General features: G+C 35.0%; 2 protein-coding genes across 2 annotated transcripts; both read left to right on the plus strand.

Moving 5' to 3' along the window:
* The first annotated feature begins 16,428 nt into the window (after positions 1 to 16,428).
* Positions 16,429 to 16,902, plus strand: LOC133330677 (heat shock protein 27-like). Its single transcript, XM_061539090.1, has one exon. It carries the CDS (start codon positions 16,432 to 16,434, stop codon positions 16,894 to 16,896), a length of 465 nt encoding a protein of 154 aa, XP_061395074.1. The 5' UTR covers positions 16,429 to 16,431; the 3' UTR covers positions 16,897 to 16,902.
* A 21,961-nt stretch (positions 16,903 to 38,863) lies between these two features.
* LOC133330601 (fibrillin-1-like) lies at positions 38,864 to 52,452 on the plus strand (the record flags this gene model as incomplete). Its single annotated transcript, XM_061539045.1, has 10 exons — positions 38,864 to 38,915; positions 42,807 to 43,331; positions 43,390 to 43,815; positions 44,490 to 44,615; positions 47,488 to 48,816; positions 49,558 to 50,604; positions 50,678 to 50,887; positions 50,963 to 51,444; positions 52,175 to 52,277; positions 52,349 to 52,452. Coding segments are annotated over exons 1-10 (4,398 nt in total), but the record flags the coding sequence as incomplete, so codon positions are not given.
* Positions 52,453 to 72,089: the final 19,637 nt, after the last annotated feature.

Genomic DNA, 72,089 nt, shown 5'->3' on the forward strand with positions numbered 1-72,089 from the left:
TCGAACAAATATTGGGAGTTTGGGGCATCATTTACATAAAATTGGACGAAACTATATATGGGAGCTATGTATATCTAAATCCTTGGGCCAAATAAGTGAGTTTTGCCAAGTTTCATCCAAATCGGATGAAAAATGCGACCTTTACTTTGTTAACAAAAATACATGGACGGGCGGACCGACGGACATGCGTAAATCGACTCAGAAAGTGATTCTATGCATATTCTCAAAAGGATTCCTTTTGCCTATTACAAACATATCCACAAAGACATAATACCCTGTACCACAGTGTGGTGAAGGGTATAATAAACCGAATAGAAAGATTTGTAGAAAAATATGAAAAATATGAAAAAAACAAATGTTTTATTTTTAATTAAAATTTCTTTAAAAGTTGTCATAAACTGTTGCATATTTTAAGGGTTCCGCAAAACGTATTGAAGAAACGCAAATATTAATAACTACACTATTCAACAAAATTTAGGTAACAGTTTGAAAATATCTTTTCTGCATGTTTTTTCATGTTGAGTACTAAAATTCAACCAAAATTACACAAGCGACTTGTTTATGAATGACATTTCTACAGTCAAAACGTATTAAGAATTTTCAAAACTCTATTATAAATGTTCGATTTTTATTGCAAACATTTTGAAGTATCGATTTTAAGTGTTCACAACTTACAATCTGCTGGCAAATGAACATACATTATGTTAAAGACTTGTAACATTGAATACATATTTTTGAAGATTTAAAGAAAAAATGTAATAAATTTACAAAATTTTGTTGTTGTTGTCTTGTTGTTGGTCATTAGCAAAATTAGAAAAAGCGGAACTTGAAAAACTATTGTTTGGAAAATCGGCTATTTTCGACAAAAAAAGTGATTTTCGAGTTAATGATGCACGATTGTTCGCTATAATCAGTGTTGCCAATTTAGCACTTTTAGTGCTAGATTTAGCACTTTTTAAACTCGTTTAGCACCAAAAAAATTGATCTAGCACCTAACACTTTTTTAGCATTTTTAATTTGATCCAGGATTTTTTCAAAATTTTTAGTATAACTTCAAAAAATTGTCGTTTTTCGATTGAAGTTTTCGTATGTTTCACATGGTGGATTTGATTTTCCAATTGTTTTCCAGTGAGCGGAGCCATATAGTCCATATGATACCCTACGTAACTACCGCAAGACCTAAATTATCTGTGAAACTAATTGCCGCGTCGGTGAAAATTTCTGTGGGATATCCATTTCCTGGTGTTATAATAATACTACAATATCAGAATATAACAAGTATTATAAAAACCGATAACCTCCACCATAAGGATGACAATCTAGGTTGTTGTACATACCGAAAAATACGTGAGACAAACATATTGAAATTCTCAAAACATCTATAATAAAACAGAGATCAATGTGGATATTTTTGGAAGTGAGATTTAAAAGCTAATGAGAATACAAAATACCGTTGTATGGGGGCTAGACCAATACTTGGACCGATATATGACATTTGCAATACCAAATATCCTAGGAATATTAGCAATATCTGTGCAAAATTTCGTAAATATTGCGATCTCTATCGTGATTTCAACAGACGGACATCCGTAAATCGACGTAGACTTTTATTCTGATGAAGAATATATAGACTCTGTGGTGTCTCCAGTGAATATTTCGAGGTGTTGCAAACGGAATGACAAATTGAATATAGACTCCACCTTATGGTCGTGTGGTAATGGTAATACTAAGTACTATTAGAATATGTACGCCCCTGTAAATATTTACGTATAGCTCCACACCCGGTCTCTGTCCTTCTAGAATAAATGTATACGGCATAGAATGCACATTTCGTATTTTTCATACAGAAGTCTTATTTATGCTACAATAAAATTTCTTTATATTCATTTTTAGCACTTTTTTCTGGAACTTTTCTAAAATTTTTAGCACTTTTTAGCATATTTTTCAACAAAATCTAGCATTTTTTCTGTATCAAGTTTTGGCAACACTGGCTACAATAGACCTCATGTTGTGTAAAAAATTCATATGAATATCTCTTACACACTCTAATTGGGAAGCTGTAGAAGTTCCTCTGTCCCATATAAAGTGTGAGTAAATGGAAAACTTAAAACGCATTTCCTGAGTTATGCCTGCCTTGCAGCAAATGGGCGATATGAAAGATTTTGAACGATTACATTTATCCATTTTCATACGATAGAACCAGAATAACGTGTTAAATTTGGGAACGTATTGAACTATTGAGCTATCGTGCCCGCCATCCGTATAAACACTATTTTTAGAAAAATGCGTTTAAAGTTTGACTCATTTATGCCGTCACTTGATGCTGACACAATAAATCTGCTATATTTTTAAGAGTAGTTGAGATTTTCACTTGAAATTTTAAGGAGACATTCTTGATAATAAAATAAAATAATCCAATAAAATTTAAATAATCCATTTTTTGAACCTTAAGTGAATACTTTGAAATTGTGCACATTCGTTGATAGTAGTCCTAGGATTGGTTCAAATTTTGCCATGTCTCCAACAGATTTACAATATTGCGTTGTACCCGCTATTAACGACTGTTGTAATTTTTCATATCGGAATATCAGAACAGAAACGTAAGGTATTACATTGTTCATATAAAAAAACTTATTTTTGCCATTAACAAATTATACAGTTTCCTGGTTCGTTAGATTCCACAGCTCTATGTTGGTTGGAAACCTGTCTGTCCGAATATGATCAGAGTTGCATACATTTTGGCTCAGCTAAAATCGAGTTATTAATTTTATCAATAAATTTCACGTCAAAATATCTAAAATTTCTGGGGAAAGTAGTCATCTAATCCAAACTTTTCTCTTATTTTTTGTTTTTGCGTACAATATTCAGGAAACGGTGTTTTTCCATGCTTTATTATTATCCCGCCAACGTTTTTAAATTTCGGACAATCTGCAATCAAGCGTAACATCAGCCAGCACAGCAGAGAAAATCCAAAAGAAAGAAGAAAAAAGCAATAAAAATAAAAGCAAAAAAATTATAATAAATTATTTACGATGAGACATTTTGACTTCTTGGCAAAGCGCCCATTAGTTTTCCCTCCCGAATAGTGTGATATGCTGTCGCACCATAGACACTAACGGCAAACTTACCCATGCGACGCATCACACGGAGAACAATTCCATTTATCGATGACATTTTGTGGTGGGGTGAGGTGTTCAAGTTTTTTTCTTCTTTCTGCTCTTTGCTATTTTTCTCCATTTTCTTTTGGAAATTATTTTTGTTGGCCACTGTCATGTAGTTTTATTGACATAATGAGTAATTTGTGGTGAGTTTTCCCCTCCGATAAACAAAATGTGTTATTAATATAATTTAAAAAAAAGTGCAACATATGTTTTTGTGTTTATTTATTTTTTGTGTTTCATGTTTCGAAATCGTTGCAGGTATACCGTCGATAGATAAACGCATATTTTTTAATGGTGGCGTCAAGATTTCACAATGATTTTTTTTTATATCCTCCTCCAATCAGGGTATCCTGACCTAATCGCGGAATTTATTATGTTCATATTCCTAAGGCTATGATGTTACAGCTAATATCAGTTTTACATATTTGTTATCTTCGAATAAAAAAATACCAATGAGCTTAGAAACGGTATTTTGAATAAAAAAAGTATTTAAAAATATTCCAAACGAATCGAGGGTTAATCAAAACACTTTTCTCTTCAAGTTCTAATTATGTGACCTGTACATTATATATATATAAAAAAATTCTTACTGGTTTTAAATTAAATTGAAAATTTGCAATTTTTATCTACAATAAAATTTACCATCAAATATTTTTGCCATTACCTCCACATATCTGGCATCGTCTGTGTGGAAATGCGGAAGAACTATTCTAAGTAAAGTAAACTGATGTTGTCAATCAATATTATCGCTCATTATCAGCCAAACCCACAGAAAAAGCACTGTTCTGAAACCCGTTCAAGACAATTGCCGATTAATGATTAACAGTCAAGCAGCAACAAAAACAACATTACTTGGATGTGCACCGACACAGAGCGTATGAGTGGGTGGGTGGTGTAGAACAGCGGCATTGTTTACAGCAACGAAAATAAATTTGTTACTTTCTTCGCCTAAACGAGATGTGTTTATTTGTAAAATAGTAATAGAAAATATATATGTACATATTACGAAATCTTGATATGAGATTTTTGTTTGCTATTTTGCTGTTTGTTATCTTGTAATTATTGTAATTCGCAATTAGAATATTTTCTCAACCCACAGTTAAGCAATTTATTTATTTCTGTTATCGAATTTCCATGACCAAGAAAAGCAACAATTTCCGTATTAGTATTTCCAATGTTTTTTGAATAATAAATGGAAAGATTGAACATTTTTTGTTTTAAATTGCCTCCTATGAATTGTTTATGTCAAAAATACTTTGTTGCTCAGCAAAAAATGGTCATTTAAATATTAAATGTCCTACATTGAAATACATTTCTAGTATCAATCATGTCATTTGAGATATAATATATGGAATATAATAATAATAATTACACACACATCGTTCTAGACTTTATTCAGCACGCTATGCGAAATTTCGTGCAAGTCGAAGGATACAAAGGGACTTTGGTGCACATTTTTCCGAAAATCGGACGAAAATATATACGGGAGCTATATCTAAATCTGAACCGATTTCCACGAAATTTAACACACATCGTTTTAGACTTAATTTAGTACGCTGTGCCAAATTTCGTGCAAATCGAAAGATATATAGGGACGTTGGTGCATCATTTACATAAAATCGGACGAAAATATATATGGGAGCTATATCCAAATCTGAACCGATTTTCACGAAACTTGACACACATCATTCTTGACCTAATTCATTACGATGTACCAAATTTCGTGCAAATCAAAAGATTTGCAGGGACTTTGGTACACCATTTACCTTAAATCGGACGAATATATATATATATATATATTCGCGTTCACAAATTCGGATGAGGGGTACACAAGTTATAGCGGTTTTAAATCTCGTATTTCAAATATAAAAAATATATGAAAACCAGTGAGCGGAGCAATATAGTCGGACGGGGCCGACCATATGATACCCTACACAACTACCACGGAAGTCTAACTATTGCGTATGTTTATTTCGAGCCTGATCAATATTTCGTGATATTTGCACCTTCTTGACCGATTAGAGATTAACAGAACCTCTTCCTTACAAATACTTATTTTCTGATTATCCCAATATTCTGTACAGCCCTTCTAATTACTTGTCCAGATTCACTTCACCGTGTGTTGTGTTGTGATGTTCGGTTTTGTAGCCTATAAATCGATTCGAAAAAATACAAAAAATTTAGTTTGGGTCCACTTCATCCCAAAATTTTAATCTGATCATCACAGAAAATTATAGACGTTGTGCTTGGCCATACCTGGATCCTCAAGGAAAATTTCAAAGCGATGAGCGCTATATTTCCCTCCTCTATTGTGGTAATATGTTACTAAATAATATATGAATACGTAAGCTTTTGAAAATATTTACGTGCAACTCCCACATCCGAGTACATCCTACATGCAAAATTTCGTGAAGATTGGTCCATAACTGTGGCCTGTATCGTGTTTACAAATTATAATGGACGGACGGTCGAGATAGTCGAGATATGACTTAAAGGTGGGTCTAGGACCAATATTTCGCGGTGTTACAAACTCTTGGGGCTGCACAAAGCTATAATACCCTGACAACATAGTTGTGTAGGGTATAACTATAATACCCTGACAACATAGTTTTGTAGGGTATAATGATCAACATTCAAAAGCATACAGTTCGCGTATTAGTTGAAATCAATTGATGCGCATGCGGTTTTCGTATAAACCGAATAAATCTCTTCCAATAATTATGAATTTTTCGAGGTTTCATAAAGGGGCCAAGGTGTGCCGCTCGATGCACTTTACTATGCAAAAACCCTAAAATTGACTAAAAATGGCGCAAAGTGTATACGATTTTTATGCGCATCCGATTTCAGTAATCTCCTATGAAAATAGACCAAAGAACACCTATTTTAAAAGGATAGGTTAAGAACCGTGGATGTGCCTCCCCAATCGATTTTGGATAAAATACGCATATTATTCGCGTATCGATATATTTTTGAACTATTTTCACACAGATTCACGAATATGATAACACAAGAATGAGTGTATGTGAAATCAATTCGAAGGAAAACGCGATTATATACACGAACAAGAATGAATGTATGTGAAATCAATTCGAAGAAAAGCTCGAATTTGTCAAAATAAGTTTTTGCAGCTTTTCCCACATTCAAGGTACCTATATCCGTTGTTTTATTGGGTGGAATTGAGCATGGCTGGGCTCATTACATCCGGCACGTAAAAAAACTAAACTCACGCGGGGTTCCACGGAATTTGAATGGACTCTCTTAATTTTAGACTCAAAAAATATGTTTTTTATAAAAATTTACGCACCAAATTTTCGTCTTTGGAACCCAATTGCAAAGAAGCTACGGTGAGCACATTCATGAGATATACACTAAACGAAGCAAAATCACGAGTTCTACAATCCTATAATTAGTGTACCCAAGGTGGATAGGTACACTAAAATAACGTACTGTACCGGTACACAAACACTAAAAATATTTTTAGCGTTACTGTTCCGGAGCACAACGAAAATCTTAGCGTACCTGCTGCGGTACACTAAAAAATCGTAGTGTACCGACAGCGGTACACTAAAAATCGTAGTGTACCGACTGCGGTACATTAAAAATCTTTGTGTTCCTCTGGACGGAACACTAAAAATGTTAGTGTTCCGCTTATCGGAACTCTAAAAATCTTAGTGTTCCACTTGCCGGAACACTAAAAATCGTAGTGTTCCGGCAGTGGTACACCAAAAATCGTAGTGTTCCACTGGTCGGAACAATACAAATCGTAGCGTTCCACGTTCCACGTCTGTTTTTTTTTTTTTTTTTTTGAGGTAAAATGAGATCAAATAATAAAAAAATAATACTGAATATAAGTTTACTTGCAATAAAAAAGTGAAAATGTCCACTTGAAATATGTATTTTGGCCAGTTTTTGTGACAAAATTATACAGCTTAGGATAAAATTTTCATTAATTTACACAACGAACATATTTTCCATAATATTGGGAGATCTCCTTGTAAAATGCTAGTACGAAATTTTTTTTCTTAAAACAATTATACCTGCATCCATCTATGATTCATACTTTTAGGAAATTTTAGCAAAAATATTCAAAATTTGGTGATTGTCACACAATCAACATAATTATTACCTGCTTATTCATTAAAAGAAGTGTACAAATTACGCGGGTATGAAAAAAATATTTTTATGATTTTGGGATAAATGTTACAAAACCACATATTCTTTATGATTTTTGCACAGGTAGTCTTATGCAATACATTTTTCCGATCAGCGCAATCGATTATCAGCGAAAATGTAATCCAATGGAATTTTCAGTTGCGAGTTGGCATCAGATTGAATTTTCACTCGACGACCTTTTTTAGTTATAAAATATTTATTATGTTAAACTGTAGATGCTAATAAAATATTACTAATTTTTAATAAAATATAAACAAATACAAATTTAACAAGTTTTCTATTTATTAAATCTATTGAAAAAAATATATAAATTTTATTCATACAAAAAATAAAATATAATTAATACATCTTTTTGTGTTCCGACAAATGGAACACTACGATTTTAAGTGTTCCGCCAAGTGGAACACTACGATTTTTAGTGTTCCGCCAAATGGAACACTACGATTTTTAGTGTTCCGGCCAGTGGAACACTACGATTTTTAGTGTTCCGGCAAGTGGAACACTACGATTTTTAGTGTTCCGACCGCGGTACGCTACGGTTTTTTAGTGTTCCGACAGCGGTACACTACGATTTTTAGTGCTCCGACCGCGGTACACTACGAATTTCGTTGTGCTCCGGAACAGTAACACTAAAATATTTTTTAATGTTTGTGTACCGGAACACTAACGCTAAAAATTTTTTAGTGTTTGTGTTCCTGGTACGGTACACTACGATAGTGTACCGTTTTTTTGATGTTTATGGATCCAATTTCATTTTACTGGTCCTTTAAAAATGCGACGTCTGTTAGGATTCATCTGTTGAAGATACCCAAAGTGGTGAAGGGTATCATATAGTCGGCCCCGTCCGACTTTACTACTTTCCTTACTGGTTTAGAATAAAGTAAGTTTGGTGTTTAATGAGTGTTTCATGGTATCTGAGACTTAGCAGGTTCAATCCAGGAGCCATTGCGAGATTAGAAACAATCGGCTTTCCTGCTATCAATGTTTAGTGAGCAATACCATAGTTATTCTAATAATAAGTTTTTTTTTAATATTTCATAACAAGAACAAACTGAGGATAATCCCAACTATTTTGGAATAATACAAAAATATTCCATATAAAGAACTACTGAAGAATCTAGGAATATATATATTTTTTTCACAATTTTTGTACTCGTAAATATTCATTAGGTTTAAATCAATTTGCTTTTTTTTTGCATTTCTTTTACAAATAAAACCCCATTTAATTTTTCTTCACTGTAACAAGAAATCAATTGATTTGTGTGAGTGTGTGTGGTCTATTTGTGTCGACATATCTGATTGAAAGTGGGAGACCAACAAGTGTCGTCACAGCACTACAAGTGGGCCGGTCCGGTGCAATGTTATTGAGCAGCGTCATACGCTACGTTAACAATGAATGTAAACATGTTGTCTTACATATATAAATAATATATTTGTAATTTGTACATACGCAAATATGGTATTTTTTAAGCTGCTGGTTTTGTTTACCAAGCGAGTGTAAATATGTGTGACACTATATACATCAAATAAACATGTAGAACAAGACGGCGTAAAATAAATTTGTACTATATATTTTACAGTATAAAATAGAAATCTTTGTTTTTAATTTGGTAAATTTAAATAGAGTACAAAATTTTTCAAAATTTTTTGTTAGAATGACGAAAATGTGTAACTAAATTGAAAGTCATTATCCACTGATAGCTGAAAAACAAACAGTACATAAAAACTAGATTGGTAATATCTTGAAATACTTAAAATCCGACTGCTCAAGTGAAATCAGAAATCTAATATTAACTTTGATAAGTGATATTTCAAAGGTATTGCTGTGGTATCAGAGGTACCAGAAAGAGTTGACCAATAGGTCCCATTTTCAAACTTGATCTGGGCTTTGTAAAGATAATATGTTATTCAAAATGTGGTTCAAATGGGACCCACATTCCTACATGATGCAGGCTTGGTAAACATAATAAGTTGTACAAAGTTTCGTTAAAATCGGATAGTCCATGTGCATGTTATTATAAAATTATTTATTGCACAATTTTGACCATTTTGTGGGGGAGGTACCAGAAGGAGTGGACCGATATTCCCTCTCTTCGAACATAAACAAAGTTTGGAAGAAATAATAAGATGTGCATGTGAAATAATAAGTGTGGATGAAATCGACGATTCCCTTCGAGAGTTATCGTCCGCACCAGCCATACAGACAGACGAACGGACTTGTGAAAATCGTCTCAAAATTTTCTGAAACGGATTGGGTCCAAAGACACATGGGGTCTAAAACCAATATTTCGATGAGGAATATTTTTACCGTATCAAAGCCATAAGGCTGAGGGTATAAACATTCAAGAGTATTTCTTTTCCTTCAAAGACAGATGTAGCTTGAGTCGGTTGGATGTACATAAGGGATCATCTTCATACATTATATAAGAAGAAAATATATATAATAGCCGTCTTTTTCAATAAGGGCAATTAGTTAGAAGTGCAAAATTTCAAAATTTCATAACGATTCTATAAACGAACTAAAATATATGATATTTATTAATATATAAACCGACTAATATCATTCCTTACACATGTCATTCTGCAAGCTATGCTAAATTTTGTAAATCGATTTGAAGCAAACTTGACACAAATGCTATTCGGTATGCTGCACTGTTTAAAATTGAATCTCAATCAGACACCCATCGATTATTTGGTGTACAATTAACATTAATAAGTTGAAATTATATATGGAAACTACGCTATATCTACACCTGAATCGATTTCAAGAAAACTTGCCAGAGATTAATTTATATTAACTTCAGTACGTTGTGTCAATCGGCCTAGCTGTGGATCTTTAGTGCTCCATTTACTTAAAATCGGACGAAAATATATATAGGAGAAAATATATAGTAAATCTGAACCGATTTCACGAAACTTTGCACACATTATTATAGACTTAATTCCTTACCTCATTCAGTACGCTATGCTGAAATGCATGCAAATAGAATGATTTTCAGGGACTGCGGTGCACCATTTACCTAAAATCGGGCGAAACTCTATATGGGAGCTATATCTAAATCTGGACCGTTTTTCACGAAACGTAGCACACGCCATTCTAGATTTAATTCAGTACACTCTGCCAAAATTCGTGCAAATTGAATGATTTACAAAGACTTTGGTGCTCAATTTACCTAAAATCGGACTAAAATATATATGAGAGCTATATCTAAATCTGAACCGATTTTCTCCAATTTCAATAGGGTTTGACCTTGGGCAAATAAGTGGCTTGTGTGTAAATCGACTCAGAAAGTGATTCTATGCATATTCTCAAGAGGAATCATGTGTCTATCTCGTTTCCTTTTGCCTGTTACAAACATATGCACAAAGACACAATACCCTGCACCACAGTTTGGTGAAGGGTATAAAAATGCAACATGTACTTCGAATAAATTCATTGATTTATTTTTACAGATATATCATTTTGCATTTTAACGCTCGTTATACGAGCGCCCCAGCATTTACATGGTTCAAATTCTGAACTGCAACAAACAATGGAGGAGGAATAACAAAAACAAAATCTAAAACTGATTCACTAAGGAAGATACCGACAAATGATAAAAACAAAGGACATAAACAAGTTCGATATCCGATAATAGCCAGGCACTTCTACGAAGGTTATTGACTATTCTATACAAAATACTTGTTGCCAACAAAATGAGGGACAATTTTTTATTGATTGTTTTTATTATATTTAAGAAATTATTTATGTGTATACTAAATTTATTAAATTGTACTAGGAAAAACTACAAAAAAAGTTTATTGTTTTGAGATATTGTTTTTTTTTTTTTGAATCATTAGTCACATAATTTGGATCAGCGAATTTTCATGATTGCCTCAGACACTAACACACATTATGTCAAATGAAATGGACAACAATTGGTGTGATTCATTGGCGCAACATCAAAGTGGTAGTTCTACGTGATGTCAACTAATTATGAGGCGTTCAAAATTGTCCCAACATGTCGATGCTGCCGCTGTGTTGGAACATAATTAGTTTGAACTTTGATGATACATTGAAATTTATGTATAAATCTGTGTATACATTTGATTGTAAACAGATGTTAGGTTTTTTTCATATCTTATGTATTATTATCGATATGTATGTATGTCTCATACTGAGGTATTATATTTACAATATTATTGATAATAGAAATATGCCGATAGAATTGAATTTAAATCAAAGGATGTTGTGTGTAATATGAATACAATATATAAACTTGATTTCAAAATATAGATTTGGAATTTTATACATACACTGCTACTATTTGCATGATTTTTGGTTTTGAAAATGGGATATATCGATCCACGTTATGATTAGACCCTATATAATAATGTAAGAAAAATGTATAGTTATATTTACACATAAATCTCCATTTTTACAAGATCAAATTTCGGGTTTCGGCGCACAGCACCCAACAGGAAGTATATTAAGAAACATCGTTGAATTCAAATGCAAATAACTCTGGAAATAACTAACCAATTAAAAAACAAGTGAAAAAGCGTTAAGTTCGGCCCGGCCGAACTTTGGATACCCTCCACCATAGATATACTGACAGGTACTATAAATGAAAATATAGGGAACATACCAAAAAGTGGACCTATACGGACATTTCTAAAAACGGATTATGTAAACCATAATAACAATTTTAGAAATTTTTAAAGGATAATTATACCCTCAGCCTTCTGGCTAATGAGGGTGTATACACTTTAACACGATGGAAATGTGCCTCATCGAAATATTGGTTCTAGACCCCATGTTTCTTTGGACACATGAAGATGGGGAATATCGGTCCACTCCTTCTGGAACTTCCAATCAGGGGCTAGGTCTAAATGCGGCTATAGTTCATTACCAAACTTTACTTTCTAATTTTTTTATCTCTCTATCCTCCTCAGTTGATATGATTACAAAAGGGTCTTAGAACCAAACTCAAAACGCGCAACAAATCAGATAACTTTTTTTTTGGAGAGATTTGGTACCTATTAAGAACTCAATGTACCAAATTTCAGACTATTCGGTTGAAAAACGCGCTCAAGAACCCCAAAATACCGAAAATTGGGGGTACCCTTTTATGGGGGATATCCGAAAAAATAACCTATATTTATAATTTTATGTGGAGAGATTTGGTACCTATTAAGAACTCGAAATACTAAATTACAGCCAATTCGGTGGAAAAATACGATCAAAACTTCCCAAAATACTGGAAATTAGGAGGTACCGTTATATGGGGGCTACCAGAAAAAGTGGACCTATATTTATAATTTTTTGTAGGGACATTAAGTACCCAATAAGAACTCAATGTATGAAATTTCAGCGTATTCGGTTGAAAAACTCGCTCAAGAACCCCAAAATACCGAAAATTGGGGGGTAATGTTATATGGGAGCTATGCCCAAACGTGAACCGATATATCCCATCTTCGAACTTGACCTGCCTGCAGACAAAAGACATCCCTATGCAAAATTTCTCAATTCCTTCAGAAGAATGCGTGATTACAACAGACGGACGGACATGGCTAGATCGTCTTAGAATTTTACCCTGATCAAGAATATATATACTTTATTAGCATGTGAACGCAAAAACCTAAAAACTTGGAATGCGAATCAAGGTTGGATCAAGGGTCGATATAAGGAGGTACATTTGGTAACGTGTACTTATGTATACGAAAACGGAACACGGAAATTGCAAATTCTAGCTTTTTTACTAATTCCTAAATGGTACCTAATTCTGGGTAAACTCCTAAAGAAGAATACTGACATTTTAAGTTCGGTCAGTGTTGGGGTGCAGAATTGGGATATATCGGAGATTTGGAAATTCGTATTAATGTGTACTAAATTGTGTTGTACAAAAGGTAATAAATGGTACCAAATGTGAGGTTAGAATTTGCGTGTAGTGTTGAGGTGTGTACGTGCTTTTGGAAATACGTATTATATGAGTACAAAGGTAGTAAATAGTACTAAAAATGTATGATTCTAGACCTAGGAGTGTAGGTTGATAAGCTCTTCAGACATATGTTTTAAAATTTCCCACATATCGGGCATATGTTAGAACATGTATAAACTTATGTTATATAAGAAAACTCATAGCATTTTGAATTGAGCCCAAAACAAGTAAAAAAGTGTCAGTCGGTATTGCCGACAGATATGGTTTGCGGAGGTATTCGGAATTACACACAGATATCAGCTTTATATAAGAAATATGTTTTTATCAAAGATGTTTCGAATTTAATGTTTATAAAATTTTATAAAATATTGACCATTTGTGAGGGAGTTACCTGATGGAGTGGACTAATGGGTCCCATCTTCGGAATTGATATATAGGGTTGGTGAAAATAATAGGTTGTGCAAGGTTTGGTTGAAATATGACATTCCATTCGCCTGATATTGCATTTATAAATATTGAAACTTTTGACCATTCGTGGGGGAGGTACTAGAAAGAGTGGACCAATGGGTCCCATCTCTGGACTTAATCTAGACTTCGTAAAGATAGGTCGTAAAGAAGGGTTGTGCCAAGTATAGTTCATATCGGACCTTCCATTCGCCTGATATTGGATTTGCAAATATTGAACATTTTGACCATAACGAGGGGACCAATGGTTCCCATCTTCGGACTTGATGTAGGTTTGGTAAAGATAATAGGTTTGCTTAAAATCTGAAATTTCGATTCGCCTGATATGACATTTATAAATATTGAAAATTTTGACAATTTGTAGGGAAGGTACCAGAAGGAGTGGACCATGATCTATTCTTGGTAAAGATAATAGGTCGTGTAAAGTTTGGTTCAAAGCAGACATTCCATTCGCCTGATATTGGATTTACTAATATTGAAAATTTTTACCATTTGTGGGGGAGGTACCAGAAGGAGTGGACCAATAAGTCCCATCTTCGGACTTAATCTAGACTTCGTAATAATAATGGGTTGTGCAAAGTTTGGTTCACATCGGACATGCCATTCGCCTGATATTGAATTTAAAAATATTGACAATTTTTACCATTTGCGGGGAATGTACTAGACGGAGTGGAGCAATGTGTCCCATCTTCATACGTGATATAGGATTGGCAGAGATAATAGGCTGTACAAAGTTTCATTAAAATCGGATAGTCCGTTTGCATGTTATTATAAAATTAATATTTATCAAAATTTTGACAATTTTATGGAGGAGGTTCTAGAAGGAGTGGACCGATATTTTCCATCTTCGATCTTAAACTAAGTTTGGAAGAAATATTAAGATGTGCAAATGAATGAAATCGGTTGCTGCTTCGAGAGTTATCATGCGCACCAGCCAGACAGAAGGACTTTGGATGGACGGACATGTGTAAATAGACTCCAAATTTTCTGAAACGGATTTCGTCCAAAGAAACATGGGGTCTAAAACCAATATTTCGATGAGGCACATTTTCACCATATCAAAGTGTATATACCCTCAATAGCTATAAGGCTGAGGGTATAATAACGTATCGAGTTCGCCTTGCTATGCCTTATGGCTAATGAGGGGATATCCACTTTGTCAAAATGTGTATCATCGAAATATTGGTTTTAGACTCCACGTTTCTTTGGACCAAATGTCCATTCTTCCGTCCGTCCGTCGGCCTGTGTGTATGTCTGGTGAACACTATTACTCTCGAAGGGAGTAGCCGATTCCACCCAAACTTTGCACATAGAAATATTTTTTTCTTAAATCAAGTTCGAAGTTGGCCTTTATCGGTATACTCCTTCTTGTACCTCCCACACAAAATGGTCAACATTTTGCTGAAAATTAATTTTATAATATTATGCACAACCTAATATTTTTCCATGCCTGTATATTGTTGTAAGATGGAACTTATCGGTCCACTCCTTCTAGTACCTCCCCACAAAGGTTCAACATTTAAAAACATTCCAATTTCATTGAAATGTTGCACACCGTATGTGTGTGTGTGAGCTGTCGGTTCCCTCCTTTTGGTATCTCTCCCACACAGGGTCATTATTTTACAGAAGTGTAAATTTAATTTGAAACGAATTGAATAACCGATTTAATTCATTGTTTGCACATGATCATATTTTACAAAAGCTACTTTAAATCCGAAGATTGGGTCCATAGAGCAACCGCTTCTGGTACGTCTCCACAGACGGTCAACTCGTTTTAGACCTCCGCAAACCGTAGGTTCTTTTTTACTTATTAAAATATTTTCCAATTTTGTATTAATAAAAATAAATTAAACATTTTAATTTTATTTTGAAAAGACACATTGAATTAAAACGTCACTGCCTTCTCCAAAATGTAATGCCTTATTTCCGTTGTGGATAAACTAAGACGTAGAATAATTAAATTAAATTGAAACCAAAATAAATTCTATATTAAGTGGCAGTGACATTGTGATGGTGTGTTGGTAGGTCGGGCTGTAGCTATCGTTGTGACCAAGTTTAGTAAAAACTCTCATGTGGTCAATCAACTATTCTTTTTGTTGTTTTGATTATTTGTAGCTGTTGGGCTAACACTGAGTTCGACTCAGTTCGTTTTACAAGATTTCCTGTGTGGAAAGAAAGTCGAAATAGTTGTCGTTGTTGTTACCACTGCAATACAACAACAACAACATTAAATGAAATAACAACAATAATTTCAATCTAGAAATATAGAACAACTGACGCCTGACAATTGACCAAAATCAGCGAACGAGAAGAACCCACACTCACTGACAGAAACCAGGCCGAAACGTAACAACGTTTAACGTACAACATTAGATTTGTTAGGTCGCATTTCGCTGCCAGAGTAAAATATGGCAAAGCCAATATCTGGGCTTAGATAGAAATTAAAAAAAAATAAATAAATACTTTTGGGTTTGGGCGCTCCGCTTTTGTTGTGCCGCCCCGCTGTCATTGGCAAATGTACCGATTCTATAAAAAGCGATTCAACTTCTGAATGCCAGTTTATTTGCAAAAAATCGCGATACTAGTTAACATATCGAGAGATCACTCAAGCGTGTAAACGTTTCGAAAGCGAGTGTTGCTGAATTACTGAAATTAATTTTCAAAAGCAAAGGATTTATTTTACCTCTGTGGATTACCTCTGATTGTGGATAATGGCTTTAGTACCCTCAAGCAATACACTAAATGAATGGGATTATTGGGATCAGCGTCGTCGTTTGTGGCGTGATTGGGATCTAGTCGATTGGGATGTACCCTACTACAGACGTTTAAATCGTGTCGGTTCAGCTCCTGATCTCAGTCGTGTGGTGGTGGGCAAAGATGGCTTTGAGGCCAATATTGATGTGGGACCATTTAAGCCCTATGAAATCACAGTGAAAACATCAGGCGATACCGTCATAGTTGAGGCTAAACATGAAAAACGCCGAGACGGTGATAGTTTTGTGGGTCGCCACATTGTCAAACGTTTCATATTGCCCCGTGGCTATTATCCCAATGATGTACGGGCTGAACTGAGTTCGGATGGCATCCTCATAGTTAGATGTCCACCATGTTCCACGGCCGAACGTAGTGTTTATGTGAGACAAATGGGTCTACCCTATTTGAGTTTAAAACATTAAGTTCAACAAAATGAATACTTTACTCTTAAAACAAAAACAATAAAACTACCAAAAACCATTTTACTGCGAAAACAAACGAACGAAAAAATATTAAAAATTAATAAATTAAATAATGAAATTTGTCATAATATAATGTGTGGTTGAAGATATGTTTATTAATTGCCAATATTTTTATGTTAAATAACTTTTGTCACATCTTTTTTACCAAATAAGTGTTTATCTAGCGTTTTAAAACCTATATTTCTTTGGCGAAAATCGTGGAAATTATTGTGATTATTAGCCACAACTAACTCAAAACGCACTCCTGTCTTATAATAGCAATTTTAATAATAATGAATTATTTTTTGTTCTATTTTTATTTACTAAGATGACAATTTGAATAAAAAAGTTTACCTATTAAAAAAATAATCTTTTATTACAACAAGGTGAACGTGTCTTAAAAATCTGCGAATATTGAACAAAATATACGGCGCATAGAATTCGCGAAGATGGACCTGAACATTTTTCGCAATAAATAAAGCTTAGAAAACCTTATATCTGCGAACACTAAAAAAATCGATTAAACTGTATGCAGAAATAATTTGAATTTAAAAAAAAACTGTCGGATTAATCCAAAATATTTACCATAATTCTCATTTTTTAAATACATGTTAATAAAAAAATATTTATTTTCTGAACCGCATTTTCAGAAAATCGTTCAAATTATTGTGATTATGAGCGATCGATTTGTTGTCTTTGAGGGTCCTATCTAAGATTTTATAAGCGATATTTTTGTATAATATGTGGAATGTTGTATTTAGATTACAGTACAACAAAATAAGGACGAAGAAAAACGCACAAGGACTGGTGCTAGAAAGAGGATATGTTTTACAAAAACATTTCTCATTTGATATGACTGGAGATGCGTTCTCTAAGAAAAATAACTGCAATAGCCGTAAACAAAACAAAACTTGACCTATTTCGAATTTGGCATGCTGGGTTCTTAATATTAGATCACGACCTATATAAATTGTCGCAGTGTATCCTATAAAGTAATTCTTTAGTCGCCAAGAACCCGGAATGTAAAATCGCTTCGGTTGGAAAAATGGCCTATTACCCCATATAAAGAGGTTAGGGCTATTCCCTATGATCGATATTTATTATTTTTTGTAACACATACAAATGTTTTATTAGTTGCTCTCTTCCGAAGTCGGAATAGGGGTCTCCGATAATGAATTTACATATTATACATGGAAGATATAGTGGACTAGGTATACTAAAAAATTGAGACTTGGACCAATATTTTTTTAGATGTTGATATTGTGTAAGGGACGTCATACTGCAGAAAAGACGATTCTGGTATTTATGATATTAGGTTAGGGAAAAATCCATCATTATGTCTTTGTGCATATGTTTGTAACAGTCAAAAGTAAACGAGATAGACCCATGGTTCCTTTTGAGAATATGCATAGAATCACTTTGGTAACAAAGTACAGGTCGCATTTATGATCCGATTGAATGAAATTTGGCACAAGTCACTTATTTGGCCCAAGGACAAACCCTATTGAAATTGGGAAAAATCGGTTCAGATTTATATATAGCTCCCATATATATTTTCGTCCGATTTAAGGTAAACCAAAGTCCCTATATATCTTTCGATTTGCACGAAATTGACATAAAGTACTGAATTAGGTCAATAATGACGTGTTTATATATAGCTCCCATATATATTTTCGTCCGATTTAACCCTTTGAGGCCCGAATATTTTTCCCTAATCAAAAAACTATTTTCTGTTCACAAATTTAATGCAACTATCCAAGATAGGATATGGACAAAATTTGACATAGCTACATCCTTGCAAAAGCCCAATATCAAGAAAACCAAATGCAAAATCGAAGTAAAATTCTTCGCAAATTATCCTATATATTTTTTTTACAAGAATCAAAAATAATTCTGATGGCAGAATTCGTAAATTTCGAATACGAAGCGATTTAAATAATTTGGACTGTATACACAAATTAGTACTGTACACATTTTTGCATTCTTCTCTATATTGAAAAGCTCATAACTTCACCAAGAATTTGAATTTTTAAGATTTTTCTTTTGATATATGTTGTCCGTAATCAGGTCTAGACGTACAAAATCCACAGAATATATATCTACTAGATGTATATTAAATATAAGCTCTAAAACATTTTGTTGCCTGTGGTCTCCAAAGTCCCTATATATCTTTCGATTTGTACGAATTTCGCATAGGGTACTGAATTGGGTCCATCGCATCCTTTGAAAAGACGACATCTGTAAAGATACATATGTAGAATATCCCCAAAGTGGTGAAGGGTATCATATAGTCGGCCCAGTCCGACTTTACTACTTTCATTACTGTTTTTTTTTAATGTTTTACAACAGTTATGGTCAATGTTTAGCTTTTGGGGCGATGTTACGACTGCTAACATGCCGGTCAAGTTCGATCATTTCTCCCATTTTATTGACATTTTCGACGACCGGCCTACCTGTGCGAAGTGCATCTTTAACATCAAAAATTCCTGAACAGAATCTACGAAACCAAAATTGCACATAATTGACTGTTACAGTATCGGGACCATAAACACCATTCAAAATATTAGCTGCTTGAGTTGCATTTTCGCCTTTGTCAGAGAAAAACTGTAAAATGTACCGAAGTTTCTCATTGTTCCCTTCCATTAAAAAATTTGTTTGCTATTTTTTTACGGCGAAATTTCACCCTTCCAACGAGCATAAATCGGAAATTGTTTGATTGATACTTTATACTAAATAAAATCATCGGATCACAAAAAGAAAAAATAGAAATTTTAAAACTCATATATATATATTCATCAACCAACCAAGTTAAAAAATAAGGAAGACTTCCGTTTAGATTTATCCTAGATCATGCGATTTCTGTGTACGTACAGAACAAAGCATTAACATTTGGAACCGATAAGATAACCATTCGTAAAAACACTGTTTGAAAAATAGTCATATAAAGTTTGAGAAGAACTGCTGTTTGAATACGACGACTTAAATCGGTTACATCTTCAAAAGATTTCGTTTTATTTAAATAATAACCAGTGAGCGGAGCAGTATAGTCGGACGGGGCCGACCATGCGATACCCTACACAACTACCACGAACTCTAACTTTCTGAGGATGTTTATTCCGAGTCTGAGTAATATTTCGTGATATTTGCCCCCTCTTGTCCGATTAGAGGTTAACAACACCTCTTCCTTACTTTTTTCGAATATTCAGTACAATCCTTCTATTTACTTGTCCAGATTACCTTCACGGTAGGTTGTGTTGAGATTTTCGGATTATACTCTACTCGAAAACACACAAAAAATTATGTTTTCGGTCCATTTCATCCCAAAATTTTAATATGATCATCACCGAAAATTGTAGGCGTTGTTCTTGACCATAACTGGAACTTCATGAAGAATTTCAAAGCCATCAGCGCGATATTTCTCCCTCTAATGTGGTAATGGGTTACTAAATAATATCTGAATACGTAAGCACCTGTAAATATTTGACTGTAACTCCCACATCAATTTAAAGGAAAACCACTCCTCTTGGATATGCTATCAACTCCTGGGGTCTACATCCTCCAGGAGTAAATATATATGCCATAGAATACAAATTTTGTCATTTTTCACACAAAAGTCAGGGTCCATTTGACCCGCTAAATATTGACCGATCTTTATCAAAACATGCATGCTTATTCTCTGGCCCGATCCCCTTCTCCATGCAAAAATTCGCGGTGTTTGGGCCATAATTGCGGCCTCTGGAGCGACCAGAAAAACCGACAAAAATAATGTTTTTGGTCCATTTCATCCTCTAAATATTAACCGATCTTTTCCAAAAACAATAGGGGTCTTCATTGGCCAGAACCCATCCTACATGCAAAATTTCGTGAAGTTTGGTCCATAACTGTGGCCTATATCGTGTTTACAAATTATAATGGACAGACGGACGGACGGACACACATGTCTAGATCGACTCAGCTAGTCGAGATATGACGATCGGTATACTTAAAGGTGGGTCTAGGACCAATATTTCGCGGCGTTACAAACATTTGGGGCTGCACAAAGCTATAATACCCTGACAACATAGTTGTGTAGGGTATAAAAATATTGGACTTTTAAAAACGTGGAGAACGGACGTTCCCTTAAAAACTATTCTTAATGAGTTGTATGATTATACCCATTCAGCCCCAAAAAGTTATAAAAATCTACATTTTATATTCCTATTGTAAGAACATGTATTTGATATTAAAATAAATAAATACGTTTGGAAAAATATTTGTCACATTACCATTTATGATATATCAAACAAAACAGCACGCGAACGCCTCCATTTGAAAAAAGTGATGATTAACTGGGCGTAAAAGAAAACAAATATGTATGTAAACAGGGTAAGCACTTTATTATACTTAGATATTCGCTGTGATTTTTGTTATTTTGTAGATAGTTGGGAATTTCGGCGTCCTAATTAAAATTCCTGCAGACACATAGATTTAAATACTTTCTTGGAGTAGAGTTTGAAAATCAAATCAAGAGTAACATATGAATGAGAATTTGTAACACTTTACAGCTGTGTGTAGGGCACTTAAATAAAATACAATACATTCGGCTCAATGTCTTTTCAACTTTTTAATTACAAAATTTATTTTGCATACCCATTTAAGTAGCCACCTTGGCTACTGTTTTCTATTTCCAATTATTTGTACTCGGAAAGAATTTGATAATATGAATGCGCGATGGAAACTAGCCGATAGTTGTTGTAATTACGACCTTTAATCGGATGACATGACTACTTAACTCTTGCTCACATTCACGTAATCATGTTGTGACATAATTGATTTCGATTCGGTAGACAAAAAGGTGTGTTATTTTATCTTGTTTTTTTTTTTTGCATAGAAAATTCGTGACAATTGCGTCACCTTCATATATGCCGGGAAAATGAAATACCCTTCACATTGTGGAGGTTCTATGAAAAAATATAACAATTGACACTATCGGAAAATTGTTTATTTGTTGCGCGAATTCAGATAAACATTTCGCATGAATGTTGTTTTATTTGACAGTGAGAGGTGTAATAATTATATAAATGAGTTCGGAGGTATGTTTATCGTTTGTTTTTGTAAGCGTAGCAAAACAATACCTTAGATCAGCTGGTAAAAAGTAAAATTAAACTCAAATGAAGGCAGGCCACAACAACAAATTGCACTAATATCATCGTTAATTGCCGGCCCATTGTCTCGTAGGTGTGTGTGTGTCATTGGACGAATGAATTCGCAATCAGTATTTCTATTTGGTGAATTGGAAAATTGTTCTGGGGGTAGATAGGCAAAAAAACATAATAAGAATAATAATAACAATAACAATGTGATAAAGACAATATCAGAATGGCGTAAATCGAATCAAAGTTAGGTATTGGGAAGATTTGCTTCTGATATGGCTATATGTTCTATATAACAGTCTATAATTAATTCCTAAGATTTTTTAAAATAAAATACTCTTTTCGATTATTTTCAAAATTATATGAAACTAGCAGGACCCGTGGCGCTTCGCTGCCCCTTAATCTTGAATTTTTATATGCTCGTATTAACAATACAGAAATGTGTGAAATATCTATGCGTTCTCTTTTCTTCCTATTGGTAACAGTTATTGTCAGTACAGATAAGTACACTTAATAGGGTAAATAACTATTTTGCACATCTTAAATCCCACTATCCGACTTATAACGTGTTTTCCAGATGAAAATAAATCGTTTTATAATTAAAATCAAGGGTTGTAAAGGGTGTAAGTGACATTCAATCCATTTTTTATTTATTTTTTAATAAATTGTTGGAGTATGTTAGGGTCTTCACTTCAAATACTATTTTCAATGAACTTATTCTCAATTCGTCCCATTTTTTTATATATGACCAACCCTTATATTCGATATCAGGCATTGACATTTTTTATATAAGTGTTAAGGCGCCGAAATTGCGTTTCGAAAAATATAAAGAAAATAAAACACGAACGTTTTAGTTTTCTGATTTTATGTTTTATTGAAATATTAAAATAAATAATAATAGGGAAGAAAGTGAGAACGAACAGATTACCTGTGTTACTTGTAGCGATCGTGACGAGAAGCCCAAGAAGAACAATAACAATAATGCTGCAAAGTGTCGTTGGCGCAAAAACAATACTCATTAGAAAACTGACAGTTCAATGTTGTAACAATAAGGAGTATGCAGTTTTCTAATGAGTATGCAAACAAACACAATGAACACGAGCGTTCAAAGGATGCATTTCCCAACAATGCATATAAAGGCGATTCTTACTTAAACATTGGCGCCCACCTTGCAACATTATTAATGTTGTAACACAGATATTCACGACTAGTTACTTAAAGTAATAGAAAATAAGATGGTAGGCGGTGCAGTGTGTGTGAGCAATTCAAATTCATTTTTGTTTAATTTTTTTCCAAATACAAACTTAATATGAGCATACGTATCGCCCGCAGTAACGGACGGTCTCCCTGATTCAACCATACGAACATGGCGTGAATTGGAAGGAAGTTATCACGATCGAACCCACAGTTATGGATTCTATACTTTGATTACTAGTTGTGAAGGAACCCGCAGATACGGGTCTAGTATTGCTTAAATCCGCAGAGACGGAATTAAGAAATTGTTTACTTTGGATTCGGATCCGCAGTGACGGACTCCGTTTATGTTTCAGTGCAATTAGTTTAAAAATAGGCCGCTTTACAATGTCCGTTGTCTACCGAACGTCAACGATTCTGACGTGACAACCAATACCGTGCAAACTTTTCTATTAGGCCTAGTTTCCAAAACGTCGGTGGAAGTTTCTTGTTATGGATTGCAACGACTTCAAAACAAATTAGCTAGCTTTGAACTTTACGAAACCTATTCACCAGCGATATAGGTTAGTCAATTACGACAGGTTCCGGAGGGAAAACTTTTTATTCCTGCTTCCCAGAGTCCAGTCGAATGTGGAACACCAGCTGGAATAAAATACCACAATAGTCCCTGAGTACCAAAGCAGCGAAATAGAATCACGATTTTCACAATTATATGCACCAACTTGCGACATATATTTTTCAAAAATCTCGAGTGGAATAAATCGTTTTGGTAGATAAACGCAGAAATACACAAACATAACCTTAGATAAACTAGAACGAAATCTACACCAGTTGTAGTTAATGCATAATTTTCAAAAGTTCAGAGGCCAGAAACTTCTACTTGAGGAAGCTAAATTTATTTTAAGGGAGCCACATTAGTTATATTCGATAAAAGATGCACGAACACATTTTTATCGAGCGAATCAAGCGACCCCGAATTACGCTACTCCAATTAGTAGCGGGCAAAAGAAGATCGCCCCGATCTATTCGATCTAACCACGTAATTTCTATTATAATTTTTCCGGTTAACTAAAGTGGCAAAGGTACGAATCTCCGACGATGGGATAGGTCCAGTTACAAGCCACCCGAAAACTGAATTTTGAGCCAGCAAAGTCCCAGAAAGAATTGACTGACAACCCTCCAGCATAATTTTTGGATACAAGTCTGCACCCAAAAGAAGTTCCACAGGACGTGAATTAAACAAATCATCATCTGCCAAACGAATATTTGGCATTTGGGCTCTTAAATCCGACGAAATATTAAACGTGGGCAAATTCCCCGAAATGGACGGCAAAACCACTGCACGAGTTTCTAAAACCACTGAAGGATCGCAACGACTTCCAATTTGCAACGAGCAAATTTTACTAGAATTGGCCGAAATTGCACAATTCACCCCAGAAACAGTGACATCTGTTGAACTTACAGGGAGCTTCAACCTATTCTGCAAGCCTTGAGTCAGAAACGATGATTCTGATGCTGGATCTATTAAAGCCCTAGCGGGATACGAAACACCACAATGGACGATATTTACAACAGCTGTCCCCAATAGAACGGATTTATTCTGAGCCGTGTGGAAAACTTGCCGAGAAACACTAGTTGATGTGGATGGGACAGAAGGATTGATGGGGACAGGATTTGGTGAATTTGAAGGATTCCGGTTTACCGAACCAACCGAAGAAATAGAATTATTGGGTGATGTGCCACTACGATGCAATAATGTGTGATGGCTACGCCTACATTTCGAACACCGATGCTGACTAATACAAGTTTTCACCTCACGCCCCCTACGCAAACAATTCACACATAATCTACGACGTTTCACTGTAGAAAATCTAGCCGATAGCGACATACTTTTGAATCGAGGACATTCAAAAAGCTTATGGGACTGTTGAGGGCAAAGAATACAATCATTCTTAGGAGAAGATGGGGAATTACGATAAGAATATGGTTTCATGACATGAGTTTGAAGTTTTTTAGCGCTAGATTTCTTAACCGAATCATTTTCTTGCATACCATGGAGACACATGAGTGTTTGAATCCGTTCCGTTAAAAACCTATCGAGGTCTTCCCAAAGCGAAACAGATGACTTGTCTTTAACACTTTGCTCCCACAATGTCTGTGTAATTTTCGGAAGCCTTTGAAGACAAATAAAAACTAAGAACGGATCCCAATTATCCGTACGAACGTCGTAAATGGACATTGCGGACAAGCAACCATTGATACCACGCTGGATTTGTTTAAGACCCGAACTTGTTTCAACTTCAAGTACCGGAAGAGCGAATAATATTTTAAACTGATTATGAATTAACAACCGAGGATTATCATATGTGGCTTTCAACGCGTTCCACGCCAGAGCAAAACTACGGTTCGTTAAGGGGAATTTAGAAACAATCTCGCGAGCTTCCCCTCTAGTATTTCGTGTCAAATGACAAAGACGCTCGATATCACTCAATCGAGAATTGTTTATATAGACCGCGCTAAAAAGATCTCTAAAGGTTGGCCACGAAAGAAAATCGCCCTCGAAGACATCCGTATCACAAGGAGGCAACACCAGATTATGAACCATATCTGTATTCGGAGGATCGACAATAAAACTCGAATTACCTCTAGGATTCCCAATACCTGCTATTGGGGAGCTAGCGGCCTGATTACCCACATTTCGACAAGTGTGGGTGGACGAGTTCGTTTTATTTAAATCAGTATCGCTAGCCTGGACTTCCTTAGGAGGTGCAGACTGTGTCTGGACTTCTTGAGGAATATCAGACGGATCCCGATTTAATTGAACGTTTCCTTGCCGAAGTTTGTGCAAGGCCCGGTTTATCATTGCCAGACAATCCATATACATGTCATAAACGACCTCCTGTTTCGATTCTACAGATTCGACATCTTCCTGACATGAATCCTCAGACGATACTAAAAAGCAAATACATTTTTCAAAAGAATTTTCCACGTTTCCCCAATTTTTACTCAATTCGGCACTTCTAACTTCTAAGATAAAGATATCTACCTCATCTTCCTTCAAAGCCCGAAGTTTATCACACATTTTGACTAGAGCGTCCGAAACTCTGATGTAGGTATTTAGAGGAGTAGAAGGCATGATTACAATTTTCTTTTTAATCGCACGAACACGAGAAATTATCCAAAAGAAAAAACTATTTAGTTAGAGTTGAAACCAAAGCTTTCCCAATAAAAAGCTGACAACAAGTTGAAATCGCTACGACAAAATAAATTTCTTCCCAAAACCAGCAAAATTTGCTTAAATTCCGACGAATTTACCACGATTTCCAAAAAAATAGCTCGAATTTGCTAAAACAACCCAAATATACAAAATTATATTTGAGAACGGATGAAAATTGTTCGAAAAACAATCCAAAATTGTTCAAATAACAACTAAATTCCAAAAAATTCTAAAAATTTCCAAAATATTCCCAAAGAATATATCAAATAACCACGAACGGTTGATTAAAAACCAAAAAGGACAAATAGTTATGCAAAAAATCGATCAAACTTTCAAAATATAGCCAACAAACTATACGAAAATGTTTAATTTTCACGAAAAAATCGACAAAACTTCGAAAAAGTTTAAAAATTTAGAAATTATCCACTCAATTTGAAATATTAAATCAAAATAAATATTTTAAAAATATAAATATATGTAAAAATATCAAAATTATTTTATTTTTTATTAAATTCAATATAAATAACACGAAAAATTATTATTTATATGAATTTCGACTAATGCGGACTGTAGAGTAAACGATAAGTTAAAATGTCCAAAAGTAGCTTTCAATTTGTTCATACACACACTACTAATCAATATACGAAAAAATATTACTTTGTTCCAAACGTGCCAACACGCCACAATCGACCGACCCGATTAGTGTAGCGTACACGCAAACAAAAGAAAAACGAAAAAAATAAGTTTATCGTAGGCAAGCGACGGCTGCCTATTACGATATTAGTTATGTGTGTAGGGTGTGTGTATGGTACTGCAGTAAACAGACAAGCGACCGTACAACGTAAATATGTCGCTAGCGTATATACGTGTATATTATTGTGTATTATTGAACAGGGATATATGCGAATATTAAAGGGAAAGGGCACGTTTATTTTTCTATTATTATTCGCACAACACAGTGGTAATAGGTAAAGAATATTTTGGAATTTAATATTTATTATTAAAATTAGGTCGATGTTATTAATAAAATTATCAAAATTTAACACGAACGTTAATTAAAATTTATTAATAATATTGACCACACACATTAATTAAAAAACACTTTTTTGAGCAGTTTTTTCCACTATTACCACAATATATATTCGCAATAAAAAATATTTGTTTTTTGTTACCACTGTTCAATAATAGACAAGCGAAAAATTAAAGGCGACAAACGAAAAAATAGGGATTAGCGACGCGTTGTAAAGTGACCTTTGTTGTTGTTGTAAAGTTGTATTTTTTTTGGTATTTTGGACTTTAGACTTTTTGGTTTTTTGTTTATTATTCTTTTTTCGCGAGCTCACAATTTTTTTTAAAACACACTGCACTCACCTACCTGATTTGTTGTTGATGATGATAATGATGTGTGATGATGATGTATAGGGATGGTGATGTTGTTGTGTTGTTGTTTATTTTGTGGAAATGAAAACAAATAAAAGCCAATTAGAATTCTGCTTCCAAAGCTCGAATCCGGTTCGATAGGACCAAAATGTTAAGGCGCCGAAATTGCGTTTCGAAAAATATAAAGAAAATAAAACACGAACGTTTTAGTTTTCTGATTTTATGTTTTATTGAAATATTAAAATAAATAATAATAGGGAAGAAAGTGAGAACGAACAGATTACCTGTGTTACTTGTAGCGATCGTGACGAGAAGCCCAAGAAGAACAATAACAATAATGCTGCAAAGTGTCGTTGGCGCAAAAACAATACTCATTAGAAAACTGACAGTTCAATGTTGTAACAATAAGGAGTATGCAGTTTTCTAATGAGTATGCAAACAAACACAATGAACACGAGCGTTCAAAGGATGCATTTCCCAACAATGCATATAAAGGCGATTCTTACTTAAACAATAAGAATAATATTGTTTTGGTATTTTTTTATTCAAGTAAAATTTTTCACAAACTGACAAAAATGAAAAAAAATTTTATGTCAATTATTATTTTCTATTTGTATTTCAATATACATACATACATACAGTGAGTGTAATAAGTATTTTGCTTCAATAAAAATTTGAAAAAAATCCAATATATACGCCTAAAGCCATCAAACTAAAGATGTAAAATGAATTATGAATGATGGAGTACGTTTGTGGACATATTTAGATCGTATTTCTACAAGAATCACAGCGAACGATCTATTGGTCTCGAAGATATCGGTCTAAATATATAACAACCCAAAATTGTTTATCACAAAAAAGTATTTTGCTTTTTATTATTATTTTAGAAAAAATGGTTACATAGAACTCGTTTGGTCTTTTTATAGTTACCATTGCGGGTAACGACACACTATAAGTGATTTGGCAACGATTCCAATAAACCACGGCATTTTTCGCGAGTATTTTCTCTCACATTTACATTCAATACATTCTCCAGCAATATTTCATTTAATATTTGATATTTTTTCGCCCTAATCATAAGATGAGAGTATTAAACATAGTCATTGCCGCTTCAAAACATCCCAAATATGTTTAGAATAATAAAAAAGAGGTTTTGCAAAATATAACGCGAGGACAGAACCTTAAAAACTATTAAAACCAAAATCCGACAAACAAATTATTTAAAAAAATATCGCGAAACCCATTTTTTCTATCTTCGAAAACTTTATGGTTCATTATTACTGATCTGGGAACCAAAATATACCATGAAAATACCAATAAGGAGGTCAGATTCAATGATATGGACGGTTTTCTGGCAATAGAAATACATCTTATTTCGAAAATAAATAGATCGACCCGTTTATTCCCTACTGCATTTTATTCCCACCTGATGGTGTTAATCGGAGATAAAATATAGAATGCGTATTCGCCACCAGCAACCACAGTTTTCAAAAGACAGTAGGATTTGACGAATAATGATGTTTTCTCCCAACTGCATGTATTGGTTTTTATTACTATAGCTTTAGAACTGTTCATATCTTTGAATCTGACCCCCTTATTGGTATTTACATTGCATATATTGGTTCCTAGATCAATAATACTGGACCATACATATTTGGAAGTCAGAAAAATTGGGTTTCGCGAATTTTTTTAAAAAATTTGTTTGTGGGATTTTGGTTTTAATAGTTTTTAAGGTTCTGTCCTCGCGTTATATTTTACAAAACCTCTTTTTTATTATTCTAAACATATTTGGGATGTTTTGAAGCCGCAATGACTATGTTTAATACTCTCATCTTAAGATTAGGGCGAGAAAATACCAAATATTAAATGAAATATTGCTGGAAAATGTATTGAATGTAAATGTGAGAGAAAATACTCGCGAAAATGCCGTGGTTTATTGGAATCGTTGCCAAATCACTTATAGTATGTCGTTACCCGCAATGGTAACTATAAAAAGACCAAACGAGTTCTATGTAACAATTTTTTCTAAAATAATAATAAAAAGCAAAATACTTTTTTGTGATAAACATTTTTGGGTTGGTATATATTTAGGCCGATATCTTCGAGACCAATAGATCTTTCGCTGTGATTCTTGTAGAAATACGATCTAAATATGTCCACAAACGTACTCCATCATTCATAATTCATTTTACATCTTTAGTTTGATGGCTTTAGGCGTATATATTGGAATTTTTTCAATTTTATTGAGGCAAAATACTTATTACACTCACTGTATGTACATATTTTGTATTTTATGTATTTCAAAATATATCCTCAACGTTCCAAAATCTTCGGATGATGCGCAATTGCAGCCATCTTTCTGAAACAAATTTGAAAGAAGCTACATGCTACTAACATACCTATGTACATACAAACATACATATATTCTTTATATTACACCGCATACACGCGAATTTTTAGGAGTTTATCTAACCTATGTTACTTCCATCGCTTGACACAAACAATATGCTTTCGATTTTCTATATACATATGAATAGATAGAAATGCAATGAGGAGAGCATTTTCCCTTGGTATCCGGCGATCCTGTTAAATGGATTATGTGTACTTACGCCCACGTTACTCAGACATATTTTGAAGTCGGTATCTGTAACTTTTCTTAAGATATATACACATTACATGTTCATAATTTGTGAGGCATGAGTACGTTCGATGCTATAACTCCGCATACACGCCGAATCTTAGAGGTTTATATAACCTATGTTATTCCCAGGACATGTCATGACGTTCTGTGAAAATCTCAGTAAAATCTGTCCAGCGATTTTTGAGTCTACAACCGAAATGTTTTCTGTTTTCAATATGCAGATTTTGAAAATGCAGCAGAAATTGTATTTTCCGTTGATCGTACCAAGGTCATTTTTGTATGGATGGTGTGTATTTACACCTACGTTATTCACAAAAATTTTGAAGACGGTATCTGTAACCGTTCTTAAGATATACGCATATTACATGTTCTGAAATTTTGAGGTTTGTTTACTATTGACGCTATAACTCTGCACCCACGCGGAATTTTAGAAGTTTAGCTAGCCTATGTTACTTTCAGAGCATGTCATGACATACAGTGTAAATATCATTAACATCTGTTCAGCGGTTTTAGCGTCTATCGGGAACATACACACAAACAAACAAACAAATTTTTTTCAATTTTATATATATAGATTATAAGAAAGGATATTACAATATACATACATTATGCTGACTATACTTTTTGATGCGGAGTATAACATGCAAGTAAACCATCCCCTAGCATCTTGAAGGTTACCGTATGAACACCTGCCACCCAATAAAATATATTTGAAAAGTTCACCAATATTGATAGTTTTTGTACCAATTTACATAAATTTTGGTAAAAAAATAAAACAAAAACCAAATTGTTTTGTAATTTGTCGAAGAATGTTTGTGGAGTCCGAAGAAATAACTCAATTCGGCATACTCAAGAACTATCACAAACTTGCAGTTTATTTTATCACGGTTTGAGGGACAAAAAAATTAACTAAGTGTTTGAAGGGCTCAAACCTTCTGTACATTCTATAAAGAAAAGTGAACAATTTTGTACAGTGAAACCTCAAACTTAATATTTTTACACCCTACACAATTATGTTGTAAGAATGGATAATGATCGGTTAATATTTCGGGGATCAAATGGATCACAAACTTTATTTTTTTACTTACATATTTAGAGAGATCTACCTATTTTGATTGAACTGTCAATATACAGCGTGTCAAATCAACCAATATCTTTCTGTGTAAAAAAAAACGGAAACATGTTTCGAAAATATGCCTAATTGGCCAATAGTGTTCAAATATCGAGAAATATTGTCCAGGCATGGAATATAGATCTGCATAATGTTAGTCTTCGGTGGTAGTTGTGTGGGGTATCACAGGTTTATGTTTGAAATAAAAAAATTAACAAACTCAATTGAAGTTAAACAAATTCCGAATATACTTGTATAATCGTAAAACCATGAACCCTATGCTAGGTTAATTATGCCTAGGACTCTAGAAATATCAATTCGGCCTTAAATTTTGGCTGAAACGAAATTTATAAGATTGTATGTATCTCAAGGTAGGATGATAAACCTTTAGTGGTCTCATGAAAAATAATGACGTTGTTCGATTCCGCAGCAATGATTGAAATCACGATGGTGCTTGCAATATTAAAGATAAATCTCTAGATACTTTGTTACGACTTCTAGGACGTTTGGTGTGAAGAAACATATAACAGGGTGAGATAAAAAACTGCAACAAAGTCCAACGCCATAATTTAATTTTTTTTTAATTTTATTGAATGAAAGAAAAAAAATGTCGGAAATAGCATCCATTTTAGAATAAGTTTAAATTTGTTCGAATTGGTCACCTTTGGCACGGATTACGGCTTCCCGAATGATGCTCTGCGTTATTTTGGCTCATTCTTGGCGAAGTGCTTGCTTGAGGTGATTGACACTTTGGTATTTTTAGTGCCAACCTTGCTTTCCTAAATACTCCAGACTCAATAGTCCAACAGATTGGTATCCGGAGATTTTGGTGGCCATTGAGCGCTGGAAATGAAACGAGCATCCTCATTTTGTAACTATTCTTGGGTTGCGCGTGCTGAGTGTGATGGCGCTGAGTCCTGTTGGAATGTTCAAGGTCTGCGGCCGAAATGTTTGCGTGCCCAAGGCTTTAATACGCTCTCCAGAATATTTTCGCGATGATATTCGGCATTTATTCTGATGCCACGATCGATTAATACGAACGGAGAGCGACCATCGGATGTTATGGCGGCCCATACCATCACCATGGCCGGCGCTTGAGTTCTGGTGGCCAGCCGAAGGTGCACATTTTCAGCTGACCTCTTTGGCAAGTAAACACGATTATTTTGTTTGTTTACAAACTGCTGGACAACGAATTTTTTCACATAGGAGAGAACCAAATTCGGCAGTTCACCACTTTCGGCCCTTTTTAGTCTATTTACTTTCTCTTGCGGTGTAAGTTTTTGCACTTTTTGGAATTTCAATGGCTTTATCCCGAGCTCATTTTTCAATATTTGCTGAATGGAATATTGCGATATGTTCAGATCACGAGCCATTTTTCGAACCATTTCTGCTGATGTTGCTGTTTTCTTCCGTCCACTTTCACGACGTCGGGCTACGCTATCAGTATCACGGTAACGAGCGATGGTACAAAACAAAAAAGATTTATTCTCATTTAAATGCTGGAGTGCTCTAACGATAGCCACTTGTGGTTTTCCAGTCAAATATAAAGAAATCACACTATCACTCTTGAATTCCATAACGAATAGCTTTTTTTTTGAAAATTCTCAACAAAATACTTTTGTATGCTTGTAAACAATATAATGGGCTGTCACTGGAATAATTTTAACTGCTGTAGGATGAGTTTCTTGAAAATGACAGCAGTCTGAAGTTGGTTGCAGTTTTTTCATCTCACCCTGTATATCGGTACTGCACAACCTTTCCAGCCTCCTGCAGAAACTCTCCAATACAGGTTCGTGCTTTGCAGTTTTTTCTAGGTCCTAAACAAGTTGTCCAACCGAAATTGCAGTCATTTGGAATTTGATGGTTGCCGAGGATTAGGGCTAATCTTAATATTGTTAACAGTTTTGACAAAGTTCCCATATAAAACGAAGTTTCTGTAATTTACCGCTTCGGGATTGCACCTTGTATGCAACGTTCTCATGGATCACAATATTTATACTTAGACCCCAAATTAAAAAAAGTCACCCTCAATTTTGGTGGATATCCCCTGACAGAAGAAGGCCAATAAAGATCCAAGTTTTGACTCAGTTCCATTTTATGAATTTTAGGCTAGAACATATCTCTGAAAAATATTACCAATTTTTTCCAACCGAAGTAAGGAAAGTAGTAAAGTCGAACTTGGCCGCCTATATGATACACTTCACCAATTTGAGTACATTTCACACATGCCGAGGCCGCCTTTTGAAGGAAAGCTATCTACCTCGTTTCCACATGGATGTTATAAACATATGCACAAAGACAGAATACCCTGTACCACAGTGTGGTGAGGGGAATAAAAATCCATCTGACATTTTTGTAAAACATCACTTCCTAAATGCGGTATTTTTTGGGTATTTAAGCAAGTTTTATAACAAATCTTTCGGCAGGTAAGTAGCGCTACCTCGAAAACTTCAGTATTTTGGGTTCGAATTTCAACAACATTGTTAGTAATTTAGTATTTTGGATTCTCATCGGTAGAAAATCTCTCTGTCGAAAACTATTAATATCGTCATATTGGCGGTACGTTTTTCAGCCGACTTGGGTATATTTTGATATTTTAGGTTTATATTGTGGTTCTACCAAATATTTACCATTACATAGGTCCCATAAAAGAGTCTCGATCGATTTTAGGTGTTTTGAATTTCCACCTCATTTTCGACGGTCGAACTCAACGTCGCACAGTTTCACGACCGCGGCCAAAAATGGTCAAAACCAAGTACCTCGGAGGACAATTTTTTTTCATAAGGTATAATAGAAAACACTCCAATTAGAATAAATATGAAATTTTATATCGATATGTCGAGTAGATTTGTCTCTACAAAGGTTCAAATCTGATAATTATTTATAAAGTGTTTTTTTACCATATTTTCGAAAAATGGGCGTGTTTTTCTGATGCTCAAATATTTGAATATCCAAATTAACGTTCATTATAAAAGTGTTTATTTTGGTTGCTGTAGATGTTAAAAACTAGGATTCGCTGTAGTTTGTATGTATATAGATATCATATGGTGTATACAGTGTCCACACTTGTATCATCAACTTGTTCATCAAATTTGTAAAGCATATTTTGAAATTAGTGGAGCAGAAAAAAAGTTAAAAAAGGTTTTTTATTTGAGTGGTGAAAAGTGTGCCATTTAAGGAATAACAAAAAATAGCTGCGGAGACCTGCGGTCCTAAGAGTTATTTAACTTTTTTGGTGACCACCTTATAAAAAATATGGCATATTCATGAAATGTTTAGAAGCGAATGGTCCAATATGTTATGTATACAATTAAATAAGTTATTGAGGACCAAATAGGAAGCACACGATGGATTCAGAACATAGTAATCATTAAACTTATACTTATTTATCAGATTATTTGAGACATAATCTCATAATCAAAATTTAGAGGTCGCACATGAATTACCTTTGTAGAAAGTTCATAAAGAACAATATTATTTCTTGGCATGGGATATGCAAAGTGCAGTACAATACCTTTTGAGCGACTTCCACAAGATGCAAACAAGTCATGCCACAAAATAATTAGTAGCAGCCCGAACTTTTGTTAAAGCCGAGTTAAATAAGGATTTTTTTTAGTATTTTATATTACAATTCGACCTTGTAATATCCTTAAACAGACATAAAGTTAAGGTCCGAAATTATAACATGGATGATACTAAATCGTACATTTGGAAAAAAAAATATATATATATATATATACTTGGTATGGTAGAATATATATATATATATATATGGTATGGTAGATACCTGTAACATGGACCAACAACTAAATTGCAGCACCTATTACTGTCTTCGCCCAAATTGGAAGTAGTTTGACGAAGATATGAACATTTTCATGGAATTTGTATTAATAAAAATAATTTTATAGGCCAAAAAATCGGATTTTCAAGACCCTTTGTATGGGAGGTATATCAAATCTTGGTCCGATCTACCCAATTTTTGGTCAGTTGCTTTATAGGCCTAATTAAATGTAAACTGCCAATTTTCATTGAATTTGTTTGAATATTAAAGATTTTATAGGCCAAAAAGGGTGACATTCTCAAGACCCATTATATGGGAGGTATACCAAATCTTGGTCCGACCTATCCAATTTTTTGTCAGTTGCTCTTTAGGCCAATAATAGCACATGTACCAAATTTCATTAATTTACGATAACTCCTTCTATTTTTGGCCGCTGTTTATATGAAATCGCGACATAGTGCGTCGTTTTAAGTTATTAATTGTTTTGCGGTATTTATTAAAGTTGAATATCAGTATACCGGTTATACAAATAATATATTCTTATATTTTACAAAAGACTACATTTCAGGTAAACTGTAATTCAGTTGTGTTTGGTGGGTAATTTGGGATACAATTTGTATTTTATTTTTGCAAAATAGTCAGGCTTAATCCCAGTTTGTTGTTTTTATAAAAAACAACTATTTATTAGTGGGGAATGTATGGCATTGTCCGCCGAGGGGTAAGGCAGGGAAGACTATAGTTTCGGATCTCGCCACTGATCCTCATCAGTTCCCTTAGTTTTTTGTTGGGATATTCTCCCCAGAAGCTATTAATAGCTTCTTTACAAAAAACCTTTCGAACCCAAATGTCTCTTGTGACAATCCGAAGTTCTTACGTTACCAGCGATACGACCCCAATGAGAAGTTCGTTTCGTTGGCGTCTGACTTCGTGGTCAACAAGGCATTTACAGGCAACTACAATACATTTCCCACTGCTACGTGTCGTCACTTTGTGACGAATGCACATAACGTTGTTGTTGGTATTGCTAGTTAAAGCAATAAACCAAACAGTATGACCGTGCCTCGTCTACAACTTCAGTAGTGTTTGGCGGGTAATTTGGGATACCATTTGTATTTTGTTTTTGCAAAATAGTCAGGCTTAATCCCAGTTTGTTGTTTTTATAAAAAACAACTATTTATTAGTGGTGTAAATGCCTTGTTGACCACGAAGTCAAGCGTCAACGAAACGAACTTCTCATTGGGGTCGTATCGCTGGTAACGTAAGAACTTCGAATTGTCACAAGAGACATTTGGGTTTGAAAGGTTTTTTGTAAATAAGCTATTAGTAGCTTCTGGGGAGAATATCCCAACAAAAAAATAAGGGAACTGATGAGGATCAGTGGCGAGACCCGAAACTATAGTCTTCCCTGCTGTTTTTTATAAAAACAACAAACTGGGATTAACAAACTGGGTTTGTTTTTTATAAAAACAACAAACTGGGATTAAGCCTGACTATTTTGCAAAAACAATAAACTGTAATTAATATAATAGTTCAATATTACAGATGATATTGTTAAATATTTAACTACATACCCAATTATTCATCACAATAAAAAAAACGTACACACACGCACACACCTCAAACCAATGTGACCCTAATGATTAGGAAAATGTTTAAAGATCATTAAAATCATTCCTTTACTCATCAGCATCATCATTATCATCATGCGGACATTCGGTCTATTGTTTAGCACAATCATAAAGTGGCAATTGCCTCAGTCTCCACATACAAACATATGTTGCTTGTTCTTGCTGTTGTTGTCACATAAACTTTGTTTTGTTGTCATGACATGATGCCACACTTTAATTTCGATCTTTTTTTTAAACAACAACAAAGAAAAACATTTGTGGAAAATCCAACAGAAAATGTCAACTTACACTTGTGTGGAGGCGTTTCGAGTGAAACACCAAAAAGAAAATCATCAGACTCGGCTATGAAACACTTCCTTTATGCTGTTTGTATGTTTGTTTTTTTATTGGCGCTTTATTTAAGTGTATGTGTGTGTGGGTGTGCGAGTTTTTTATTTTCTTAGTTGTTTTTCTTTTTTTTTTTTTTTTTGCCGATTTAGATTGGCTTTTGGTAGTGTCAAACATTTTGTTTTATAAATAGATAGATTGTCGCATGGTTATAAACAACAATCAGCGATCTTTCAGATACACGCACAAACATTATGAACTAACCCATAAAATTGTAGACGAAGAAGGAAACGACAGACAGAAAAAGAGATACACAGATTGGAGCAAAATAAAAATCGTCTCTGATTTTCACCCCTTTAAAATGCCTGAATTTTCTGTTCAAAATTGTTTGTAGTGCATAAAGACAACATTAATAATTTGGCATGACAGAAATTGTGTATTGGAAGGGCTATAGACCACTTTAAATTGTAACAAAGGTAAATCCTATTGACATAATATTTACCGTCGGAATCGTTTATAACATCATCGTTTTGAAAAACGTATCGGTTATAAGAACGATATTCAAAGGTCCACAAAAATGTCGGTTCTTAATTTGATATCACTTATAGTGACCAATTTCGAAGTTCCCTTGACATAATGCGATTTTGACTATATACAAGTCGGAACCAACTAAAGTTTATAATACACTTTCCTTGTGTTCATACATTTCTTCATTCCAAACAATTCACCCTTTATTTCGAGATGTTCATTTTTGTTTTGTCACACAAGTTTTCACCAGTTTTCATCTTCGATGAATGATTTCCATTATATTTCACATTTTCGAATGTGTGAAAAAATGTTCTTCTTTTTTCTCTCCGACAAATGTCAGTGTATGCTAACAACTGTGTGGGCCGTATTCGTTCAAAAGGGATCCTTAGCATATTGGGATTTAGCAAACATATCCCCCAGTCTTTTTACAGCTTTCGTCCCGTGCGGTTGTGTACTAAGGTAAAAAACAGAATAAAAAAAAAAAAGCGAACGAAACACCCCAAGAGAAAAAAGAAACATCATTCGGGGAACGGAAAACTATGCTGATCTCGAAATCTGTGTAGCGGAAACAAGTGACAGTGAATGAATGATCAAAAGTGATGCAAAGTTATATATTTAGATGGTCCCCACTAAAAATAAAATTAACAAGAATAAATACACAAAAAGTTTCAAATATAATTTTCTTAATGGAAAAATATAAATGTTGTGATATTTCTGTGTTGAATGCAAATTAAAGTGAATTTAAAATACATACAATTTAAAGAAAATAATAAAAAATTGTTATTATAATATAAAAAATAAAGATATGATATATTCAACATAAAATACATTATTGTGTATTTTAAATAAATAGAAAATAGTAAAAATTTGTGATATACAAATTAAATACAATTTATTTTTCTTTGTAGAAAAAAGGAAATGTTGAAATCTTTGTAGAGCCAAATATAAAAAAGTGAAGAAATTTTGTGTGACAAGCAATTCCAGTTGCCTTTATTATGGCACGTCTTTTAATATTTTTAACGGCTGCAGCTATTTTTGGAGGTTGGTATTATATTCGACAGTATATAAGCAAGAAAAAATTGTGTGGACTAAAATTACATCTGACGTGACGGTAATAAATCGAAAGAAAAACATGTTCGAGAAAGAATGTAGCATAATTATAAGAGCTATATGGGAACTAGATCAAAAATGTCACCCACTTAATGAGAATACGCCCGATTCTATTGGAAGATTAAAATATAGATAATAAACCAAAATCGGCCAAAATCGTTATATTTGGGCTTCAACAAAGAGTGGACAATTATTTCTAATTTTTTGCTAAATGTAATATAAAACGTCAGGCAAAGTTATTGGGGAAAGTATATCCAAAAGTATATAATATATTGACAATATTGGTGTATTATATTAACCCATTAAAATCAACCGTCTTTGAACTTAAATTCTGCTCATACAGTATGAATGAAAGGAAAATAAATCCCTGCCCATAGTAAAGTAATTTACATGAAAGTAGGCGTTCTTAAATCGAGTTACCCACTGCAGAAATATGCACGATATACAATATCCTGAAGATAGAACAGACATAGCATTATTGGTGGACCATTGAGGTAGAATCGGGCGAAATGAAATGTTAGATCACACCAATTAAAAAAAACACCATATTAAAATCAATGAAAAATTATGAATGGAGTAAATTATGAAATCGAGTAAAATTATGTATGAGAGCTATATATGAACATGGGCCTAATTGAGCAACTCAATTTAATATCCTCAATTTTGTGTAAATCGAACAAAAATAGGCTCTTCGGTGCAACATATATATATATATATAATACCTATATCTAAATCAGAACCAATTTCAACAATCATTAACACATATCATTCTTGACTCAATTGCATTCACTATGCTAAATTTTTTCTCAATCAGACAAAAATTGGTAGTTTGGAGCTCCATCTGGACCTAATTCCGTACGATGTGTAAAATTGGTTCACTATTTCGGAAAGAAATATATATGGGAGCTATATCTAAATCTGAACCAATTTTCTCAAATTTCCATAGGATTCGTCTTTAGAACAAGTAAGTGGCCTGTGCTAAATTTTATCAAATTCGGATAATAAATTCGACCTGTCCTTTTTTACAATTTAACATGTACGAACATGCATAAATCGACTCAGAAAGTGATTCTATGCATATTCTCAAAATTAACCAAGTCTATCTTGTTCAACTGAGAAATTCGATCAAAGAACAGAATTTCGTTTAATATGTTTCATGAAATCCCTTTAGTGTGGACTTCCTCTAAAGGACTCAAAAAACAAAAATGATTTTTTAAAGGATGCAAAATTTAGTGTGACATTTAAAATATGATTATTCGGTGCGAGTTCCTTTAATGAGTTAAGAAATATGCCGAACAAGTTGAAATTATCTGACCTTTTCTATGGAATAATATCAAAATGTGGATCGAAACTGATTTATACTCTATGGCGGAACCTGTAAAAAGCTTCTTTTAATGGAAACCTTTTTAAGCTGTTAGTGTTAAAGTTTTTTTTTTTTTTTTTTTTTTTTTTTTGCAAAAACAAGTTATATTAAATTTTAATAAATTCTGATGAGAAATGTGGTCTAAATATTCAAAATTACGGAATCGTCAACGTAAAATAAAAGTTTGTTCAATATATTGACCATCTATCACGCTAGATATTATAGACACTACCACAAGTTTTCTTTTTGTCGTATTTTCTCTACCCAATGAAAATAGAATGTTGTATGGTTTTGGGTAGATAATTCTGAGCTGGAAATACGGAGAAAGTATCAAAACCCGTTGGTTTTTTATTATGGCATAGGATTAGGTATTCCAGCCAATTCAATCCCATGTATCATCTGTAAGACCATATCAAAAATTCCATACACATCTTCAGACATCACAAAATTTTATAAAGAAAATATTTTATGTTAGTCGCAAAAAAGAACACACTTATAATTCTAATATCACAAAGTTTTGCACGGTATAGGTCATCTGACCAATATGGGTCATCTAATAATTTAGCCAAAAAGATAGAGCGAATCGGAATTTTTCTTTCCGTTTGCAATATTCCTCAAATACCTCATTAAGCATTTAGCCATGAAAATGACGATAGAAATCCCAATATTAAGATAGATAGATAATAATGTTTGATATTGTCCCACATAGAGTACCAATTACCAATTTTCGGTAAAGGTGTTTTTAAGATTGAAAACCTACTTTTAGAAAATTTTCCATATAGGTCTATGATTTGAAATGGTCCTCTTATAAATGGGCCTCACCATTTACATATTTTCCCACCAAAGTATTATTTGGGTTTCCTGGTGAATAAAAATCTTGTTAGCAGAAATAAATAAATCCAATTTTATGCATAGCCCTAACGCAAGGGTCCAACATAATGGTTGATAAACTATTTTCGTTTTGAACTCTCTCAGAGGAAAAAACGTACTAGATTTCATTATTTTGAATGGCCATTTCATGGTTGAATGTAGGTTCCGCTTATAATTGATGGGAACACATCGTATTATCGCCAATAAAAGCAGACCGTCGTTTTTATTTCCTGTAGGTTTATCACTCCATATTTGATAATACATTTTTGTTGGTTTTTGGTTAGGTTCACATTTTTAGAAAATATATAAAAATTAAAAAAGTATATATGAACTTTTTATTTGAGTAAATAGTACGATTTGAAGATAATTTCAAGCAAATGTTGCTAATGCTTTTCAAATGGTACATACGCTTCGTCCAGTTTTGCCACACTCCAATAAACCGGATCTTCGACAGAAAATCTCCTACAGTCACTCTTACTTACTTACTTAGCTGGCTTGTTACTGAACGGTTGTTCCATAAGCCAAGCTTAAAAAAAGATTTCCAAGCGCGTCGGTCTTGTACGCAAATCCACCAATTTGGAAGACCACGTTCCAAGATGTTGTTTTCTACTTGGTCTTTCCATCTAATTCGTGGACTTCCCCTTCTACGGGAACCATCGCATTCTCATTCATCCGAACAACATCCGAACAACATGGATCACATACGATAACCGTGTGCGAAAACGATCGTGAACAGGACTAACGACCTGGAAGTCTCTGCTATGCATTTTATGGGACTGGAAAGGGGACTATTTATTATGAGTTGCTTCCATATGGCCAACCGCTGAATTCTGATCTCTACTGTCAGCAACTGGGCCTTTTGAAGATAGCAGTTGATCAGAAACAGCCAGAATTGGCCAAGAGGAGAGGTGTCGTGTTCCATACAGTGAAACTTCGGGAGCTTGGTTGGGAAGTTTTAATGCATCCGGCATACAGTCCGGACTTGGTACCAAGCGATTATCATATTTTTCTTGCATTGCAAAATTTCTTTTCTTTCTTCTTTAGATAAAAATGTATAAAATATTTTACTTGGAATATATTTAGACAACATATCCATTGTTTCGCCCACAGATCTGTGGAAATTTTAATGTTTTATTTGGGTCCCATTTAGAAATTTGTTTAGAAATCGAACAAACTTAACTCTAATATTTGCAGGTTTAATTTTTTTTTCTTAGAGCTAATATTATATGAAATTTTCTTTTGGCTTTTATTCAAATCTATATTCGATATACCAGTCATATCCATATTCAATAGGCTTTGGAAATTTATATATATATATATGACATATATCTGTCCACAAACCGGCAAATATATATGTGGCATACCTTAAGCAAGAAACGACAACAAAAAATGTTTCGAAATATTAACATTGGACACGGCTGACACAAATATAATTGGTCATAAATAACAGAAGGTATTCAAATAAATAAAAAAAATCAGTGGGTGGACTATAAAAATATAAATCGGACTATTTTTATTTATTTTAGAAGCTAAATAAAACTCATTCCGAAATAATAGAAAACCAAAATTGTGTTTCCTCCTTCTTTCAGCTTGTGTTGCAGTTCACGAAGACTGTGAAGTTCCACCGCCCACTAAATTTGCCCGAATCAAAATTCAAAGTGAAGAAGATGTTATTCGTGCCTTTTACACCTGTGAAGATGGCTACGCCCTGCAAGGTCCCAAAGAATTGGTGTGCGACATTGATTCGGATGAGTGGAACAGTGATCCGCCGCAATGTATCCAATTGACGGATGATGATGAGGCAACTACACAGCAGAGACAACAACAGAAACAGGCAATTCTAGAAGATCGTATGGTGTCGCCAGCATTAGCATCGACCCTAGATATGAGTTGTGTTCAGGCCAAGGTTAAGGCTCCCGAAATTCGTCATGGTATTGTACAGAAATACGAACGTCGGCGCAAGGGAGATCGTATCTTTTTGGCCGCCCTATATGCCTGTAATGATAATTTCGAGTTCGAAGATCCCGACATGACCACTCTGTACTGTAGTAACCAGGCATGGGTGGGTGATTTGCCCACATGTATTCCATTGTCGGAATATGATGAAGAAGAAGGTGAGTTGTATGATTGCTGTAAAGGATAGAGTAGATTATATTTTGTTTGTTTGTTAAGGACTCTATGAATATGAAGAAGGCGATGAGGAAGATGAAGAAGATGTCAATGAAGAGGAAGAAGAGGAACAACGCCATCATAATTATGTTCCCCCACCACCACCACCAGCTGTAACTACACCAGAACCTGTACCAACTCATGTGGAAAATGTTGAAGATGTCAACAATGAAATATATCATGGACACGAGGAAGATCAACATCATCATAAAGTGGAAGAAGAACAAGAAGAATCGAATGCTGGTGCTGCCGAAACCACACAAGATCCTTATGAGCCCAGAGTTTTAGATGAAAATTGTGGCAGCGATAATGGTGGTTGTGATCAAAAATGTCAACGTGTCTTGTTCCCTGGAGAGAATGAACCGAGGATTCAATGTGCCTGTGCCGAAGGTTTCAGTTTGGATCCCTATGATTATTCCACTTGTCACGGTGAGTTGAAATGGGGTTATTTTTATTTTGTAATTGAGTATATTCGAAATTCTTAGGAAGAAATTTTAGATGATCCCCAAATACCAAATGCTAAATTGCGGCTAAAAATAGTGAGGAATATTTATATGTGATGCAAGTGAAAACATGGATCCCCGATGTGTGGGCTATGTGATACCTAAAATTGTCGGGAATGTATTACAGGCCCTGGTTTGGGAAATTGAGGCTAACACATTGTTTTTACATAGCTGTAGTAGAAACATGGACTAATAGCAATAACTTCGTACCGGAAATTCAAAATTATAGCCACATCGGGGGGGAAATGTGGCTAAAACCTTCAAACACACAGAAAATGGGGCGGAACGTATATATGGACGCTATGTCATACCTAAATTTGACAGGAAATTTAATATTCCCGAAATGCCAAATTTGTTTAAAAAATACGGCTAAAAATTTCAAAATTTCGAAGATTATGCGGAACAATTGCCAACACAAATAAAATATGTCTCTATAGGCAGCCAGACCCATGTGACTAAATAGAAATTAAATTTTATTCCGGTCAATAATAAATGTAGTTTATTGGATCTCCTACAAATACTTCGAGGGGGTTTCCGCCGGTTTATAATTTTTCTCCTGAAAGAAAAACAGTTAATAAAATTCCCATTTTCACCTTGTAGATATTAATGAATGTGAACTCAATAATGGCGGATGTGAACAAATTTGTGAAAATTTACCGGGATCATTTAAATGCTCGTGTAAACGAGGCCTTCAAATAGATACACTTACCGGCAATACATGTATTGGTAGGTTTTCTTAGTTACTGCTTTTCACCGTTTCTTTCTCACCAACAATTATCCTCTCTTTATGCGGCCTTTTTACGCACCAACACCACAACTGTCTTCATTATCACCATTACTGTCATCCTTATCGCCATCATTGTCCTCATCAACACCAATGTGAACATTAATTACTTCCGACTGGGTTAAACCAAAAAAATCGTGTCCTCACGTCATCATCATCGTCGTCGCCATCATCAATTAGACATTGACGAATGCAATTTGCGTAATGGACACGGTCCCTGCCAGGACACTTGCCACAATCTTTGGTCGGGCTATCGCTGTTCATGTGACAATTTGCCCGGCACTCACTTGTCGTCGGACAATCACAGCTGTGTCGATGCCGGTGAATGTGCAATCGGTAATGGCGGTTGTTCACACATTTGTTTGTCTTCGCTAGGCCGGATATTTTGTCTTTGCCCGCCAGGATATCGTATGACCGGAAATGATAAAACATGCGAAGGTTGGTAAACTGAAATTTAATTGAGAGTAGTTTATAGTGGGTGAGTTTTCATTGCAGAAAGAAATGTAGAAGGATTTAGGCAAAAATTGCATATTCCGCCCCATTTTTGGCACGTTGGAAAAGTAAACTGGTCTATGTATTAACATATGCTTGTACAGTATCTGATATCAACATCCCACCGAAGTGTATGTTGGTATCACCGATTTCTTCGTGGGTAAAAAATATTATCAGAATAATTTTAAGTGGGGCCAATTTATGGAATATAAAGAAAAAAATCCTTCAGGAAGACAACTTACAATGTAGATTCACCAAGTAGTGCCACCATATAAGGGTTGGTCTGTCTACCTTATATGGTGGCTCTTACGGTAGCTATGATGGTGAGAGTGTGAAAAATTGGGCCTGGTGAAACAGTTGGTTAGAACCACGACTTTTTAATTGTGTTCAATGAGGCTCCTTGTTTTACCTGATCAAATCTTCACCAGATTAAATTTATCAGATCCCACATATTTATATGAAGATGAGAATTATCGGCTCACGATTATGAAATTTGTTATTCGGTCATCATCGTTAGGTAGAAAATTTTTCAATATTGGCCAAAATTTCGGGTTAGCACTCATTATTCTACATTTTGAATAAGTTTTCAATCGAATTTGCTTTTATTGAGAGTCAAATCTTCCTACCATAAATATATGAACACATATGTCCCAGTATAGTCTCCATGTATATGGCATTCTTAGAGATGGTATTTACCGGGTAAATACCCAAGGGGTGGGTAAATACCGGGTAAATACCCATTTGCGGGTATTTATTTGGGTATTTACTATATTGACTCGGTAATACAACATCTTACACCCTATTTCCGGGTTTCTGTTATCAAATCGATTTAGAATAGATAGTTTTACGATACTTTAAAGACGTGGGTAAATACTTGGGTAAATACCCGAGTTTTTACCCGAAAAATGGGTAAAAACTCATTAACTGCCGAACCACTTGACATAGGCGGCGAGTTTATACCCAATTTTTGGGTAAATTCTCAAAAAGGGTACCTTTGTATGGGGGCTACCAGTAAACGTGGACCTGCATACATAACATTTTGCATGGACATTTGGTACCCAAAAAGAACATTCTGTGCAGAATTACAGCCAATTTGGCCTCAAAATGTGTCTAATAGGCTAAAAATACCTTAAATCGGGAGATACGGTTATATGGGGGCTATATCAAAACTTGAACCCAGGGATCCCATGTTGGATTTCTATATTTGCTTTGACATTAGAAACATGTGTGCAAAATTTTGGCCGCTTATGTCAAGTGGTTCGGCAGTTAGTGAGTTTATACCCAATTTTTGGGTAAATACTCAAAATAGGGGTACCTTTGTATGGGGGCTACCAGTAAACGTGGACCTATATACATAAAATTTTGCATGGACATTTGGTACCCAAAAAGAACACTCTGTGCCAAATTACAGCCAAGTTGGTTGCAAAATGTGTCTAATAGGCAAAAAATACCTTAAATCGGGAGATACGGTTATATGGGGGCTATATCAAAACTTGGACCCAGGGACCCCATGTTGGATTTCTATATTTGCTTTGTCATTAGAAACATGTGTGCAAAATTTTGGCCGCCTATGTCAAGTGGTTCGGCAGTTAATGAGTTTATACCCAATTTTTGGGTAAATACTCAAAATAGGGGTACCTTTGCATGGACATTTTGTACTCAAAAAGAACATTCTGTGCAAAATTACAGCCAATTTGGCCTTAAAATGTGTCTAATAGGCAAAAAATACCTTAAATCGGGAGATACGGTTATATGGGGGCTATATCAAAACTTGGACCCCGGGACCCCATGTTGGATTTCTATATTTGCTTTGACATTAGAAACATGTGTGCAAAATTTTGGCCGCATATGTCAAGTGTTTCGGCAGTTAATGAGTTTATGCCCAATTTTTAGGTAAAAACTTGGTAAATACCCACGTCTTTAAAGTATCGTAAAACTATTCATTCTTAATCGATTTGATAACAGAAACCCGCAAATAGGGTGCAAGATGTTGTATTACCGATTCAATATAGTAAATACCCAAATAATTACCCACAAATGGGTATTTACCCAATTTACCGGGTATTTACCCAATTTACCGGGTATTTACCCTTTGGGTCTCTAGGCATTCTGATCATTTCGATATGTCGAAGGTCATAGCCAAATTTTTCGACCTTAGTGTCTGCAGTTTCACATTTGTTTTTTCCTGGCATCAATATATCATGACATACTTTGAATGTGCACCTCATGGTGGAGGGTATAAATAGTTCGACCCGGCCGCACATAACGATGATCTCCTTTACCACATAATTTACAAAAAATTTCATTTCACTCCCTTTTCAGATATCAACGAGTGTGAATTGCCCGAAGTGGTGCAAGAATGTCCACATGGTTGTGAAAATACTGAAGGCTCTTACCGTTGTATAACTCCAGAAATTCAGCATCATGTCGAAAAAGAAGAAGCCGAAGCACCAATTGACAATACCGATGATGTTGAGGATCCACCACAACCTGAAATTCCCAATGAAACACCAATGGTACAACAATGTGAACCTGGCTTTAGACTACAAGATGCCCAATGCGTAGATATTGATGAATGTGCCGAAGGTATCAGTGGTTGTCAGATGTGTGTCAACACCGAGGGTAGCTATGAGTGTACCTGTCCTCCGGGTTATGATTTGGCCGAAGATGAAAAAACTTGTATCGACATAGATGAATGTGCCATAGTTTCCGAACAAGATGAATATGCCGCCGCATATAAGGTATGTTCGCATGGATGCCGTAACACTGAAGGATCCTTCGAGTGTTTCTGTCCACCCATGTATCATTTGATCGAAGATGGACGTACTTGTGTTGTCGATTCCTGTGCTGATTTAGAAAATCCCGCCCTCAATAAAACACGTTGTTCGTATGAGTGCACCGACATGGCTACTGGTAGTTTCCAATGTCACTGCCCTGAGGGTTATGCTTTGGTCGACACCTATAACTGTGTACAAACTCAAACTGTGTGTGAACGTAATGGCGACGTGTGCTCTCCCGGTTCTTGCCAGGAAGCAGAAAATGAGTTCGGTTTTCAGTGTATTTGCCCAGTCGGATATCGGGAAGAAAACAACCGCTGTGTAGATATCAACGAATGTGAGGAGGGAACCCATGAGTGCTCTCACCATTGTGTAAATACTGAGGGTAATTATCTCTGTCAATGTCCCCAAGGATTTGTCCTGCCTTATGTAACAGCCCACAACTGCGAAGATGTTAACGAATGTGACGTACAGCCAGGAATATGTGGAGCAACTCTGAAATGCGAAAATGTCCCTGGTTCGTTTACATGCCTTTGCGAGGATGGTTCAGCTCCAAATGCTGAGGGTATTTGTGTTAGTGAAAATGTAAATCCCTGTGCTGAGAGTCGTTGCTCGCATGAATGCATCCCCGAAGGTGATAGTTATCGTTGTGATTGCCCTGTTGGCTGGACTTTGGATGAGTCACAATTGACTTGCGTCCAGTCGGAGGTTTGCGATGCCAATCGTAATGGCTGTGATCACCTATGCAATACAGATGGTACCTGCTCCTGCTTGGAAGGGTACACCTTGGATATCAATGGTAAAACTTGCCTGGACATTGATGAGTGCCAAGTGAATAATGGTGGTTGCCATCAATTGTGCATCAATGTTGAAGGTGGGTTCACATGTTCATGTCACAAGGGTTTCGAGTTCCTCGATGGCCCTTTGCGGGATTACTGCTTTGACATAGATGAGTGTGCTTTGGGCTTACACAATTGCGCCGCAGATATGACATGCGAAAATCTTAATGGATCATTCACTTGTCTTTGTCCCAGGGGTTATGCTCTGGGCATGCCCATCATCCATCCATTAACATCTAACGAAGTCATTGAGAATTCATTTGATCATCATTTGTATAATACATCATCCGCGTCCGTCTCATCGCCATCACCATCAGATTCATTAGCTTCTCAGTCATGCTTAGACATCGACGAGTGTTCCATTGAAAATGGTGGCTGTAGTCATTTTTGTATGAACCTCCCCGGGTATTACGAGTGTTCATGTCCTCCCGGTCATTTGCTATCATCGGCTGACAATAAGACCTGTATACTGGTCGATCATTGCTTACGAGATAACGGTGGTTGTTCCCATGCCTGCAACACACGCAATGGTCAGGTGGAATGTTCCTGTCCCGTAGGATTCCATTTGGACTCGAATGGGCGCACCTGCCTGGACAATGATGAGTGCTTCATATCGAATGGAGGCTGCGAACACATTTGCCAAAATAATATCGGCAGCTATTCATGTTCATGCCGCGAAGGCTTCACCCTTTCATCCAATGGTCATGCTTGCCTGGACATCGATGAGTGCATCGATGGTGTGGCGAATTGTAGTTTCATTTGTATAAATCTTTTAGGTTCGTATGCCTGTTCGTGTGAGGCCGGCTTCCAATTGGCCGACGATGAGAGGACCTGCTTGGATATTGATGAGTGTGCCTTGGACAAACATGATTGTTCACACGATTGTCTTAATGTGGATGGAGGCTATAAGTGCTCCTGTCCCCAGGGCTATTATTTGGGTGAGCATCAGTCGGTTTGTGTCGATTTGAACGAATGCATTGCCGAAGATCATGGCTGCAGTCACGACTGCTACAACACCATGGGATCCTATTTGTGTGCCTGTCCAGATGGCTTTACTTTGTCCAGCGACGAGAAGACTTGTATTAATTCTATGTGTCTTGAGAACAATGGTGGCTGTTCACACAACTGTGATCCCGATCAAGGTTGCTCTTGTCCATCGGGTATGATTTTGGGTTTGGATGGCAGGACCTGTGAAGATGTCGATGAGTGTACGGCCGATAATGGTGGCTGTGCCTTCAAATGTGTGAACTTGCCGGGTTCGTATGAATGCGTGTGCCCAGATGGTTCCAAGCCAGCCAATCCCTTCGATGCCTGTCCCAATACATGCCCAGCCGGTTTTACATTTAGCCGCGATGACCCCAGCCAGTGCGAAGATATCGATGAATGTTCTCTACCGGGTGTATGCCAATATCAATGCCGCAATACAAATGGTTCGTATGAGTGTTTGTGCCCCAAGGGTTATCGTTTAGAAAATGGTCGCGATTGCCAGGATATAGATGAATGTGCCGTCGATAATGGTGGTTGTGTGGGTGGGGAATGTATTAATCACAAAGGTGGTTACGAATGTCGCTGTCCCTTGGGCCAACGTTTGGCTGCGGATCGCAAGACCTGCGAAGTGATACAGGAATTACGCGATCAATGCCATCCCTTGGCAGCACCACCAAATGGTGCCATACATTGCACCAAATATCGACACAAGAAGAAACGTTTCTATCAAACACGTTGCAAGGTCTGGTGTAATCCCGGCTATGTTTTGCAAGGCCCCACACATCGTTACTGCAATGCCAGCGGCCAATGGGACAATCATGATAATTTGTGTCTGCGTAAGTATTCCTGTCAATCGAAATATTTGATTGCTGTCACTTGATGTTTTTTTTTTTTGTATTTCAATTCCAGCTAAGACATGTCCACCCCTTGCCACACCTCTAAGCGGTGTCATTACACCATTATCCTGTCTACTGGGCCAAAGCGGTGTGGGTGAGCAATGCCATCTGAAATGTAATGCTGGCCATGTGCCAGTTGGAGCATCAGTAGCTGTCTGCACATCTCAGCTGCAATGGTCGTATAATGGCACATTTGACTGTTTGCCAATGCAAACTGAGCCACGTCTGGGTGTCTCAAATGGTTTCACACCTTTGGCGCTGCCAAATGCACCACCCACCTTTACAACGGCCACAACAGTGCACAGCACACAATCAACCTTCAATGGACGTCCTTTGCCTGATTTTGGTTTTAAGGTGACACATTATGGTGGTAGTGGTGGCGTTGGTGGTGTACAACGACCTTATATTAAATGTCCCCGAAATACTACTGTGTACTTGGGCCCCTCAGAGCGTACAACTCATGTCATTCTACAGAAGCCGATCACCAATTTAGATTATCGTTATATCGAATCATCACCAGCATGGACAAGAGATTTACAGGTCCATTTGGGTCCTGGTACCTATGTAGTAATATTCCGTGGTCACGACCCTATCACCGGAAAGAAGGCACGCTGTAAGACAGTTATCCATGTTAAACATGCCGAAGGACCTGTGGTAGAATATTGTACACCATCATTTGAAGTTTCCTTGGGCGAGAATCAAATATTCCGTTCTGTTGTATGGGAGGAACCGAGATTTAGTAACAAATATGGACCCATTAAGAAGTTGTATAAATCTAGGGTAAGTTTTTCTTTACAAAATTTCTACTTTACGGCAATAGAAAGCCTCAGTTTAATTAGTTGGTAAAAATGGTAAAAGTAAAAAATCAACGTTCATAATAGGAAAAATAACTATTTTAAAATCCAGAATTAAAGAAGGAACCGACAAAAGTGATTTAAAAAAACACGCTCAACAAACATTAAAACAAAATTTATGATCTTAACTGGGACAAAACTTTTTTTTAAAGTCCGCCCTCATAGAGAGGGCCAAACAATTAGTATAGTGATGCTATATTAATAGCATGGACAAAAGATTTTCTTTAAATTATTTTCGGAATCGGGGAAAATTAAAAAAATCGACTTGCATTTTAGGGATCGAAAATACTTCTAAAAAGCCTTCGATCATAGTTTGGACAAAAAAATAAATATTTTTCACAGAAAGGAAAAATAAATTATAAATCAAAGCAGCAGTAAAATCATATCCCGCCTTTAGCAGGGAACACGCTCATATAGGGTAGCCAACATTTGTTTTTAAATAAATGATCTATGAGAAATATTTTTAAAAAGCATAACTGGATTAGGAAATTATTTTTTTAAATCCATCCTTATAGAGAGAACAACAAAGGACAGAAAACTTCGCGTTCATAGCACCGATATACAAATATTCTTTAGAAAATTCACTTTCAAGCAGGAATGAAAAAATTATTTAAATTTAAAAAAGCAACTAATTCAAATTTCCATAAATTTTCCAGCTTCCCGGTGAACTGTTTAATGTGGGTGTTCATAGCGTCTACTATGAGGCAACAAATGAAGATGGACTCACTGCCAGGTGTGAATTTAAGATACGCGTTAACGGTAAGCATTTTGAACACTCTTATGATTTTTCAAAACTAATTTTCAATTTTTTATATGTATTTCTATTCTAGCTGCTGGTGTTTCATCACAAAATCATTTAACTTCCAATTCCATTGAATATGGCGGTCATATATCCAAAACTCCCAAGTTACCCACTTTCCAGACCATTTCACGCCCTAGTCCAATATTCACATCACCAGTACTACAATCACCTCCGCCACCACCTCCATTACCAATCGTACCGAAAGCCAAACTAATAAACGCCCCCCTTTTGGCCGGTCATGAATCGTTTATTATTTGCCCGGGCCGTGATCCCATCAAAGTGACCAGCTCTCAATCTGTAAGTTATTATTGGCCACAATGGCTTATACGCATACATTACAAGCAAATGCAAGAACATCGCTATCATCATTGAAATTCTTGAGTATACCATTCCATAATTTAGTGGATTGATTCGAGAATATGTCAATCACTGCCTCTGCACGACTGCCAACATTTATTTGCCGCTTCAGCAGCCTTTTTCTTTTCGCATACATTTCGTAATGTTTTTATTCATCCCCATATTCCAATGTCTTCCAGGTTGAGTTGCAGGAAAATTGCATTTTGAAAAATGTACGCATCAATCCCTTCCGTCAATTTATGTCACAACGTATCATGCCCAGACTATGGACCTCATATGGTTTATTTTAAGTCAGTGTCTTCAACTATTCGACAATTTTAATATTTAAGTTTTTACGACTTAATTTTTTTACTATTACGTTTTGTTCTTGTAACTCATTTTGTAAGAATATTTGCATTTTGTAAATTTTTTAGCATTTAATAAAGAAATTAATATTTTTGTAATATTTGTATGTAATAAAAAAACCACGAAATTCATAAAAGTGTGTGTTAATTACAAAAGAACAAGTAAAAACATGGGAAGGTTCGCCCGAGTCGAATTTGTTAGACCCTGCACCATGAGGTGCACATTCAAAACACCTAAAATCGGTAAATTTCTGCAAGGAGAAAAAGGAATATCAAACTACAGACAGATCGAATAATATGGGCTCGAATATTGACACTCAATAAAAATAAAATACCGACACAATACCGACATTTAGGAGGTTGCGATAATTGGATGCAATACCAAAACATGGAAAATAAAAGTGATCAGGACACACTAAAGCTAATTCGAATGAAAAACGAAACAACATTCCGAATATTAGAGGGTACCGTTATATGAAGTATATACCGAAACATGGACCGATATATCTAATTTCCTATACCATGCATGAATTTGACTTGATTAATATGATATACGCCAATACCGACGTAAAATTTAAAAATTGTATACCATTAATAAATATTTGGAATTATGTATACTTTTCGGTGCATTAATAATGATCCCCTAAAGTATGCAATAAATAGAAAAATATACAATTTGATTTTATTGATTAACACTATGCTGCAGACTTTATACGATTTAAACATATTACAGTGTTCGTGATATATACTTTGACAGTTATTGTTCGTTTTTTGTTATATTATACCCTCAGCCTTATGGCTAATGAGGGTATATAGACGTTTATAAGTGAAAATGTGCCGCATCGAAATATTGGTTTTAGACCCCTTGTTTTATTGGACCAAATCCGTTTCAGATTTCAGATTTACAAATGTCCGTCCGTTGTCCGTCTTTCTGGCTGGCTGGTGCGCACGATAACTCTATAAGGGAATAATCGATTTCATTCAAACTTTGCACATCTTATTATTTCTTCCAAACTTAAGGGGACCCCCCCCCATTCTAGGGGTCAAAAATTTTGTTGATATAATTCAAATCTACACTAATTAAAGAATGTCCCTACAAATTTTCAAATGAAAATCTCAAGAACTCTTGAAGATATAGCGGATTTATTGTGTCAGCATCAAGTGACGGCTGAAGGGCTTCTCAAACTTTAAACGCGTTTTTCTCTAAACATTTTTTTGCGAATGGCGGGCACGATAACTCAAAAACTTATAACCCAATCGATTTCATTTTTACACGTTTCTATGTGAGTGTATAGCTATCGTATGAACTAGGATAAAGCCAATCGGTGAAGATCTTCCTTATTTTTTAACTTTGGTTTTGGTAAAAAATTGGCGATTTTCCAAAAATATTTTTTCAAAGGTCCGCCATTTTGTTAATTTTAGAGCGAAGTCAATAATCCTAGTTCATACGAGAGCCAGACATGTACTCTTTCTAACATCGTTGGAATTTTTGGATTCCGATGTTTCAGTGAGGAGTTATCATGCCCGCCATCAAAAATAAGGACTTTTCTTTAATTACAAAAAACAACAACAAAACAACAAACTTTTTTTGTAAATTATTTGTCTTCTGTTTTAAATCTTCAATTTTATATGTGTAAAGTTACAAACCTTAACAAGCATTGGTATTGATTTACCAACCCATTGAAAATCTTGAAAAATTAAAATCGTGAATGGGGGGGTTCCCTTAATTCAAGTTCAAAGATGGGGAATATCCGTCCACTCCTTATGGTACCTCCCACACAAAATGGTAACAATTGTGCAAAAATATATTTTTTTTCTTGAACCAAACATTGTACAACCTATTATCTAAACCAAGCATAGTAGGAAGATTACATCCATTAGTCCACTGCTTCTGGTACCTCCCCCACAAAGGGTCAACATTTTCAATATTTGTAATTCCAATATCGGGCTAATGAAGTGTTCGATTTGAATCAAACTATGCACAATATATTTTATTTAAAAAGCCTAGATTAAATCCGAAGTTGGGACACGTCTGCCCTCTCCTCTGGTACCTCCTCCAAAAAGGGTCAATATAATATAATCTTGGAAATTGATCAACATCTTTGATAAAAACATATACCTTATATAAAACAAATCATAAAACCTGTGTGTAACTTTATAACGTGAGGATATATATCCTTCGGCAATGCCGACTAACACTTCTTTACCTTTTTTAAAAAAAAATATGGCTTGGATTTCTTTTAACCTCTGTAAAATGAAATCATGTAAAATGACCGCCTTCGGCAATATAGTGATAAGGTCCCGCTCTATTTTCGGGATTTTGAAGGTCTTAGTACATTTTCCTATCGAAAAGCATTCCGGTAACTTATACTCGTATTTTTTAACCAGTCTTACTGTATGTGTGTTATATAAATCCTTCTCGCAGACATTTCATATAAAGGTTCCAATCAATTTTAGGTATTTATAATGTACACCTCATGAGGAATGATTAGTATGGCTATAGCACTGTGGTAAACGGATTTTATGAATTCAATCTTAACCGACGCTCCATTCATTGATCATACGACTTATGACAGAAGATGGTGTTGATGCGTCCAAAAAACACTATTTCATGGTTGTCTAAATTGGAGTGCCAAAGAAGTTTCCACAATTGGTTGGAGCACATAAAAACATTATACAAAACCAGTGAGCGGAGCAGTATAGTCGGACGGAGCCGACCATATGATACCCTACACACCTTCCACGAAAATATAAATTTCTGTGGTTCTACATTCTGAGCCTGGGCAATATTTCGCGATATTTGCACCCTCTTGACTGACTCGAGGTCAACAAGTATTACTAATATTCAGTACAGCCCTTCTAATCACTTGTCCAGATTTTTACCGTGGGTTGTGTTGTGATCGATTTGAAAAAACGCAAAAAAGTAAGTTTTCGGTCCACTTCATCCCAATATTATAATCTGATAATCATCGAAGATTATAGGCGCTATATTTCCGTCCTCTATTGTGGTTATGGGTTACTAAATAATATATGAATACATAAACACCTGCAAATATTTAAGTGTAACTCCCACATCCGAGTACATACGACAATATAATTGATATCAATTTAAAGGTCAACAACTCCTCTTGGATATTCTATCAACTTCTCGGGTCTATGTCCTTCAGGGGCAAATATATATGCCACAGAATAAAAATTTTGTCGTTTTTCACACAAAAGTCTGGGTCCATTTGACCCGCTTAACCGATCTTTATCAAAACAGGCATGCCTATACTTTGCCCCGATCCCTTCTCTATGTAAAAATTCGCAATATTTGGGCATTAACTGCGATCTTTATCAAAACAGGCATGCCTATACTTTGCTCCGACTTCTCTCCATGTAAAAATTCGCAATGTTTGGGCCTCTGAAACGACCAGAGAAACCGACAAAAATTTAGTATTTGGTCCATTTCATCCCCTAAATATTAACCGATCTTTACCAAAAAAATAAGGGTCTTAATTGGGCAGAACCCATCCTACATACACATGTCTAGATCGACTCAGCTAGTCGAGATATGACGATAGGTATACTTAAAGTTGGGTCTGGGACCAATATTTCGTGGCGTTACAAATCCTTGGGGCGGCACTAAGCTCTAATACCCTGACAACATAGCTGTGTTGGGTATAAAAACGTTTGTTGATGATAAATATTTGCGTCTTAATAATTTCTCCCGAAAATCCTCTTGTAGATGAAAGTTGTTAAGTTATGTCCCGATTAATTTGTTGTCACTGAGTAATATAAATGATCATGCCCATTTATGTATATTTTTTTGTTATAGGAATTAATGACAACTTTTAATTTTTTTTAAGCAAAGGGTTGTCGCGATCCCGCATTTAGTATGAAGAAAAGATAAAATATGTGTAATCTGACACTTTTCGCCAATAAAATAACATTAAATTTATGTGATAAAATTTGATTGTGCTCCTAAATGTCTGTAGATAATAATCGTTTATGTTAATACCCACTTTTGCTGGTATCTCTTAAGTTCGTGAAGAAAAAACCTGTAAATAGTTGCGGCTATTGGAGGTTATATTAATATTAAATTTCCTTCTACATCGGGTCTTTGTGCATCTTTTTCGATCTTAAAATTTCAGGTAGTGCCCTCAAAGACAAGAAGTCCATATTCGTATGTATTCATGATCCTTTAAAATTTTAGGCGATCCTTGCTTAAAAACCCTTACACTAAATGAACTGAATATGCGGGAAACAGATTCGGATCCCTCATTTTTAACTGGATGTTTAGATGGTAAAACCCGCTTTATCCGGTCCAATCACCTTTTTAAACTTAAAGCTAAAAGCTAAAAACTTTCAAAAAGTCTATCAGCCGAAACTGTTTATATTGGTTAAGGCGGTGAGTTATATATATAAATGTAAGTATATTTTTGATCAGAGTACGATTTACACATTAACCAACCACAAACGCAAGTAAACTCAGTATATCTATACTAATAAAAGAGTAAAGTGATTGACTGACTGACTGATTTAACGATTCATCAACGCCCAGACGAAACGGCTGAAGCTAGAACCATGAAACTCACCCAAAATTTCATGGTTCTAGCTTGGCCCAAATGTGACAGATAAGGCTGGGTTTTTGAAAATTCGTACTAGAACGGTACGAAAAGTACTAAAACGTACTAAATGTGATGCCATTTGTATTTGGTGAACCGGTGGAGCTAGAACTCTGAAATTTGGTTTGGTGGTCGATGATGGAGTGTAGGATAGATATACCAAAGGGTTTTTGGAATTTCGAACTATAACTATCCGAAAAGTACGTAAATGTACTAAATTTGGTACACTTCTGTAGCATGTGAAGGGATAGAGCTAAAAACTTGGAATTTGAAATGCGAATTAGGGTTGGGCAGTAGGATCGATATAAGGAGATGGTTTTGAAACCGTGTACTCATGTGTACGAAAAGTACTATAGTGTACTATATTTGGTACAAATTTAATTTAGAGGTACAAATCCAGCTGAAATCTTGAAAATTGATATTAACAATACCGTCGGAATATAGGATTGGAATATGTACGTAGTTTTAAAAATTTGTTACTTATGTGTACGAAAAGTACTAAATCGTACTATAATTGTTATAAATTGGATTTGGGTGAACCGATAGAACGGGAACAATAAAATTTGGAGTCAGGATCACAGTAGGGGTGTAGGATTGGGGTCAGGACTCAGTTTAAGACAGTATTACTTATGGGTACTAAATGGTACTAAATTTAGTACAATTTGTATTGTGGAGAACCGATAGAGTTGGAATCCTGAAATTTAGATTTTGGAGCACTGTGGTGGTCTTGGTTTGGGTTAAGTTTGAAGTTTTTGAAATTCGTACTAAATGGTACTAAATTTGGTACAATTCGAATTTTAGGTGAACCAATTGAGCTAGAATCATGAAATCTGGAGGTGTAAGATTGAGATATGTAGGGAATTTAAAAATTTGTACTAAAGTGTCCTAAAGTTGGTACAATTTAAATGGTGGGTGAACCGATAGAGTTGGAATCCTAAAACATGGATTTAGCATCACTGTGGGGGTGTGGGATCGGGGTATGTAGGAAGTGTTGAAATTTTGTACTACTGTGTACTAAATTTGGTACAATTTAAATTGTGGGTGAACCGATAGAGTTGGTATCTTGAAACTTGGATTTAGGATCATTGTGGGGGTGTAGGATTGGAGTATGTAGGAAGTTTTAAAAATTCGTACTAAATGTTGTACAATTCAAATTTTTGGTGAACCAATACCGCTGGGTTACACTTTGGGTTACAGTTTCAAAATAGTACCAAATGTGCATTTGAGCAAACCGATAGACCGATAGAATCTTGAAAGTTGAAGTTAGGATCACTGTCGGGGTGTAGGATTGGGGTTCGAATGGGGTATGTAGGAAGTTTTGGAAATGTCTACTAATGTGTACTAAATGGCACTAGATTTGGCACAGTTTGAATTAAAAGCTAACCTATAGAGCTGAAATCTTGAAATTGAGTAATAAGATTTTCATTGGATTGCATGATGTAGGTAGTAATGGAAATTTGTACCTATGTGTATTAAATGACACTAAATTTGAAACAAATTGAATAGAATCCTGAAATTTGAAATTAAGATTGGGGTATGTGGGAAGTGTTGGAAATTCGTATGTTAATGTAGGAAGATGTGGTAATTTGGATTTGGGTGAAGCTATATTTGAAATTTGAAGAAATGACACCAAATTTTGTATAGAGGTTGATTTCTTTTGTGGTCAGAATTTGTTTGTAGGGTTGAGTACTATAAGAGAACATTGGTACTAAACGGTTCCAAAAGTGTTAAAATTGGTTGGTATTGGGTTTTCAATACTTCCCACATTCGCTTACGAAGTAGCGGGTATATGCTAGTATTCTTATAATTACAAATGTTCAACATTTAACTACACACTCACTCACGTGGCTTAGAATCATTCTCATCGGAAATAGTAAATATTTTAATAGCTGACTTCCCATTGTTATATTCCCAGAGCTTAAAATATTGTCAAGAGCACGTTTTTGCCGTCCACAACGTCAATGTCCAGTCCAATATTTGCATTTGTTAAGTTGCACTTTCAAGCAGTTATTAATCTCAAAACAGTTAAAACAATAATTAGTGTTTGCTATTATTGTTGTTGTTAAATTTAATTTACTTCATAAATCATTCTATTAAACATAGTATCGGAAATCAATCGATAAGAAATTAATTTGAACGGAAAGTAATAACACAACAACATCATCCCATAAAAATGTAGTGGACTCTAAATCGAGTATAAATATTTGTTAAATCAAATAATAACGTTTAAAAAAAAAATTAAATGCAAATGGAAAAAATAGTCTGTTGTGCATTCTACTTTATTAAAATTTTGAAAATTGAAGTAAACAATAGCCGTACATATTTTGAAAACAAATTTGCCTTCACGTACCCAGATGTGAAAATAAAGTACTTAAAATTTATCAGCATTATGTTATTATATGGGAGGTATGCAGAAGCGTGACCATCTACTGATAACACTGATAGCTAATCTTCAGTTTTGGCCAGAAAAGCGACATTCCACAGCTACTTGGAATTCTCACGTTGTCGATGGATGGATCAGAAATACCAATATTCACAATATTTACTAAGTCAAACGACGGTATTTCTGATCCTTGCTTGCTACCCGTCGCAAGTGTCTATTTTAATGTTGTTTCAACCATTCTTGATATAGAATATTTGAGATATGTAGACATTTTCTCCATACTATCCCTCAAATCGTAGTGGGTGATAGTGTACCCCAGTATTCGATATGTGTTATATTTTAGTATAGATTGCCTATTAATTATGGGGACTTATTTATCATCTTCTATACTAATAAAAGTGTAAAGAGATTGACGGACTGACTGATTTAACGATTCATTTACGCCCAGACGAAGCGGCTGAAGCTAGAATCTTGAAATTTTGGGTGAGGGTCACTCTTGGTCCAAAGGTGACAGACAAGGCTGGGTTTTTGGATATTCGCACTAGAACGGCACGAAAAGTACTAAATGTGATACCATTTGTATTTGGCGAACCGGTAGAGCTAGAACTCTGAAATTTGGATTGGTGGTCGCTGATGGAGTATAGTATAGGTGTAGCAAAGGATTTTTGGAAATTCGAACTATAACTATCCGAAAAGTACGAAAATGTACTAAATTTGGTAATATTCTGTAGCATAGCGCTAAAAACTTGAAATTTGGAGTGTGAATTATGGTTGAGAAGTAGGGTCCATTTAGGGTCCATGGTTTTGAAAGCGTGTACTCATGTGTACGAAAAGTACTATATGGTACTATATTTGGTACAAATTTATTTTGGAGATACAAATCGAGCTGGAATTCTGGAATTTGAAATTAAAAGTACCGTCGGAGTGTAGTTTGGATTTGGGTGAACCGATAGAGCGGGAACAATGAAATTTGAAGTTAGGATCACTGCAGGTGTGTGGGATTGGGATCAGGATTCAGTTTAAGCAATTTATATTCATGGGTACTACATGATACTTAATTTGGTACAATTTTAATTTTAGCCGAACCAATAGAGCTAGAATCATGAAATTTTGAGTCATGATCACTGTTGTTAAGAAGTAAGTGGAAGTTTCAAAAATGTTTACTAATATGTACTAAATTTTGTAAAATTTGAATTGTGGGTGAACCGATAGAGTTGGAATCCTGAACCTTGGATTTAGGATCACTGTGGGAGTGTAGGATTGGTGTATGTAGAACATTTTGGAACTTGGTACAACTGTGTACTTAACTTAGTACAATTTGAATTGTGGGTGAACCGATAGAGATGGAATCCTGAAACATGGATTTGGGATCACTGTGGGGGTGTAGAATTGGGGTATGTAGGAAGGTTTGGAAATTAGTACTACTGTGTACAAAATTTGGTACAGTTTGAATTGTAGGCGAAACGACAGAATTGGAATCCTGAAACTTGGATTTAGGATCACTGTTGGGGGTGTAGGATTGGGGTATGTTGGAAGGTTTTTGGAAATTGGTACTATTTTGTACTAAATTTGGTACAATTTGGATTGTGAGTGGACAGATAGAGTTGAAAATCCTGAAACTTGGATTTGTGATCATTGAGGGGGTGAACGTTTGGGGTATGTAGGATGTTTTAGAAGTTGGTAGTACTGTGTACTAAGTTGGTACAATTTGAATTGTGAGTGAACAGATAGAGTTGAAAATCCTAAAACTTGGATTTGGGATCACTGAGGGGGTGAAGGTTTGGGGTATGTAGGAAGTTTTAGAAATTGGTACTACTGTGTACTAAATTGGAACAATTTGAATTGTGGGTGAACCGATAGAGTTGGAATCCTGAAACTTGGATTTGGGATCACTGTGAGGGTGTAGGGTTGGCAAAATCAAATTTTAAATCTTAAATAAATCGAAAACAGTTAAATTTTTCACAATTCTCCCTTAACACTTTGTTGTAGAACTTTAGGAGTACTATCAGAGGTACAAAAATTGGGAGCCTCTAGTTTTTAACTTTTGAGATAAAAGGCACAAAAGTGCGGTCACTCACGCGACTTCAAATATACATGACTTTAGACATCTCTACTAATAAAGGGAAAACTCTGCGAATTGTGTGAATATTTTGAACATTTAATATTCTTTACATGAATAAGAGATATCAAGCATTATTATTGCACTTTTAAAATTTTAAAATTTGGTATATCCTTTATTTGCGAAGGATTTTTCTCGGTCACTCACGCGACGTAACTCACGCGACATTGTTGATTTTGCAGTTTTTATTTCGGCTGGGGCTGAAAAAAATTCTTCGACTTTGATTTACCTTTTTGCGGAAGTGCCCATATATGGAAATTACGAAGAATCGAAAATTTGACATACAGTTAAAAAGTCGACTTCTCGATGTTTCGAATTTGTCAAATCTGTTCAAAAACGATTTTCGATTTTTACCGACTAGTCACTTGTGCAGAATCGACTAATTATATATGAATTATTGTTAACAGATAAAATAAACTTCTGGAATGTGTAATTTTTGGGCAACGAAGTATTTATGAAGAAAATCGAATGTCGATCTTGAAAAGTCGACTTTGCGACTACTACAAATATCAAAAGTCGATTTCGGCTTTCACAAAAAGTCAATTAATCGATTAGTCAGTCAGAAGTCGATTTACTTATCCCCACTACAGATTAGGGATACGTAGCCGAGAGTAAAAGTCGACTTTTAGAATTTTTGATTTTTGCCTTTGACCAAAAAGTGGATTTGTAGACTTTTCGATTTTTGCCTTTGACTTAAAAGTCGACTTTTCGATCTTTCGATTTTGTCAAACCTGTTTAAAATCGATTTTCGACGTTTACCAATTAAAGCAAAATCGACTAAAAATTTTATAAGAATTGTTGTCAACAGATGAAATAAAGTTCTAGAATGTGTAATCTTTGGGCAATTACGGCTTTGTGGTAATAAACCAAGTATTTATGAAGAAAATCGAAAGTCGATCTTGAAAAGTGGACTTTGCGATTTTCTCAAAGATCAAAAATCGACATCGACTTTTAGACTTTTTAATACAAAAAGTCGATTAGTCGAAAGTCGATTTACTTATTCCTACTACAGATGGGGGTGTCTTGGTACCTGTAGTTGAAAATATCGCTACAAGCACGCAACCAAGGAGGAAAAAATGGATCCTAGGCAGGTGGCATTCTAATAGTCATTGAATGCCGGATAAGTGAAGAGGCTGATAAGATGGTAGAGGAAGTGAGCAAGGATATCGCCAAGTTCACAATAAGAAGCAATCAGTTGTCTGAGACACAAATGCTACAACTTCCCAGGATGAATCGGAGAAACAAGTGCGAACAGCTAAGTGATGTTCAGAAGGATAAGAATGTTCCCGTCGGCTGATATAAAGACTAAGCTGAGCGCACTCATAGTCAAAGGAGACTGTATCGATAACCCAATGACTGCGGGCGATGGAGGATTGCAGCTTTTGGTGAGGAACGGCCATCTTATGTGAAGATCGAAGACGCATCTTTTGGGGCACAACTGCTGTATTTAAAAACGTTCACGATCCGCGTCATTGAGAGAACGTCGATTACGATTGAAACAAACATTTATGTTCATTGGTTAACCCTTGTCCTGATAAGCCACGACGAAATTTTAAAGAAATAATTGCAGGAAAATGTTCACACGTTAATTCCACATGCCACTTTTGAATAGAAATGATCATGTCTATTTATTTATGTACATGTTTTTTTAATGACAAAGTTTTCAGTTTTTTAGTTTAAAATAATTTATGAGACGCAAGTTTATTGCACTCTTAAATGTCTGTAGATAATAAAAGTTTATGTTAATACCCACTTCAAACAATGACAGACTGAGTCAATAGACATTTTCAAGTGTTGTAATAATTCTAAAGTTTGAGATAATGACAGTATTTTTAATTTTTTATTTTACTCATCATGTGTTTTTGTAAGAACACAAAAATATGCATAATTATTAAATACAGTTAAAAATTACTTTAGTCAAATCATAAAGCTATGACAGTCATTGAGAAGATATTCTTTAAAAATCCAAACTTATTAGTCAAAAGGTGTCTAAAGAAATAACTCTTGTAACGTAAAGTAGGAAAGTAGGAGGAAAACTTTCAGTCATTAAAAAACTGGCTCATAACTACGAAAGTCTTTCAAAAATATATTTTAAATATCCCTCAAAATTTATAAAGCCGTTGTACAAAATATTATTTAATACATTTCCAATTATATACCTAAAAGTCCGGGGTTCCCTGGGTTTGGCCTCTTCATATCTATTTCGAATTATTGAATAATAAATATTGCAAAATATTTACCTAATTCCATTCGAATCTTAACACTTTAATTACTAACAATTTAAACTTGTTAGTACCAGCATTAAACTCATCAAAGTATAAAGTTGAATCAACTAATTGAAGTGATGTTTACATTTTCATAAACATTATATGGTCCATTTATTTGCATTGTACTCACTTTATAACAAATAAACAGAAACAACAACAAAATTGCGGAAAACAACAACAATTCTTCAAACTATACCACACTTCAGAAAATTGTTTTGGTTTTACACCGTCCCGGAAAGCTAACACCAGACATTACCAGATAAATAAAATATTGGCTTTATTTCACACACCCACATTCATATCTAACTACATTTATCTATTATTATTGGTTATTTTTATATTTAATATTAAAGATATCTCGAATTATTATTGGCAGAACAATGAACGCCGCCAAAACAAAAACCAGATAAATTTGGAGAATTAATATAATTTTCATTAGATAAAATTTAATTTCAAATATTCTGTCCGGTTTAATTAATTTTTGGGAAGACATTTGGGATTTTGGCAATTAATTAATGGCATAATCCGAACAAGCATAAAGAGACAATATATCAAAATATCTAGAGTTTGTAACGCAGCGAAATATTGGTCCACTTTTTAGTATCTAGAAATTTGTGTCCGGCAGTCCCTTGGTCCATTATAATTTGTAACGATACAGACCACTGTTATTACTAATCGTCACGAAACTTTGCATCTAGGACAAAGAAGGCCCCTATTGGTTTTGGTAACGATCCGTTGTTATTTACGGTATGAAATTGATTTATGGTCCCTCTAGAGGCCATAATTAGAATATTTAAAGGGTCAAATGAACTCAGACTTTTTTGTGAAAAAATACAAAAGCTGTATTCTATGGCAAATAGATTTAATTCTGAAAGGGTATAGACCCCTGAAGTTGATAGTATAGAGGAGTGACCTTTAAATTGAGGAGTTGCAGCAATCTATGTAAAACCAGTAAGGAAAGTAGTAAAGTCGGGAGGGCCGACTATATGATAACCTTCACCACTTTGGGTATATTCAACAGATGAATGCTAACAGACGTCCAATTTTGTAAACTATACTAAATTTTTCATTTGTTCAGATATAGAGTTGCTTCTAACAATAGGACAAAATTACCTAAAATCGGGAGAAAACATATATAGAAGTTCTATCCAAATTTGAACCGATTCCAAAACATTCCACATTTCAAAACTTCAGTAAGTTGTGCAAAATTTGCGTCAATTTTGTGAAAAATCGGACGAAAATATATATGTAGAAGCTATATCAAAATCTGAACCGATTTCAATTAAATGACAGAGGTTAACTTATATTAACTACAGTTTATTGTACAAAATTGTGTGGAAATCGGACAAACGTTGGGTCTTTAGTGCACAGCTATATATAAATCTGAACCGATTTTCAGGAAACTTTACACACATCACTCTAGACTCATTTCAATACACTATGCCAAATTTTGTGCAAATCGAAATATGTATAGAGACTTTGGTACACCATTTACATTAAATCGGACGAAAATCTACATAGGAGCTATATGTAAATCCAAACCGATTTTCACGAAACGTAACGTGCACTATTCTAGACTTAATTAAGTACGCTATGCCAAATTTTGTGCAAATCGAAATGTGTATAGGGGCTTTGGTACACCATTTACCTTAACTCGGACGAAAATATATATGGGAGATATATCTAAATCTGAACCGATTTTCAGGAAACTTAACACATCATTCTAGACCTAATTCATTGCGCTATGCCAAATTTCGAGCAAATCAAAAGATATATAGGGACTTTGGTATACCATTTACCTTAAATCGGACGAAGATTTATATGGGAGCTATATCTAAATCTGATCCGATTTTCAGGAAAGTTAACACACATCATTCTAGAAACTATTCATTACGCTGTGTCAAGTTTCGTGCAAATCGAAAGATATATAGGGACTTTGCTACATCGTTTACCTTAAATCGGACGCAAATATATATGAGAGATATATCTAAATCTGAACCGATTTTTTCCAATTTCAATAGGGTTCGTCCTTGGGCCAATTAAGTGACCTGTGCCAAATTTCGTCCAGATCGGATCATAAATGCGACCTGTACTTTGTTAACAAAAATACATGCGTATTCTCAAAAGGAACCATGGGTCAATCTCGATTATTTTTGCCTGTTACAAACATACGTATAAAAATTAAGCGCACCCTCTTTAATCCGGATTTCAACCGACGGACTTTGACAAATCGACAAATATACTTTATGGTGTATACATAGAATATTTCAAGACATTACAACCGGAATGACTAATTTAAACACTTCTTCTTGAGGAAGAGGAAATAGTAATAGACGGAAGAGGAAATAGGGTATTATATATTGTCCCGCCCCATCAGCGAACTTGATCTACATTTGGTGGAACTATTGTGATATGCAGCATGTCTAGATACATATATAGACATATATGGCTACCAATACTTTACACAAAACCGATTTTATAACTAGATCATAATTTTGAATTTAGATTTCAATTGCAATTATAGGCGGAAATATATTTCCATTAAATTGACAAGAGTTAATATTTGTTTAGATTAAACTATTACTATATCTATAAGATTGACTTATTCAGAAATATAAACAAAGATTTGTTTAGACACGTTTTACATACATGTGTACTGTATTTCAATTCAAATCACACAAATTAATGCACAAGTTCAATGCTCAAATTATGAGGCTCCATATATGAAAAAATGATATGAACACGCATTTATGTATGTATGTGTGTATGTATTTTGTTGAACATTCCATAATTAGTTTATTGTTCATGATAATACTTATTATTATTATTATTTGATTATACTGTGGTTAAAATATTTCCAATATGATTTGTTATCGATTTTATAATTAAATGAAATGTTTTGATTTTAAGGGGGGGTTTTTAAAAGAGCTTGTTTTCTCGTCGTCAATGACGATGTGTAGCGCCACTACCAACAATATCTTCCAAAAAAGATTGGGTTAGGTTGAGAAAAATGGATGTCACGTGTAAATGTGACACATGTCAGCGCGGAACCTTTTTTATATTTATACCCTACACAACTATGTTGTCAGGGTATTATAGCTTTGTGCAGCCCCAAATGTTTGTAACGCCGCGAAATATTGGTCCTAGACCCACCTTTAAGTATACCGATCGTCATATCTCGACTAGCGACGATACAGGCTACAGTTATGGACCAATCTTCACGAAATTTTGCATGTAGGATGGGTTCTGGCCAATGAAGACCCCTATTGTTTTTGGAAAAGATCAGTTAATATTTAGGGGATGAAATGGACCAAATACTAAATTTTTGTCGGTTTTTCTGGTCGCTCCAGAGGCCGCAATAATGGCCCGAACATCGTGAATTTTTGCGTGGAGAAGGGGATCGGGCCAAAGAATAAGCATGCCTGTTTGGATAAAGATCGGTCAATATTTAGCGGGTCAAATGGACCCTGACTTTTGTGTGAAAAATGACCAAATTTGTATTCTATAGCGTATATATTTACCCCTGACGGACATATACCCGAGAAGTTTATATTATATCCAAGAGGAGTGGTTGACCTTTAAATTAAGACCAATTATATTATTGTATGTGCTCGGATGTGGGAGTTACACCTAAATATTTACAGGTATCTCCGTATTCGTATATTATTTAGTAACCCATTATCACTCTAGAGAGCAGAACTATAGCGATGATCGCTTTGAAATGTTCCATAAGCTTCCAATTATGGTCAAGGACAACGCCTATAATTTTCGGTGATGATCAGATAATAATTTTGGAATGATGTGGACCGAAAACTTAATTTTTATACCCTACACAACTATGTTGTCAGGGTATTATAGCTTTTTGCAGCCCCAAGAGTTTGTAACGCCGCGAAATATTGGTCCTAGACTCACCTTTAAGTATACCGATCGTCATATCTCGACTAGCTAAGTCGATCTAGACATGTGTGTCCGTCCGTCCGTCTGTCCATTATAATTTGTAAACACGATACAGGCCGCAGTTATGGACCAATCTTCACGAAATTTTGCATGTAGGATGGGTTCTGGCCAACGAAGACCCCTATTGTTTTTGGTAAAGATCGGTTAATTTTTAGGGGATGAAATGGACCAAAAACTAAATTTTTGTCTGATTTTCTGGTCGCTCTAGAGGCCGCAATAATGGCCCGAACATCGTGAATTTTTGCGTGGAGAAGGGGATCGGGCCAAAGAATAAGCATGCCTGTTTGGATAAAGATCGGTCAATATTTAGCGGGTCAAATGGACCCTGACTTTTGTGTGAAAAATGACAAAATTTGTATTCTATAGCGTATATATTTACCCCTGAATGACATAGACCCGAGAAGTTGATATTATATCCAAGAGGAGTGGTTGACCTTTAAATTAAGACCAATTATATTGTTGTATGTGCTCGGATGTGGGAGTTACACCTAAATATTTACAGGTGCTTACGTACTCAGATATAATTTAGTAACACATTACCACACTGGAGGCGGAAATACAGCGCGGATCGCTTTGAAAATTTCCATGAGGATCCAGGAATGGTCAAGGATAACGCCTATAATTTTCGGTGATGATCAGATAATAATATTGGGATGAAGTGGACCGAATACTTAATTTTTTGTGTTTTTTCTTGTCCATATATAATCCAAAATTGAAAGTCGAACATCATAACACAACCCACCGTGAAGGGAATCTGGACAAGTAATTAGAAGGGATTTACTGAATATTAGTAATATTTGTTGACCTCTAGTCGGTCAAGAGGGTGTAAATATAGCGAAATATTTTCCATGCTCAGTATATATAACCACAGAAAGTTAGATTTTCGTGGAAGTTGTGTAGGGTATCATATGGTCGGCCCCGTCCGACTATACTGCTCTGCTCACTGGTTATCAAATAATTTCGTACATAACTTCGATTTCATGGATATAAAGTATTTCGTTGCGTATCTATTATTCATTTATATATAGAGGAAATTAAGGATTTAAGCGGACAAAACAAAGTCCGCTTAAATTTGCGACTTAAAATGTTTTTTTTTTTAATTTTATAAGTTTTGTTTTAATTCTAAATTCTTCATGTTTGCATTTTAAATAATAAATAAAAAAATTAAAATAAATTTTATAACATTGTTTTCATAAAAAATGTATCATTTAAATACAGTTCAATTCGGATAAGCAAAAAGGCGTGATTTCAGAAATTTTTGTTGAACAGTGTAAAACAAAAAGAAATGCCAAAAATAAACACGTTTTTGCATTCCGAAAACTAAAGCAATTTAAAAACAAACCATTCAGCTAAAAAAGAGTATTTTTGTGTCCTAAAAACACGTTTCAATTTTAAACTTAAGCCCCTACATTTTACGATCAAACAAAAAAAGCTCTGTACACATACATAGTCGAAGGTATATGCAACGATTTTTTAAACACTGTGTTATTTTAAATTAAAATTCCCAAATCGTACGAATGTATGCCAATTTCATTAAAAATAAACAACAGAAAAAATAAATACAAAAAGTGTACACAATAATAAATAAATGACGAAAAAAGCAGCAGCTGCCAAGAAAAAACATTTCTTTGAAATGGGTTCGAATGTTTGTATTTGGGTCCCCAATTGAATAAATATATGTACAGAGTGCTAAAATTAACCGCAGATACCACCTGTAAGGTTAATCAGCCGACAACAAGCTAAATTTATCTTAACCCGTGGAATTATTTGGAGAAGGAGAAGCATAATTGGGGTAAATCCAAGGGTCCAGCATGTTCTTGGTATATTTAATTCCCTGGCCGGATTTTAAAACTTAAGTACCTAATATGTGCACTTGCCAATGGATAGCAGATCCATTAGTAAAACATGTTCCATATAAGTCCATGTCCTCAATGAGGAGAATAGCTCCCGCAAAATGTTCTTTATAAGTCTATATATATTAACAAATCTTGAGATAATTTTAGTAATCAAAGTGTTTGTAATTTGGTATATCAATCGATCCACGTTTTGGTAGAGTCCCCAAATTATGTGTAGCGGTACTGCTCACATTTTAAGTAGCTCTGTGATCTTGAAGGTTAATAAATTGTTTTGTAGATTTTTTTCAATATAGGCTCATTTTATATTTTCAGTTTAATATAGGTCCATGTTTTCATATAATCATTTCGAATAGTTACAAATAGAAGTTCATATCCGAAGTATCACAATTCAAATGATAAAACAAGTGAAAAAGGGTTAAGTTCGGCCGGGCCGAACTTTGGATACCCTCCAACATATACATACTGACAGGTACTAGAAATGAACATATAGGGAGCATACCAAAAAAATGGACCTATACCGACACTTTTAAAAACGGATTATGTAAACCATAATACAAATTTCAGAAATTTTTAATGAATAATGATATCCCATGTTTCTTTGGAACAAATCCGTTTCAGAAAATTTAGATTTCATCCAAACTTTGCCCATCTTATTATTTCTTCCAAACTTAGTTAAAAATCCAAAGATGGGAAATATCGGTCCATTCCATTTGGAACCTTCACACAGGGGCTAGTTCATTATAGGCTATAGTTCATTATCGAACCTTACGTTCTAGTTTTTTATCTCGATATTCTCCGCAGGTGAAATGATTACAACAGAGTCTTAAAACCAAACTCAAAACGCGGAACAAATCAGATAACTATTTCAATATAAACCAGTAAGGAAAGTAGTAAAGTCGGACGGGGCCGACTATATGATACCCTTCACCACCTTGGGTATATTCAACAGATGAATCCTAACAAACGTCGCATTTTTAAAAGACCAGTAAAATGAAACTGGATCCATAAACATTTCATTCTGTAACCGATACTAAATTTTTCATTTGGTTAGATATAGAAGCTATATCTAAATCTGAACCGATTTCAGGAAACTTAACACACATCATTCTAGATCTAATTCGTTACGCTGTGCCAAATTTTGTGCAAACCGAAAGATATTAAGGGACTTTTTTACACTACTTACATTAAATCGGACGAAAATGTATATAGGATCTATATCTAAATCTGAACGGATATTCTCGAAACTTGGCACACATCGTTCTGGGCCTAATTCAGCACTCTGTGCCAAATTTCATGCAAATCAAAAGATATGGAGGCACTTTGGTGCCCCATTTACATTAAATCGGCCGAAACTATATATGGGAGCTATATTTAAATCTGAACCGATTTTCTCGAAACTTACCACACATCATTCTGGACCTAATTCAGTACTCTGTGCCAAATTTCATGCAAACCTAAAGATATAGAGGGATTTTGGTGCCCCATTTACCTTAAATCGGACGAAAATATATATGGGAGCTATATCTAAATCTGAACCGATTTTTCCCAATTTGAATAGGGTTCGTCCCTGGGCCAAATAAGTGACTTGTGCCAAATTTCATCCAAATCGGATTATAAATGCGACCTGTACTTTGTTTACAATTTAACATCTACAGACGGACAGACGGACGGGCATGCATAAATCGACTGAGAAAGTGATTCTATGCATATTCTCAAAAGGAACCATGTGTCTATCTCGTTTCCTTTTGCCTGTTACAAACATATGCACAAAGACATAATACCCTGTACCACAGAGTGGTGAAGGGTATAAAACAAAAAAAAAACGTATATTCATAATTTTTTTGTGGAGAGATCCTAATCCGCAAAATACTGAAAATTA

Source organism: Musca vetustissima, unplaced genomic scaffold, assembly GCF_032173495.1.
Source record: "Musca vetustissima isolate MV318-11 ecotype Yass unplaced genomic scaffold, APGP_CSIRO_Mvet_v1 utg16949, whole genome shotgun sequence".
In the NCBI taxonomy this organism is placed as follows: Eukaryota; Metazoa; Arthropoda; class Insecta; order Diptera; family Muscidae; genus Musca; species Musca vetustissima.

Coding starts and splice junctions, on each gene's coding strand:
- LOC133330677 (XM_061539090.1), top strand. CDS start 16,432: ATGGCTTTAGTACCCTCAAGCAATACACTAAATGAATGGGATTATTGG.